Source organism: Argiope bruennichi, chromosome X2 (genome assembly GCF_947563725.1).
Source record: "Argiope bruennichi chromosome X2, qqArgBrue1.1, whole genome shotgun sequence".
Classification (NCBI taxonomy): Eukaryota; Metazoa; Arthropoda; class Arachnida; order Araneae; family Araneidae; genus Argiope; species Argiope bruennichi.
This window is the reverse complement of record NC_079163.1, coordinates 43,765,037-43,837,125: the sequence shown is the minus strand read 5'-3', so window position 1 is coordinate 43,837,125 and position 72,089 is coordinate 43,765,037. Positions and strand designations below refer to the sequence as shown.

Genomic DNA, 72,089 nt, shown 5'->3' with positions numbered 1-72,089 from the left:
TCAAACACAATCATAAACGTTAGAGGAACTGACAGAAATTTTATTTGTAAATTGAAATCTTGATCACATTTTCAACATATTGTTACTTTTTAAAGAGCGTCCAGGAAATTTCTTTCTTGTCTCTAAATCAAAAAGTATTAAGGAAATGAATACGATTTGAAAGATTTCATAAATATTTGACAAATAGCTTTTAATCAAATTTCTTTTTAGTTGTAATTCCTTACAGGCTCGGGTTTTTTTTGGGGGGGGGGGGAATTGCGAAAAAAATAAACAGGAAATCTTTTATGGCTAAAACGAAATCGTGACTTTTTTTTTTTCCCTTCCCTTTGTCCAATAAGAGGGTCACGAGGAGAAAAAGTTTTAGAGCCCTGGGAAACTCACTTTTAGTCTGAAAAAAAGTTTCTCATTACAGATATTGCGAATGTTTTATAGAATTATCTTTAACTAATTAGTGTATTTAGACTTTGATTTAACCTTCTGAAATTAAAATTTTTCCTTATCTTATGCAGTGTGTTCCAAAAGTAACAACCTATTTTTGCGGATCATTTGGGTATTTGTTAACTCATTTTCAACAATATAAACATATATAAACTTCAGTTTTTTTAAAGTGCCTATTTTATAACGGAAGCTAATGAATTTGGGGGGTCATTATTTAAGAAAACAGTTCAAAGAATCAAATAAGAGACTTTTCTGAACATCTTTCTTAATTCCATTACATTACGTTTTGGACAGATTGTATTTCAAATTTTATTTATTATTTCTATTTCTAAGAGATTTGCATTTTACAGGAAAATATTGAATGTAGTCGTTTTATTCACATATTAAATGATGCTCCAATAATTTTATGATTTAATGCTTTTTTGTATGAATATAATAATCCCTTTGATAAAGTTTTCTCAGAAGGCATACATTGATTTCATTTGAAATAAATGGTCATTTTCTTCTACTGCAGGAAATAATGGCAGACAATAAAGCCAGAAAAATCTGTTACGTTTTTACAATCCGAAGCAGCACACAAATAATAGGCTGCCCTAATCTACTTGCAGTCAAGTACAAAGTTCGTTGTAACAACAGGGATAAATTCGAAGCTGTACAGGAGTAAGTAATAATATTTTTTTTTTTACCTCCGTACACCAATGAGCGGAGAATATAGGGTTTTTTTTTTTAAAGAAAAACTTCTTTGAAACATTCTTTGAACACAAATAACAGTTAGAAAATCATTAGAGATAATAGGCTGACTTAAATAGTCAAATAATCGTCATGTAAACTCTAGGTGTATCTCTGACGAATAAAGAGTTGGCATACACAGTGGCAGATTTCCGACTAGGCAGCTGCTTAGGGTCACAGTGAGGTCAATTGAAAAAATTTACACACACATACATATATGTATGTGTGTGTGTGTAAAACATGATTTGTAAAAGCACTCATAGGAGTTCGTTAATTTCTTAAATAATACTTCAGTAGTTTTTTAATATTCTTTAATAATGTTCTTTATGCAATTCAGGAGTTAAAATTACAGAGAAGCCGGAGTTCCAGTGATTAGAAAATCAACTTAGGAGAGTAAATTACGCAGAAATTATTGTATAGTTGCTGTGTTAGTCAAGGCAGACGGCGTTATGACTCTGCTCAAGCCCACAACGATGTCTTCTAACCTAAAAAACCGAACCTTATTAGTTGTTGCCATGATTAATAGATGGTTTATTGGCTTTTAATGGGTTTAGGTCAATGCCAGTTTTGATAATAGTTTATTTCTGTTGAAAAGTATCAGGAATTATTAAAATCTAATTCGAAAAAAATGAAAGAATGAAATGACATTTACTGAATGGTAATGGCTCTCATAACCCTGAAAAAAATCCAGAAATTCTGGAGAAAAAAAATCTTTTTCTGGATTTCTTTGTGTGAAGAGGGTTTCTAAAATCTGGAATTAAAGATCGACAGTTAAATTTTAAACAGCGTTCAGTCTATAATTTCTAACTAATATTAAGCCATTTGAAGTTAACAGAACTCTGAGTTTGCTAAACGCTGAGTGTTTAGATTATACCTAATAAGTGTACCAAAGCATTTAACAGAAGGAAAAAGTTATAGATATTTACTGCCCAAACATGCTTGTTCTGATTACTATGTATTTTCCTACTGAAAGCTTTAAAGAATGGAACAATGGCACAAGAATTGCAGAATTCGGGGGAAAAAATAATGATTTCAGACGCAAAATTTTTATTTTTATTGATTTTTTTTATATTATTTATTTATTTATTCTGAGAGGTAATTCTTTAGGAAAAATTGATTCTCCAATATATCAAATGTGTTCAAAAGAAGTTAAGTACGGCACAATGTTTTGTAACATATTTGCATTTAATAACATTTTTCGACGTTAGTAGTTTGGTATTTCAAAGCAAAGGAAAAATTAGATTTTTTTGTCACTCCCAGACGAAAATTTTTTAGAAATTTTGGATTTAATTTCAGAATATGGAGATTAAAAAAAAAAAAAAAAAGAATTGCGTAGACAAGCATGTCTGTCCTGTTCAAGGTCAAACTAATTATTTATCAAAAACAACATTCGATGAATTCATAGCGCTTCAGTACAAAAAAGTGGTAAATAAAATAAAAAGTGGAACTAAAGCAAAGTAAATATTATTCCATAAAAATTGACTCCACTGCACTCTTTGCTCATTCAGATCAGTTAACTTTTGCACTTCGATGCATTATATTGAATGACGATCTTGTAAAAAGATTTATTAAATTCATGAGATTAAGTATCATACCACAATTAAAACTGAGAATTTTGTTTCAGAGACAATTTTTCAGTTTAATGCTTGAAGTGACGATATGAGACACCATTTTATGATAATACTAGCAATATATTGGGTCAATAAAACGGGCTTCAATCTTTGATTAGAAATAAGAACCCAATGGGAGAATACATCTGTTATTCAGTCTATACTTCGAATGTGGTTAGTACATATGCTTCTAGTTGTCACCAAGCAACTAAACTACTATGTTTGTTAAAGAACAGTTTCAATTTATTATTTCCCTTTAAGAAAAGGTTTTTATTTATATTTAAAAGGATCGTCATATCAAATATTTGTGTTGAATATTTCAAAAAATTTATAATAACTGTTTAGTGAGTTAAAAATATGCTGGAAAAATTTGGCAGCTTAAATGTGAAAATAAATTTACCAGTTTTTTTAAATGCGTTTGGGAGGGCTCATAATGTGCACTGCCTAGGCCCAGAAAATGCCCAAATCTCCCGCTAGCGATAGCGATAAACGGAAAAATCTAAATCACGTCTACTATCAGAACTTTTCTTTTTCTCCTATTCAAAATATAAATTCTAAAACAATTTAGAAGGTTATATTTTTTTTAAATTTATTGGCATTAATAAACATTTTGAAAAAACTACGTTTCCTTTTAAAACAGCAAGAATTTTTGTTGTTGTTGTTGCTCGGAGGGAGGATGGTTTGTCTATTTATTTTTTTCTTTTGGAAAGGTATATATTTAACACTTCGACCAATTCTTTTTTCTTTTCTTGTAATTATTATTATGTCAATGATGTTTCAAAGCGGATTTCCATACGGCACAATGTAATTTCGCCTCAATGTCTGAATGTCGAAGTGCTTTAAATGTGAAAATGTTGCTTGAAAAGAAATTAAGATAATCGCAGACTATCAGATTAGCAACTTTTTCTTTAAAAAATAGGTAATTTTTATTGAAAAGGGAAAGATTACTAGCGAAGCACCGCTATTAATATCTAAAATATTAATATTTAAAAATTTGCGAACATATCTATTTTATAGGACATATAGAGTGGAAAAAAAATTCGAAATGCTTTTTATGAACTATTTGTTTTATTGTGTTTTTAAGGGGCATAAATATTTTTTTTATTTTTATATTCCTCAAGCCAATTAGTTTCTATGTACCAATATATGTACATAGAAGAATGGTTCGAAGGAGAGCATCTAGCAAAGACCGAAAGTGGAAGATTTCTAGCCTTCACGGTCAAGATGATGAAGATGATCAACCCAAATTGTCTTTATTGCCGAGTCTTTGTTCGCAATTTAGGTAATCTAAAGTTTAAAAACGTTTTAAAAATGTAAATTTTATTTTAATCTTCCATCACTTTTATAATTTGCTGCACATCTTTAAAGAACTACTTTGCTTCCTTTACCATCTACCTCGATTTAGAATTTTCATTTTTACAGAATTACATGCAATCTCCTTGAATAATTGTATTAGGAAAATCCATAATAAGGGTAATTGATTGCAGATTTCTCTGAATTCTGCAATCATAATTTTACTGTGAAATTTATATAGAGAGTAGCCATTATATTTTTTTCGGAAATCGCCCATCAAAATCTATACTTTTTTTTTTTTCAATATTATAAGAAACGATTTTGGATTTAATCTCAAATTTAATTTCAAAATGAAAAATGAAACAGTGGTTACAAGAATTAGAATGCTTTTTATTTGAAATGTGTCATCTTTTATGCACTGTTTCTACATCTTGATTGAAGCATTTATATATAAAAAAAATATCTCAGTACAAGAGACAGTAAAACATTTTTGATATTGCAACCATGCATTATAAATATTATAAAGAGGCGATGCCATTGATTTAAATGTTTTTTTTTCTGTTTTCCATGGTTTTATCTTTTAATTTAGAAAAATGAAAATATTCTTTTTATACACTTCAGCAAAAAGTGATTGGTCATGAAATTCGAGGAAGATATAAGAAATACACGTTTATATCGCATGTAACAGCGTCTAATGAAAGTTTATGGCTATTCTTTAGAGAAATGAACTATCTTGAATCCTTATTTTTATATAGAAAATAATAATAATAAGCGATGGCCTGTCTTTGGGGCCAGAGAGTTTCAAATTCAGTGTTCGATTCTAGTCAAGAAACACGATATAACTGGCTACAATCACACTGGTGATGCTGCATATAAAGAGCATTGCCGGCTCATGTGTGAACGGCCCTTGCCATCTAAACACGGTTAAATACTGCGAGCTTTCCCTTAAAATAGACTTAGTGTTACTAATGTAGCTCGTACTAAACTGACTATTTCTGAAAGAAAGGAATTATCTTTTAATTTAACAAAGCAGTTCAATAGAGCAAAAATATTCAATGAGTGTGTAACTTAAGTTAATAAACGTTTTGGATACGAGAGGATATAATCTATGTTTTAAGGTGTCATCTTTATAATCAATTGAATTCAACTGCCTGCATACAAGAATGTTTATTTCAAAGCGTGCATTTTCTGTTAACTTTCATTTTAGATGATACTAGTTAAATAATTAAGTGTGGATTGAATTCCAATTGAAAAAATACAATAAATTTGTGTTAATGTAAAATTTTGCTGGAGTTTTAGTGTTTTTAATCCAATATTACAAACAAATATAATATAAAAATAAGATAATTATTTAATGAAATATAACAGTGCAAATAAAGCTTAAATGTATATACATATTTTTAAAAAATATGCATTCCAGTTAAAACTAGATTTACGTTTTATGCGTGAAAATTAAAAATTGTGTTATAGTCCGTGTATTTTCTGTAGGCGGTTCAAGTTCACATTTTCTGCCGCGTTACTTATACCAAACAACCAATAACGAGGTAGAAAATGTGACTTTGAACCGTCTACTTAAAATACACAGACTATAGCAATGGTTGCTAATTTTAGAACAGGTTTTTAAAAAAACCATATGTTAAATTAAAACCTTTAAGCATAAATTATTCTATTTAAATTTTCAAATCCTGCTTAAAATTAACATATTTTTGTGACTATTATTCCTTTTTATCTCAAATAACACGTTATGGATGTATTTAAGCATCTTCTCAAAATGAAATGAGCTATCAAAATCAACCTTAATTATTCAGCATCATTTCTATGGGATCAATATTTTAAACACCAACGGGAAGACATTTGTTCTCCGATGGCAGATTAAATATTCCATATGACAAAACGCATATCGTATTATCAGCGAAATCTGGCCTCGAATATCGAACCTCCCACTCTCGATGCCAAGCATCTTCCATCAGCCCATTACAGACACACAGCGAGCATAAATGCAAATAACAAATTATGCCGATATTTCTGTTTTACGTCTAATGTATTTCCAGTTATACAAATACCAGAAAAAATGATAATGCCTCATTTCTTTTTACATAGGAGTAGAAAGTAATATTTAAGTAGCGGATTTACATGTAGGCAGATGAAGCAGAGCTGAACTGAGAAGGGCGCAAGAAAATCGACTAAAAAGGCATTATTAACAAAGTAAACAATTTGTCAAATGAATACAAATACTTCGAATAAAAAAATACTTGGATAATATTAACTTTGTCTTGTAAAATTGGTAAGGTTTGGATTTATTTCATAACAATCACTTAGTTATTACAGTATTCATAAACAGTGAGTATCTGCTGAAACAATATTGTGTGAATGCTAATAAGCAAAAAACAAAAATATGTAATTTTCATAAAATTACTAAAATGAAAAAATAACTTTATACAAATCATCGACATATTAATAAGTTAAAAAAAATGTTGAATTGTGAGATTAAATTAACCAAATTAGTAAAGGAGTGGCCTCATTTGGTGATTCGTCTAAGGTCGCAAAATGCGTTATTTCTTGACTGTATAGCAGACAAGGGTAGTCATCATGTAATTGCTATTAAATAATTTTATGCTTTTTCACAGTATCATTACATAGTTCTTAATTCTTTTTTTTTCAGATGAAGACAGCGATTAGAAAAAAAGTTAACACCGAACATGTTTAAACCTTCAGCCTAACATGTTAAACCTTGCTTATGGTTTTGCTTAGAAACCTCTTCATTCTGTTTATTGAAAGAAAAATAAAAAAGTATATAGAAATGCATCGTATTATTTCTGTAAATACTTACATACTATTAGAAAGAGAAAAAAAAATCCTCTGAAATACAACATCTACTACTCTGCCACTTAATTCAAAACTCTTAGTGTCAATCGCACAAGTTTTTTCTCTTTTTTTCTTTTTTTCTTTTTTTTTCTTTTTCTTTTTTCTATTTAGAATTACGTCTAGTTAAATGCAATCAAATGGAAAAATGACAACGACGCTTTTTATATGGGGATATCCCTCTTCGATTATTTACAATATTTTTCAAACAACCGCAATTCTTGAAATAAGATCTCATTTCAAGAATTCATAACATAAATTTAAGAATTAAAATTTAAAATTAAGAGAACATAAATTGAAAAAAAATTGGGAATAACAATACCGTGTTTGCAATTATTGTCTTCATCGCTTCTTCCTGTATTTCGTTGCTTTTAGAAAATTAGTAATCATAAAATTTTTGCCTTAGAATAGAGTCCCTCACATTCTAGCTCGCAATCTCACGTCGTTTTGCTCCAACACTCATAATGAATTTTTTTCAGATCTTTTTTACATGTTTGAGCATAGTCAGCGCAGCTCATCAGTTCAAAAATGAACAATATAAAAGAAAAAACATCATCAAAAAAATAAAAATAATTCCATAGAACTTCCATTAAAAGAGCAACGTACCTTCTAATTGGACTAAAATTTTTAATTATTGTTATCTGCATCGTATTCTTGAAAAACTACAGCACAAAAAAAAGAAGAAAGAAAACAAAAGTCACCAGAGTTTCTTTCCTATATCGAACTGGTCAGTAGATTGAAAAGAGAACAAAAAGAGCAGATATTTCCATGCTACGAAAATACATGTAAACTATGCAATATTTGATAAGTGCTCTGTAACAAAGCAGACACCAAATATCATTCTTGCATCAAGCAAAATGCACTTTAGATCAGGCCTTGGTAAAAAATATGTGTTGATATGTTGTATAGAGCATGGAAGCTCTAAAACTTTTATGAATTTGTAACATTAAAAGAACCATAAAACAGTTTTAAAACATGTATAATTCAAATACTTTTAATAATGGAATTTGATGCAATTATATATATCTGCAGCTAGACAGACACAAATATGTCCCTCGCCACATGCAAAATAAACTTTAAATTTAACATTGGAATTAACTAAATACTACCACAAAAAATGGCTAAAATAACACATGTATAGACAAATATTCTTTATGGAATTTGAAACAATAAAATATAAAGCATTAATTATTACTTGTTCCACATTGTGCTGGCATCTATAAAGTAACTTTTATAAACATAAAGTCATCCAGTTGATTTGTGTTTCTCGGAACACGCCAAACCTGTTTCTGATATTTGTTCCTATTCTTTAATCCATTCATAAAATATTTGTTACAAAAATGCAAGAAATAAGTATTCAAAAGAGAGGTATAAAGTATTTAGAAATTCCGATATTAATAACTAAACAGAGTTCAATTAAATTTACAGTGTGCTGCAAAGGAACTTTCTAAAAGTTTACAAGCTGAAGGAAAAGCCAGAAATCTCCAGGCATTTCTTAAAAAATGAAACAATTCGGAATGTTGTTTCTTCATTGCTAGATAAATCAGTAATATTAAAATTTTTTTTTTTTTTCATAACAGAGTTGAAATATTTCATGAACAGCTAGTGCTCACCACTTTAAATTATTTATCTGGTATCTGTTTCTCGACACATAAAGTAATGTTTCATATTTCAAAATATCAATTTATAAGTGAAATAATATCTTTTTATTAGCAAAAGTAAGAATTGTAATGATTTCTAGACCGTTTATTGTCATCTGAGTATCTTTATAATTCTAACATATTTGCATATATAAATTTTATGGTAATATTTTTAATATAAAAATAAATAGGCCAAACATTTTCTTAAAATAAAAGCCTGATTAGAGTTTCTGCAGCTACAGCAAAGAAAAGTCTGTGAGAAAGAAATTGACCAATCTGAGTATCATTTAACATAGAGTCAGTCTGAACAATTTGCGAACATGCAACCAAACCTTTTAACATAAACATATAAATAAATGTAGAGGTAGGATAAAAAAATAAAAGAAAAGAAGAGGGGAAAAAATCGTAACTGTGGTAAATTTGCTTGTTAATCCAGAAGAAAACGATGGGGCAAAAGTATATTTCTGCCATAAAGATATAAAGTAAATTTCTGCCATTCCGTTCTCCGGGAACGAGGATAATAAATTATTAAAAAGCAGACCCGTAAGTGGCGATTGAAACAACTATCGTTTTTGAATTCTCTCTTTAACGAGTTCGTTTCTTTGTGACCGTCAGACGTAGTCATTACTACTTCGAGTTAACGTTTACAATCAGCGATTTGATTATTTCAACTGTTTTGAATCCTTGTAAGTAATTAATTTATTGTAACTAAATGCTATATTATGTACATTAATAATATATTTGACCGTTTACTTAATTTATTAAAGCTTGTATTAATTTGAACATTATATGCGCCATTTTGTTTTCAGACCAAGTTTTAAAATTTGTTATGTAACTAGATATACAATATTGTATTATTTTCGAAAGATTTCATTGTCTAATTTAATAATTGCACTTCTTTATGACAAAATTTCATCTTTACCCCTTCACAGTGTCGTTTCATTAAAAATTAGCTTTTCACTCCTGGACATATCGTTTTCACATATGGGCCAACTGCATTACTTGCTCAATAATTGAGAAAAAGAAGGCTATGCAATGGAAAAGAAATTGTATTTCTGTCTTTAAAGGTATATTATACGTCTTGTAATCAGGGCAAGACTTTCTAAGTGTTTATTACCTGTGTTTTTTTTTCCGATTGTTCATTGCTGCCGTTGTTTATGTTTTATTAGTACTTAAGCGATGGTAGAATGAAGCAGCGTACGATTGTACTCCAGGCAGGTTAATTGTAAGAAATAATAGTGTAATGATCTGGAATAATTTACACCCCATCAGTACCGATACTAAAATTTTGGTTGTTTATAGTCTAATGAAATTTATTTCCTTCATAAATCGGATGAGCAAGTAAAATGGTTACGTGTTCTCTGATAAATTTTCAAATCGGCGCTTTTTCGAAACAGGAATTTCAAAACACAACTTCCACCATTCCAGATCGTATGCATAATTAATTCTAAGAATTAAATTATCAATTGCAAAAACAGAATATTTTACTTAATATTCAATATAATATAATGCATTGTTAAGTTCTTTGTATTTTATTTCACATTTTGAAAATTATTTATGTAGTTGATACACAAATATATATTTTAATACATAATATAGAAAATTTTTATTCAAGCAAACTAGTATTTAGATAAAGTAGTACAAAAAATAAAATACCGATAATAATGACCAGTTTATTATTTGCCTTACTTTTATATTCTATATACTCATTAAATTTTATTTTTCATTGATTTTAATTAAAAGAGTAGAACAATTTTTCAGATATAGTTAAGAACATAGTGTGAAGTAAAAAAAACAAAAATAAATAAAGCAACATCATTTTAAGGATATTAAATACATCTGAAAAAGTCAGGGAATTTTTTTTAAATCTAGAAATGTGAAGAAAATTCAAATAGCAGAAAGAATGGCCACTTTGTTATTATGAAATTCATATGCTCTCTCAACATGGATGTTTATTTTGAATCAAATCCACAATGAAATGCATACAATAAAACCAATTGTCACAAAATTTTACAAAATTCATTCCTGCTGTCTTTTCATGCAACAAAAAATAATAAGAACCTTCCTCCACTTTTTTCTGTATGTTACAGGTTAAACATTCAGCTAGTATGCTCATTATCAGTTATTGGATTTCAGATAAGCTTTAGTTATGTAAAATCCCTCTCTTTTTTTCAAATATATTAAACAACACTAGAAGTCTAATGCCACTCTAAACCGACTTTTAGTTAACCTGTCATATATCAGAACTGCTTGTTCAGATTTACTTATGAAAGATGCAGTAGAAAACCACTTGCAGATTGACAGAATGCTGATGCAGTACAAAAAAACTTGCACATTGACAGAGTGCTTGAAATTATACTATAACTCCATAAAAAATAATAAATTGTTATAAAATTAGAAAAGGAAATAACTGCATCAAAATAAGAAACATTATACAATGATATCGAAATTGCATTAAATTTTAGTCCACCAACCACAGAAAAAAAATCACCAGCATACTGGCTGAATGCTTCATTTTAACATAGAGAAAAAAAATGGTTCTTTTATTTTTTTTTTTGTTGCATAAAAAGAAAAGTGTTTTAGAAGTAAAAATTTTAAAAAGGCAGAAGGAATGGATTTTTTAAAATTTTAGTGACAATTTGTTTCATTATATTCATTTCATTGTGGCATTGGTTCATCATAAACTTCATATGTTGAGAGTGCATAGAAGTTTCATAATAATAGGGTAGCCATTATTTCTGATATTTCATTTTCCCTGAATTTTCCTTGATATTGCCAGATTTAAAAAAAATTTACCTGCTTTTTCTGTGGAATTTAAAAAACTCAAAATGAGACTGCTTTATTTTTTTTCCCTTCATTTATTTCATAATATGTTCTTCACTGTATATGAAAAATTGTTTCACTCTTTTAAATAAAATGAATGTAAAATAAAATTTAATGATCTGAAAACTTCTTCTTCATTCTTCTAATTTTAAAAGATTTTTTTTCTTTTTATACAATTATTGCAGAAACCTATTTTGTAGGTTGGTAAGCAATATGGATAGGAAACAAATAATTTCAATGTTCAGAAATCTGTGAATGTGCAAGTGTTTTTGTACTGCATGTTTCATGAGTAAATCTGAACAAGCAGTTCTGATATTTGACAAGTTAGCTAAAAGTCTCTTTAGAGTGCCATTAGACTTCTAGTATTGTTTAATATATTCGAAAAAATGAAGGTATTTTAAATAACTGAAGTTTATTTGAAATTCAGTAACTGATAATGAGCATACTGGCTGAATGTTTCACCTGTAACATACAGAAAAAAGTAGAGGAAGGTTCTTATTATTTTTTGTTGCATGAAAAGACAGCAGGAATGAATTTTGTAAATTTTTGTGACAATTGGTTTTATTGTATGCATTTCATTGTGGCTTTGATTCAAAATAAACATCACATGTTGAGAGAGCATAATTTTAATTAAAGATTTTAGAGTGCATGATTTTAATTTAAAGAATTTTTTGCTGATACGGTTAAGAACATATTTTGAAGTAAATAAAAAGAAAAAAAATAAAGCAGCATCATTTTGAGAATATTAAATACATCTAAAAAGAATCAGGGATTTCTTTTTCAATCTGGAAATATTAAGGGAAATTCAAATATCAGAAATAATAGTCACCCTGTTATTATGAAACTTATATACACTCCTAACATATTATGTTAATAATGAACCAACGCCACATTGAAATGAATGCAATGAAACCAACTGCAACAAAAATTTACAAAATTCATTCCTGCTATCTTTTTATACTGGCGATTTTTTTTCTATGGGTGGTGGGTTAAAAATTAATGCAAATTTGATATCACATTGGCTGTACTTGATATCATTGTATAATGTTTCTTATTTTGATACAGTGATTTCCTTTTCTAATTTTAAAAGATTTTTTTCCTTTTAATAGAATTATTGAACACTTCTGATTTGTGTGTTGGTGAGCAGTATGGATAGGAAACAAATACTTTCATTCTTAAGTACTCTGTAAATGTGCATGTGTTTTTGTACTGCATGTTTCATGAGTAAATCTGAACAAACAGTTCTGATATCTGACAGGTTAGCTAAAAGTCCAGTTAGAGTGGCATGAGACTTCTAGTGTCGGTTTATGTATTTCAAAAAAAAATCACAGGGATTTTACATAACTGAAGCTTATCTAAAATTCAATAACTGATAACCAGCATACTGGCTGAATGCTTCACCTGTAACACATAGAAAAAAAGGATAGAATGGTTTTTGTTGTTTTTTGTTGCATAATAAGAAAAGTGTTTTAGAAATATAAATTTTAAAATGACAGAAGGAATGAATTTTTTAAATTTTTGTGACAACTGGTTTCATTCTATTCATTTCATTGTGGATTGATTCATCATAAACATCATACGTTGAAAGAGCATATAAGTTTCATAATAACGGGTGTCCATTTCAGATCATTAAATTTTATTTTACATTGATTTTAATAAAAAGAGTAGAACAATTTCTCAGATACAATTAAGAACATATTGTGGAATAAATATTGAAAAAAAAAATAATAAAGCAGCACCATTCTGAGTATATTAAATTTAACAGAAAAAATGAGGAATTTTTTTTAAATGTTTAAAAATCAATTAAAATTCATGGTAATTCAAATATTAGAAATAATAGCTACGCTGTTAATATGAAACTTGCATGTACTCTCAATATATGATGTTTATGATGAACCAATGCCATAATGAAATGAATACAATAAAACCAATGGTGACAGAAATTTGCAAAATTCATTCCTACTGTCTTTTTAAAATTTTTACTTCTAAAACACTTCTTTTTTTATGCAACAAAAAATAATAAGAACTATTCTCCTCTTTTACTGAATGTTAAAGGTGAAGCATTCAGCCAGAGAACTGGGGATTTTTTTTTCTGTGGGTGGTGGTCTAAAAGTTAATGCAATTTTGATGTCATACTGACTATCACTGATATCATTGTATTAATGTTTCTTATTTTGATGCAATGATTTCCTTTTCTAATTATACATTTGAAAAAAATCAAGGAAGATTTAAAGATCTGGAAATATCAAGGAGAATTCAGGGAAATTGAAAAAGCAGAAATAATGGCCTCCCTCTTATTATATATATGCACTGTCTTAACTGCTGAAACTTATATGCACTATTAACATAAATGATGGTATTGATTTCAAAATAATCCTACTACACTTATCAGATTACAGATAACGTGATTACAGAATTAGTATTAGAACATTGATTAAATGCCTATTAGGCATCTATGTGCAGGTATAAGCTTCATCTTTTCTCAATGACCGTCTCTGTATGAACATTTTTTGAACCAGCATGTAAGTTGACGTGCACATTAAAAAATGGAGAGTAGTCTCGTTACATTGCCAATTAAAAAGTTTGCTTTTAATATTAAACAATTAATATTAAATAGAGTTTTTGCTTCCTATTTAAAATACTAAAGCAAATTTTTTCAGCCTTATTAGCCCATTCTATAAAACACCATGTGTCTTGGGAGACAAGAAAATTTAAAATTTTAATACATATTTCCAAATTTTTAAAGCCAAATTAAAGGAAAATGACAGAAATCAATCCAAATTTTCTAACTCCATTTCTCTTTACTCTATCAATTGAATGAAATCGATACTGTTTAATTAGCTCCTCATTATTTCCCTCCATGTTTTTAGCTATTTATTTGAATTGGCTACCTTCTTATTATTGAAAGATAACGAGTAGAACACGTTGGCAAAATTTCCCGAATTTTAAGTAATGAAAATGTTCCCCAAGCTATTCATGTTTGGATAAAATGTCCTAAATTATTCGGGTGTTTTCTACTGCTATTATGGTGATGCCTTTCTAAAATATAAATAATTAAGAACGCGAAATATTATAAATATGATGATAGTTATCCATTCATGTGAGACATGCAAGGAATGTCAGTCAAGAAAAATTACTTTATGCTTTAGAAAATCCTTACAAACCTTACTGATGAAAAATAACTTTTTTTAATGCCGTTTATTATTTTTCAAACAGAATTTCACATCATTAAGTAAGAAACTGTTTTAAAAATTTGGAAGGAAAAGATATTTATTTATGTGACAAAAAGAAATCAAAAGATCAATTTAAAAAAAAATGAATTACTGATTAGGGGTCTGTTGCATTGGCATTCCGGTTTGAAACTGTGTGAGAGCTACTGAGAATAGTGTAAAGTCTCGATCCAAAAACAGGTAGCGATATGATCAAATTTTTTTATTTACAGCTTTATTACATAAAAACAACTCTTTCTAATCTAGGTTAAATGAATGATGCTATTTACAACAAGAAAATTACACAAGAATAGTTCCTCGAACTATTTCGAAGGAAACAACTTTACAAGAACAGCGAACAGGCTGTTGGCGTCTTAGGCTACTCCGGGGGTAGCTCTCGGAATCCACCGAATTTTCTTCGGGTGGAATTCTACGCAGAAGTCCGATTCACACGAAGCTTCTCCTCCTTGGTTCACACGAAGCTCCTCTCCTTGGTTCACACGAAGCTTCTCTCCCTGGTTCACACGAAGCTTCTCCTCCTTGGTTCACACGAAGCTCCTCTCCTTGGTTCACACGAAGCTTCTCTCCCTCTTCTTCCGAAAAATCTCACCTTTTATTTTCCTCTCAGACTCCCTGTTACCCAATCACCGTTCAGAACAACCTGAATCGTCTCTGGTCGCCCGTGGGAAAATGTCCATTGATGATTCACCCTCCACCATGGGAAAAATGCAGGACATCTGGAGTGTTTGACACTGTCGCCTTTCGAAGACACGATTTATTTGCCTGGGAAACGCACGTGTGGTTCCTTATCTGGATTAGCACTAAATGGCCAGATGACCGTACTTAAAAGGAGGGTCGTCCATTTGGCAATCTGGAGGCACTTAACACTGTGGGAGTTTCGTTGATGAAGAATGGCCCGGAATGTACATTATCGAGTGTGGGAAAAAGGAATGTCACAGTGGTCACCCGGGAAGAAGCTGATTCATTACAACTCTCCCCCCCTTTGAAAGGGGACTTTTGTCCAGTCTTGGACGAAAGTCACTACTGGGTCGTGGAACCAACTATCCCTTCTTAGAGGCAATTATACAATACAAATACATTTTAAAAAACAATTTACATTAAAACACTATTTACACATTAAAATACCGTTTACACATTAAAATTTATCACTAGATTTTCCTTTTTTTTTTTAAAGGTTACAGCGGCTCAAACCATCAGCATTCTGGTGCTTACTGCCCGGTTTATGTGTGACAGTATAGTTGTATGGTTGTAAAGCCAATGACCATCTCATCAAACTAGGGAAAGCATATTAAATACAGATTCATCATGTTTGCCAGTTTTTTGACTGAGCAAAGAACATGTGGGTTTGTTGAACAGCTTCTGCTCTTAGTTTTGCCTGCTGGGCTGAGGTTAATTTTCCTCCAGGAACCAGCACACTGGCTTGTGGTCTAATTCCAATTTTTTGTTGAGGCTGCGGTGCAGCTTGAGTAACAGTTGCAGGCCCAGGTCTCCGAATAGGTGGTGGGTAATGTAAATTAGACGCTGCTGCTGCAGCAGCAACAGTTGGAATTTGTTGATGAGGAGCATTTCTTACAAAATTTGGAAACAACATTTGTGGAGCTCGAATTGGATTAGATTGCAGGTGATTAAACTTTTGTTGTCCAAATTGAAAATAAGCCTGCTGTGACTGTGGAACTGAATACTGAGAAGTCTTTCCAGAAGTTGCTGTCATACGATTAGTAGGAAGAGTACTCCCTTGAGTTTGTCCATGTTTGCCAATCACACCAGTAGTGGACATTGGGGGAACAGCAACAACAGGAGTAGAATTTATTGCAGTAGACACTGCAGTACTAACATTAAACATGTTGCGACTTGTAGACACATCAATTGTAGGTGATCTGGTTGCCGAACGTAATGAAGCAGAATCGGGCACAATGTTATTCATCACATTATTAGGAGCCTTGTACTGTTGCCATCCTGTCCCGCTTTCTATACTCCTTGCTTTTCCATCCCCTTTCGCGTTTTCCCCCTTCTTTTGTGAACGAGTAGTGACAGCATTCACAGTGGCAATACTGATACGTTTGTTAAGTAACTCGGCCGTGGCGTTACTAAGAAGGTAAATTCCTTGATCGAGAGATGAATCAACAATAGCGGCCTTTGTGACGACCTCCCCGAATTCTGGGCTATTGAGCCTTACACGTGCCAGAGGCAAACACCTCAAATCTAAGTCCAATGGTTGTTTCACCCAAATTACCTCACCGGTAAAATCTGCCTTACTGACGTAATTTCGTGTTACGATATCTACGCTGGCGCCTGAATCCCGGAGAATTTTAATTTCCGATCCGTTAACGGATCCTTCACTTATATAGGGAGCAAATAATTCATTTTCGTGCGCGCTTCCTACGTGATTTATCTGCTCTGTCGGTTGATTCTTTTTTAATTGAGGGCAGTTTGGCCTTAAATGCGTCGTAGACAGACATTCATAACATTGTAATTGTTTCCGCTGATCAAAATTGTCTCCCCTCCAATTCCTTTGTGGGGCTAAATTCCTCCACGATTTATTTTCATTGGGTTTAGCGTTTGCCATTCTTTCCGTCGCTTTATACTTCTCTTCTTCCTTAGGCGAAAACGGTCTGTTTCTCTCAACCATTTTTCTTTCGGGGAATTTTACAAAGTTGGATTTCGTCCGCACCGATTCGTAGTGGTCTAGTTTCTCGGCTAGAACAAAAGGATCTACGAACTCCGACCATACGTCTAGAAAATGGTCTCTTATCTGGCTCGGGACGCGTTTTTTTATCTGGTCGGTGATTAACAATTTCTTTAGCCCGGTAAAATCCGTTACACCCGATCCCGAAAGCCAACCATCTAAGAAATGTTCCAGATCAAAAATTAATTCCTTCCACAATGCGTTCGGTTTTTTCTGATGGCTCACGAAACGCTGCCTATATGTCTCAGTTTTTATCTTAAATCGTTCCAGCAAAACTTGTTTAATATGCTCGTAATCCTGAGCTTTGTCTTCCGGTTCTTTCGCTATGATGTGAGCCAAATCTAACGGCAATAATGACAGTAGTTGAGAGACCCATTCAGCCTCGTCAATCTCGGCGGTTTTTAATTGCCTCTCTAGTAATGTCAGATAAATTGACATATCAGTTTGGTTACTATCAAACTTAGGCATTAAATGCTTAATATCTCTTCGCGGTCTAGAATTTTCATTTCGGCTTGAATGTGAGCTATTAATTTCCGAGGAATTAGATATTCTTAAACGCTCCAACTCAAATTCCCGTTCGCGCTGCCTTTCAGCTTGTAATTCTGCCTCTACGCCGCGCTCTTTCTCTGTTTTTCGTTCTTCCACTATAACTTCATATCTATCTTTTACGAAGTCTAAGTCAATATCTGGGAACTCTTTAATTTTCCTGATCAGATCTACTACTTTATTTGAAGGGTCAGTCTCGATCCCTAATTCTTCCGTCAGGGAAAATAAATCTATTTTCAACGCTCTGTTTAAGAAAGCCATTTCTTAATTTAATTCTACTTACAAACTGATTAGCTATCTTACTCTCAAAAAAAAAAATTTAAGCTACACAAAACTCAACTGATTTTAAACACAAGGAACTCCTTTATGTATCAACACTACACATAAAACACAGTTGATTTATACAATACACAAAATAAATTCTATTAAATATTTCACCAGTTTTGAATAATTTACTGAAATCAGCAGATTTCTATTCAACTAATTACTGCAAACTGTCACACAATTTTTCATCTAATACACATTCGATAAAAGTCAAAGTTATCATTCATCGAATGCATTTGGTTCAGCCACTGAAACCTGTGGTTACATTTAGCATTTACAAGTTAATTAGCATCTACAATTTAACATTACTTCTATAACTTATTAACAGAACTTGTACACCAAAATTTTAATCTTTATAATTAGTCCCAACTAATTAAAAATTTCTTTACTGCATTGCTTTAATAGCCAATTCTAAAATGCTACACTGAAATTTCAAATTTTACTTCAGTGACCGACAGTTACTTTTATAATAAATTTACTGCCTCTAGAGAAAGGAAAGTTAGGAAGCACTCACCGGTGTGCAGGAGACTCGGAACACTTCGTCGGTTGGTTGATACCAGGTTGGAGGTAGAGGGAATTCCAATCGAAGTTGAGTCCACTCGTCGAACTTGCGGCTGGAGAATTCCTTTCTAACTTGGGTCAGTACGCTCTTGCAGCTCAGCGATTCTTCCTCGCTTTGAGTTCCACTCGTCGATCTTGAAGTTGGCAATTACCACGCAACTTTTTTAAAAGTAACTTTAACCTAGATATTGTAAGTTTTCTCAGAGTAGAAATCTCTGAGTCTGAAACGCAAGTCCAGTTAGCTAATGATAGCTTACCGCGCAAAGTTCTATCAACACCGCTGCCACCAAATATTAAAGCTGTAAAGTCTCGATCCAAAAACAGGTAGCGATATGATCAAATTTTTTTATTTACAGCTTTATTACATAAAAACAACTCTTTCTAATCTAGGTTAAATGAATGATGCTATTTACAACAAGAAAATTACACAAGAATAGTTCCTCGAACTATTTCGAAGGAAACAACTTTACAAGAACAGCGAACAGGCTGTTGGCGTCTTAGGCTACTCCGGGGGTAGCTCTCGGAATCCACCGAATTTTCTTCGGGTGGAATTCTACGCAGAAGTCCGATTCACACGAAGCTTCTCCTCCTTGGTTCACACGAAGCTCCTCTCCTTGGTTCACACGAAGCTTCTCTCCCTGGTTCACACGAAGCTTCTCCTCCTTGGTTCACACGAAGCTCCTCTCCTTGGTTCACACGAAGCTTCTCTCCCTCTTCTTCCGAAAAATCTCACCTTTTATTTTCCTCTCAGACTCCCTGTTACCCAATCACCGTTCAGAACAACCTGAATCGTCTCTGGTCGCCCGTGGGAAAATGTCCATTGATGATTCACCCTCCACCATGGGAAAAATGCAGGACATCTGGAGTGTTTGACACTGTCGCCTTTCGAAGACACGATTTATTTGCCTGGGAAACGCACGTGTGGTTCCTTATCTGGATTAGCACTAAATGGCCAGATGACCGTACTTAAAAGGAGGGTCGTCCATTTGGCAATCTGGAGGCACTTAACACTGTGGGAGTTTCGTTGATGAAGAATGGCCCGGAATGTACATTATCGAGTGTGGGAAAAAGGAATGTCACAGTGGTCACCCGGGAAGAAGCTGATTCATTACAATAGCCTTCTTAATTTTTAAACCACAATCAGATATAGAATATTGTAGGAATACTCAATTTTCTTGAAAACCCATTCTCTTTTACCTTGGAAAAAATTCGAATATTCTCAATTTTAATATTGCACCAGTTATGTCATGTTTTCCCTGAAATATTTACCCTACCTAAGAGTTTCAAATCATGAAAAGAAATTATAACCTACTTTTATGTAACGTAAATATGCTTGCTAAATGTTAATATCAAAAATTAGCTTCAGTTTCCAAAAAAGTATTCTGGAGTAATGAGGCCTAGAAATTTCAGCAGAATGTTGAACTTGCTGTGAAAGTCGGTAAAATTAATTCTGTCTTTAAATTATTATTAATAACAATACAGTCCCGTTTTAAATTAATGATAATTATTATGCTTTTGTACATGTAGTAAGTTTGTTCAAAAATAAAGAAAATAATTTTTTCGAATATATATGCTATTGATGGAATTCAATGTAGAAATAACTTTTCTTATAAAAATATGAAGATCAAACACAATCATAAACGTTAGAGCAGCTGACAGAAATTTTATTTGTAAATTGAAATCTTAATCACATTTTTAACATATTGTTACTTTTTAAAGAACGATCAGTAAATTTCTTTCTTGTGTCTAAATCAAAAAGTTTTAAGGAAATGAATTCGATTTGAAAGATTTCATTAATATTTGTCAAATAGCTTTTTAATTAAATTTCTTTTTAGTTGTAATTCCTAAAAGGGTCGTTTTTTTGGAGGGGGGGGGCTGGGAAAAAAATAAACAGGAAAACTTTTATGGCTGAAACGGAATCGTGATTTTTTCCCCACTTTCCCTTTCTCCAATAGGAGGGTCGCGAGTAAAAAAATATTCGGAGCCCTGGGAAGCTCACTTTTAGCTGAAAAAAAGTTTCTCCTTACAGATATCGCGAATGTTTGATTGAATTATGTTTTTCTAATTACTGTATCTAGACCTTGGTTTAACCTTCTGAAATAAATAAAGTTTTCCTTATCTTATGCAGTGTGTTCCAAAAGTTACAACCTAATTTTGCGGAGCATTTGGGTATTTGTTAGCTCATTTTCAACAATATAAACATATATAGACTTCAATGTTTTTAAAGTACCTATTTTATAAAAGAAGTTAATGAATTTCGGGGGTCATTATTTAAGAAAACAATTTACTTAATCAGATAAGAAACTTTTCTGACAATCTTTCTTAATTCCATTACATTACTTTTTGGGCAGATTGTATTTCAAATTTTATTCATTATTTCTATTTCTATGAGATTTGCATTTTACAGAAAATTATTTAATGTAGTAGTTTTATTCACATATTAAAAGATGCTCCAATAATTTTATGATTTAATGTGTTTTTGTATGAATACAATAATCTTTCTGATAAAGTTTTGTCAGAAGTCATATATTGATTTTGTTTGAAATAATTGGTCATTTTCTCGTACTGCAGGAAATAATGTCAGATAATAAAGCGAGAAAACTCTGTTATGTTTTTTCAATCAGCAGCCGCATACTAAGAACAGGCGGCAGTAATCGATTTGTAGCCAAGTTCAAAGTTTGTTGTAACAAGAGGGAGAAATTCGAAGCTGTACAGGAGTAAGTAATAATATTTATTTTTAACTTCCGAACACTAATGAGCGGAGATTATATATATATTTTTTTTTTTTTTGAAGCGGAGAAAATAATTTTTTTTTGAAGTATTCTTTGAAAACAAATAAAAGTTAGAAAATCATTAGAGATAATAGGCTGACTTAAACAGTCAAATAATCGTCATGTAAACTCTAGATGTATCCCTGACGATGGCAGATTTCCGACTAGGCAGCTGCTAAGGGTCGCAGGCAGGTCAATTGAAAAAATTTATATTTATATATGTGTGTGTGTGTGTATAAAACAAGATTTGAAAAAGCAGGCGTAAGAGTTCATTAATGTCTTTAATAACACTTTAATAGTTTTTTAATATTCTGTAATAATGTTCTTTATGCAATTCAGAAGTTAAAATTACAGAGAAGCCGGAGTTCCAGTGATTAGAAAATTAACTTTAGAGAGTAAATTAAGCAGAAATTATTGTATAGTTGCTGTATCAGTCAAGGCAGACGGCGCCATAACTCTGCTCAAGCCCACAACGATGTCTTCTAACCTAAAAAACCTAACATCACTATTAGTTGCCATGATTAATAGATGGTTTATTGGCTTTTAATGGGTTTAGGTCAATGCCAGTTTTGATAATAGTTTATTTCTGTTGAAAAGTATCAGGAATTATTAAAATCTAATTCGAAAAAAATGAAAGAATGAAATGACATTTACTGAATGGTAATGGCTCTCATAACCCTGAAAAAAATCCAGAAATTCTGGAGAAAAAAAATCTTTTTCTGGATTTCTTTGTGTGAAGAGGGTTTCTAAAATCTGGAATTAAAGATCGACAGTTAAATTTTAAACAGCGTTCAGTCTATAATTTCTAACTAATATTAAGCCATTTGAAGTTAACAGAACTCTGAGTTTGCTAAACGCTGAGTGTTTAGATTATACCTAATAAGTGTACCAAAGCATTTAACAGAAGGAAAAAGTTATAGATATTTACTGCCCAAACATGCTTGTTCTGATTACTATGTATTTTCCTACTGAAAGCTTTAAAGAATGGAACAATGGCACAAGAATTGCAGAATTCGGGGGAAAAAATAATGATTTCAGACGCAAATTTTTTATTTTTATTGATTTTTTTTATATTATTTATTTATTTATTCTGAGAGGTAATTCTTTAGGAAAAATTGATTCTCCAATATATCAAATGTGTTCAAAAGAAGTTAAGTACGGCACAATGTTTTGGAACATATTTGCATTTAATAATATTTTTCGGCTTTAATAGTTTGGTATTTGGAAGCAAAGGAAAAATTAGAATTTTTGTCACTCCCAGACGAAAATTTTGTAGGAATTTTGGATTTAATTTCAGAATATGGAGATTTTTTCAAAAAAGGAATTGCGTAAAAAAGCATGTCTATCCTGTTCAAAATCCAACTAATTATTTATCAAAAACAACATTCGATGAATTTATAGCACTTCAGTACAAAAAAGTGGTGAATAAAATAAAATGTGGAACCAAAGCAAATTAAATATTATTCCATAAAAATTGACTCCACTCCACTAATGGCTTATTCTTATCAGTTAACTTTTGCACTTCGATACATTATATTTAACGACGATCTTGTAAAAAGATTTATTAAATTCCTGAGATTAAGTATCATACAACAATTAAAACTGAGAATTTTGTTTCAGAGACAATTTTTCAGTTTAATGTTTCCATTGACGATATGAGACACCATTTTATGACAACACTAGCAATTTATTGGGTCAATAAAACGGGCTTCAATCTATGATTAGAAATAACAACCCAATGGTAGAATACATCTGTTATTCAATCTATACTTCGAATGTGGTTAGTACATACGCTGCCAGTTGTCACCAAGCAACTAAACTACTATGTTTGTTAAAGAACAGTTTGAATTTATTATTTCCCTCTAAGTAAAGGTTTTTATTTATATTTAAAGATATCATCATATCAAATATTTGTGGTAAGTTTTTCAAAAAATTTATAATAACTGTTTAGTGATTTAAAAATATGTTGCAGCTGAAATTTGAAAATAAATTTACTAGTTTTTTGAAATGCGTTGGGTGGGCTCATAATGTGAACTTCCATGCTCTACGATACCCAGAAAATGACCAAATCTCCCACTACCGATAGCGATAAACGGAAAACTCTAAATTACATCTACTATCACAACTTTTCTTTTACTTCTTTTTCTCCTATTCAAAATATGAATTCTAAAACAATTTAGAAGATAATATTTTTGAAAATGTATTTCCATTAATAAACATTTTCAAGAAAACTACTTTTCCTTTTGAAACATCAAGCATTTTTGTTGTTGTTGTTGCTCGGAAGGGGGACGGTTTGTCTATTTATTTTTTCTTTTGGAAAGGTATTTTTTTTAACACTCGACCATTTCTTTTCTTGTAATTATTATTATGTCAATGATGTGTCAAAGCGGATACCCATACGATACAACATTGTTTCGCCTCAACGTCTGAATGGTGAAGTTCTTTAAATATGAAAATGTTGCTTGAAAAGAAATTAAGATAATCGCAGACTATCAGATTAGCAACTTTTTCTTTAAAAAATAGGTAATTTTTATTGAAAAGGGAAAGATTACTAGCGAAACGCTGCCATTAATATCTAAAATATTAATATTTAAAAATTTGCGAACATATCTATTTTATAGGACATATAGATTGGATAAAAAATCTAAATGCTTTTTATGGACTAGTTGTTTTATTTTTTTTAAGTGACCTAAATAATTTTGGTTTTTTATTTTTATGTTCCTCAAGGGAACTAGTTTCTATGTACCAATGTATGTACTTACAAGAATGGTTCGAAGGAGAGCATCTTGCAGAGACCGAAAGTGGAAGATTACTAGCCTTCACGGTCAAGATGAAGAAGATGATCAACCCAACCAGTGTTTATTGCCGAGTATTTGTTCGCAATTTAGGTAATCTAAAGTTTCAAAAAGTTTTTAAAATGTAAATTTTATTTTAATCTTCCATCAATTTTATAATTTGCTGCACATCTTTAAAGAACTACTTTGCTTCCTTTATCATCTACCTCGATTTAGAATTTTCATTTTTACAGAATTACATGCAATCTCCTTGAATAATTGTATTAGGAAAATCCATAATAAGGGTAATTGATTGCAGATTTCTCTGAATTCTGCAATCATAATTTTACTGTGAAATTTATATAGAGAGTAGCCATTATATTTTTTTCGGAAATCGTCCATCAAAATCTATACTTTTTTTTTTCAATATTATAAGAAACGATTTTGGATTTAATCTCAAATTTAATTTCAAAATGAAAAATGAAACAGTGGTTACAAGAATTAGAATGCTTTTTATTTGAAATGTGTCATCTTTTATGCACTGTTTCTAAATCTTAATTGAAGCATTTATATATAAAAAAAATATCTCAGTGCATGAGACAGTAAAACATTTTTGATATTGCAACCATGCATTATAAATCTTGTACAGAGGCGATGCAATTGATTTAAATGTTTTTTTTTTCAGTTTTCCATGGTTTTATCTTTTAATTTACCAATATGAAAATATTCTTTTTATACACTTCATCGAAAAATGAATGGTCATGAAATTCGAGGAAGATATAAAAAATACACGTATACATCGCATGTAACGGGCGTCTAATGAAAGTTTATGGCTATTCTTTAGAGAAATGAACTATCTTGAATCCTTATTTTTATATAGAAAATAATAATAATAAGCGATGGCCTGTCTTTGGGGCCAGAGAGTTTCAAATTCAGTGCTCGATTCTAGTCAAGAAACACGATATAACTGGCTACAATCACACTGGTGATGCTGCATATAAAGAGGATTCCGGCTCATGTGTGAACGGCCCTTGTAATCTAAACACGGTTAAAAACTGCGAGCTTTCCCTTAAAATAGACTTAGTGTTACTAATGTAGCTCGCAAATATACTTAATGTAGCTCGTACTAAACTTACTATTTCTGAAAGAAAGGGATTATTTTTTAATTTAACAAAGCAGTTCAATAGAGCAAAAATATTCAATGTGTGTGTAATTTAAGTTCCTAAACGTTAGAGGATATAATCTATGTTTTAAGGTGTCATCTTCATAATCATTATAATTCAACTGCCTGCATACAAGAATGTTTTTTTCAATGCGTGCATTTTCTGTTAATTTTCATTTAAGATGATAATATTAAATAATTAGGTGTGGATTGTATTCCAATTGAAAAAATAGAATAAATTTGAGTTACTGTAAAATTTTGCTTGAGTTTTAGTGTTTTTTATCCAATATTGCAAACAAATATAATATAAAAATAAGATAATTATTTAATGAAATATAACAGTGCAAATAAAGCTTAAATGCAAATACATATTTTTAAAAAATATACATGGCAGTTAAAACTAGATTTAAGTTTTAGACGTGAAAATTAAAAATTCTATTATAGTCCGTGTATTTTCTGTAGGGGATTCAAGGTCACATTATCTACAAATAGGAGTAGATCACTAATATGAGTAGAAAGTATTATTTAAGTAGAGGATTTACAAGTAGGCAGATGAAGCAGACCGCTGAGCTCAGGAGGGCGCAAGTAAATCGACTGAAAAGGCATTAATAACAAAGGAAACAATTTGTCAATTAAAAACAAATACTTCGAATAAAAAAATACTTGGATAAGATTAACTTTGTCTTGTAAAATTCGTAAGGTTTCGATTTATTTCATAACAATCACTTAATAATTACAGTATTCATAAACAGTGAGTATATGCTGAAACAATATTGTGTGAATGCTAATAAGCAAAAAACAAAAAAATTTAATTTTCATTAAATTACTAAAATGAAAAATTACGTTATACAAATCATCGACGTATTAATAAGTTAAAAAATGTTTAATTGTGAGATTAAATAAACCAATTTAGTAAACGAGAGGCCTCATTTGGTGATTCGCCTAAGGCCGCTAAATGCGTAATTCCTTGACAGTATAGCAGACAAGGGTAGTGATCATGTAATTGCTATTAAATAATTTTATGCTTTTTCACAGTATCATTACATAGAACTTAATTCTTTTTTTCTTTTCAGATGAAGACAGCGATTAGAAAAAGAGTTAACACCGAACCTGTTTAAACCTACAGCTTAACATGTTAAAACTTGCTTATAGTTTTGCTTAGAAACCTCTCCATTCTGTTTATTGAAAGAAAATCAATAAAAAGTTTATAAAAATGCATCGTACTATTTTTGTAAATGCTTACATAATATTAGAAAGAGAAAAAAATCCTCTGAAATACAACGCCTACTACTCTGTTACCTAATACAAAACTCCTAGTGTCAGTCGCACAAGTTTTTTTTCTGCTTTTTTTTTTAGTATTACGTCTGGTTAAATGCAATCAAATCTGAAAATGACAACGAAGTTTTTTATCTGGGGATATCCCTCTTCGATTATCTATACTACTGTATAAATGTGAAATTTTGGATGCATAGATTGATGGATGTTTGTTAGTCAATCACGCCAGAACGGCTGAGCGGAATTGGATGAAATTTAGCACAGAGATAGATTATAGTCTGGAATAAGACATTGGCTACTATTGTTTCCGGTTAATTGAGTTATTAATTTTTTATTAATTAAAAACTAACTTTCCAGCCAAAAGTCTTTATTTCCCCACTGCCAAATGAGTAGGGCTTGAGTTGTTTTTCTTTCCCACGCTGAAGAGGCAAGACTTAAGATATTTTCGATCGATTATTTCAAATGATTCTGTTCATTTTATTAGTGTTTGATGCATTTAAAATTAAAAATTGGTAATTAATCGATCTTTCGGATTTACTCTGAAATATTTTTAAATTAAAATAAAACAGAATAAAGGAAATAAAAATTTCTAATTTGCATTGCATTACCCTAACTGGTGTAGAAAATTCACGCATTTGCGTTACGCCAAAATAGAAAATTCACGCATGCGCAGTGTGTTCTGATTGTTGAGAATTGTAATTAAAAGTTTAAAAATTATGTGTATTATACTGCTGTAGCTATCTCAAACTCGATCAATAAATAAAATAGACTTGACTTGATTTTAGAGAAATACGGACTTAATTTTCTATTTTGTTTTATTATATATTTTTAATAAATTTATAGCTTTAAGTACAACATTTTTTGGGTTAGTTTAAATCTTTTTTTATTTGTTATTATTTGATACTTTTTCGAAATGCCCAGAAAATGCAAATCTAATCTTTCGAAGAGGAGTAATAATGCTGGGGCTATGAAAGTAGCTAGAATACTGTTTGCAATTTTAGTGAGCACTTGCGGACTGTCAAACCTCCTCCGATCGTGGGATACATACAAGGACGCTTTTAAGAAGATATCGTGTTTAGGATGGTGGAAGGCTTCGTATCAGAGAGTTTGCAGTAATATTATAAAAGCTACCATTATTACAGGAGCTGCTAAAGGAGGCAGCGTTTTAATTAACCGCATACCTGTTATTCCAAACAACTTGCCCAATTTGCTTCAAGAGGCTGCAATTTCCTTTAAAATTGGCTTTTACATTGACGATCTAATCCCAGGGCCTTCCCAGGGCTTAATGTTGTATACATTATGGTATTAGAATAAAAATAAATATTGAGATTATCCCTTACACCTTTCTCAATCAGTTACAAGTTTCTTGATTATATCATATCAGAATTTTCTTTCAACAGCACTATAATGATACGGTTTGATAACATTTTACATTTTGATGAGACCGTCGGTTCTCATACATACACATCAAAATTTCCACGGGAACGAAGTCACGGGTAATGGCTAGTTTACAATATTTTTCAAACAACCGCAATTATTCAGATGAGAAGCTCTCATTTCAAGAATTCAAACATAAATTTAAACAATATTAGAAATAACAATACGGTGTTTGCAATTATTGTCTTCTTCGCTTCTTCCTGTAATTCGTTGCTTTTAGAAATCTTCAGTAATCATGAAAGTTTTGCCTTAGAATGGAGTCTCTCACATTCTAGCTCGCAATCTCACGTCGTTTTGCTCAAACACTCATAATGAAGATTTTTTAGATTTTTTTTACATGCTTGAGTACAGACAGCGCGGTTCATAAGTTCAAAAATGAACAGTGTTAAAGAAAAAGCATCATCAAAAAAATAGAATGAATTCAATAGAACTTCCATTTAAAGAGCAACGTACCTTCTAAGTGGACTAAAATTTTTAATTATTGTTATCTTCATCGTATTTTTGAAAAATTACCGATATTTCTTTCGTAAAAATAACCATAAAAAATGGAATTAAATTACCATTAAAAAAGCAACTTTACCTCGTAAATGGATCAAAATTTCGAATTGTAATTATCAGCAACGTATTTTTGAAAAATTATTGATATTTCTTCTTGAGATAGAGTAACTTGTAACGAAGTAATGTACTGCAGATGTGTTTCTGTTATCGAAATATGAAAACATAACTAAAAATGTAACGTATAAGAGAAATTGTGGGAAAGAAAGTGAAGCGAAAGTTAAGTGTGGGGGGGGGGAATCATAAATTGATGAAACGGCGATCCAGCGATGCTCAAAATACATCCCAGTTCGCACTTTGCTCAAGGAGAACATATTGCTTTTAACCTTCCAGTAAATCACTCTGTTTTGAAGTGAGCGAATTTTTTATGCTTTTATTTTGAAACTCCGATTTTGGGGCTCTTAAATTTGATGATTCATTTTCTCTTGTCTTTTTTATTATTATTTTAATTGATATATTTTCCTCTTTTCAATTGATGATCTTTTTTTTCAGAATGCAATAATAATGAAATAAGTTTTAAAATGTAAGAACAAAATTAGACAAATTGTATGAAATTTAATTTTTCACCAAAATGGAAACCATTCTGGACAAAATAAGTAATGCAAGACTAGTTTTAATAATTTCTTTTTTAAAAAATTACATATGAATTCTCAGAAAAATTCGTTTGCTCATTCGTTTGTCGTCATATTTAAGTACGCCATCTTATGTATAGTCGTGGGAAAAAAAGGGGAGGAGGGACAACTTTGAACTTAAGCATTTATTATACAAAACTGACTTTGATAGAAATAGCTCAAACGGACATGCTTATTTACATCAAAAAATTGATTTACATAATTTCTAATTTATATCTCGGGATTTTTCCATTACAGAAATCGAGACATTTTAATATTTCGATCCAATATGCCTTTTTCAAATTTCGTTCAAAAATTTGTGTACAAAAAATCGTATATTAGATCTCACTCCAGAATTCCCAAATTTTAATGGTACTTTAAGTTAATGAATTTGTCTGGTTTTATTTTAAGGAGGAAATTTTATTGTCAGGTGAAAGCGAATATTAATCAATAAGAAATTCATTAACCTAAAAAGCACTTTTTTATTGAAAATAAAGATAATACCGTTTGATTTTAAATAGATTTCAACAATATTTTAATCAGATAGAGTCATGAGATAGAGTAACTTGTAACGAAGTAATGTACGCCAGATGTGTTTCTGTTATCAAAATATGAAAACATAACCAAAAACGTAACGTATAAGAGAAATTGTGGGATTAAAGTGAAAGGAAAATTAAGTGGGGGGATCATAAATTGATTGAGCGCCGATCCAGAGATGCCCAAAATACATCTCAGTCTGCACTTTGCTCAAGGAGAACGTACAATAATATAGAAATAAGTTTTAAAATGTAAGAACAAAATTAGACAAATTGTATGAAATTCAATTTTTCACCAAAATGAAAACTATTATGGACAAAATAAGTAATGGAAGACTAGTTTTAATAATTTCTTTTTAAAAAAATTGCATATCAATTCTCAGAAAAATTCGTTTGTCGTCATATTTAAGTACATCATATTATGTAAAGAGGTGAAAAAAGGGGGGGGGGAGGGACAACTTTGTAACTTAATCATTTATTATTACAAAACTGACTTTGATAGAAATAGCTCAAACGTTCAGGCTTATTTACATAATTTATAATTTATATCTCGCGATTTTTCCATTATGGAAATCGAGATATTTTTAATAATTCGATCCAATATGCCTTTTTGAAATTTCGTTTAAAAATTTGTGTACAAAAAATTCGTATATCAGATCTTATTCCAGAATTCGCAAATTTTAATGGTATTTTAAGTTAATGAATTTATCAAGTTAATTTTAAGGAGGAAATTTTATTGTCAGGCCTTTCCAGGGCTTAATGTTGTATACATTATGGTATTAGAATAAAAATAAATATTGAGATTATCCCTTAGACCTTTCTCAATCAGTTACAAGTTTCTTGACTATATCATATCAGAATTTTCTTTCAACAGCACTATAATGATACGGTTTGATAACATTTTACATTTTGATGAGACCGTCGGTTCTCATACATACACATCAAAATTTCCACGGGAACGAAGTCGCGGGTAATGGCTAGTTTACAATATTTTTCAAACAACCGCAATTATTCAGATGAGAAGCTCTCATTTCAAGAATTCAAACATAAATTCAAACAATATTAGAAATAACAATAGGGTGTTTGCAATTATTGTCTTCTTCGCTTCTTCCTGTAATTCGTTGCTTTTAGAAATCTTCAGTAATCATGAAAGTTTTGCCTTAGTCCCTTACATTCTAGCTCGCAGTCTCACGTCGTTTTGCTCAAACACTCATAATGAAGATTTTTTAAATTTTTTTTACATGCTTGAGTACAGACAGCTCGGTTCATAAGTTCAAAAATGAACAGTGTTAAAGAAAAAGCATCATCAAAAAAATAGAATGAATTCAATAGAACTTCCATTTAAAGAGCAACGTACCTTCTAAGTGGACTAAAATTTTTAATTATTGTTATCTGCATCGTATTTTTGAAAAATTACCGATATTTCTGTCCTAAAAATAACCATAAAAAATGGAATTAAATTACCATTAAAAAAGCAACTTTACCTCGTAAATGGATCAAAATTTCGAATTGTAATTATCAGCAACATATTTTTGAAAAATTATTGATATTTCTTCTTGAGATAGAGTAACTTGTAACGAAGTAATGTACTCCAGATGTGGTTCTGTTATCGAAATATGAAAACATAACCAAAAACGTAACGTATAAGAGAAATTATGGGATTAAAGTGAAAGGAAAATTAAGTGGGGGGATCATAAATTGATTGAGCGCCGATCCAGAGATGCCCAAAATACATCTCAGTCTGCACTTTGCTCAAGGAGAACGTATCGCTTTAAACCTTCCAGTAAATCACTCTGTTTTGAAGTGAGCGAATTTTTTATGCTTTTATTTTGTGGCTCTTAAATTTGATAATTCATTTTCTCTTGTCTTCTTTATTATTATTTTAATTCATATATTTTCCTCTTTACCGTTGATGATCTTTTTTTCAGAATGCAATAATAATGAAATAAGTTTTAAAATGTAAGAACAAAATTAGACAAATATTAGAAATTTTACGTGAAGAAGAAATTACCTGTTATTCGCCGACGAGTACTCGTGCTGAAGGAATCAATGCGGAAGTGTTTTATTCTAGAAAAAACAAAAGTTCTGGTGTAAGGCTCTATTACATCTGCGGACGCCCAAATCATATCGCCAAGGACTGTTTTTACAGGAATAAAATTGCTAGTCGAAGTGCTCCAAGTAATGAAAATAATCAAAGGAGAAATATAGTACACTTCCGATTATCCCCGGAATTGGGTGGCGCGGCCGCCGCAGATAAAAAAAGTCAAAACAAATGTCAGTGAAGAAAAGCTAAAGTATTCTGTGAAAAATATTTCGTTAATAGATTATATTACAGGAAAGGAAGGGTATAATGAAGATCGTAGAAAGATAGAAGGGGTAAAAATAATATTACAGTATATTATTGGCTGAGGCATTAAGTTCCTTTTGCCATTATCACTAAACCTTTTTGCTCTCAAATTTGCAACAGAAACTTTTACGATCTGGTGCTTTTTATTCCTTATTTTTATTTTATACATGAATGAAATCGAGTTGCACGTTTGCGTCGTAATCATTTTTTTTTTTTTTTTTTTTTCCTAATTTTTGCAAGATGACTCCTCAAGGGGGAATGAAAGAACGTGACTGGTCAGTGACCGACGAATGGCCGAACGTCATGGCTGCGAGGTCATTGAAAACTGCAAGGTTAGTGGTTTTAGAAACAGATCTTTCCTGCGCTAGTTTGATTTTGATTTTTGATTCGTTATTTCATAAATTTTATTTAATAAAAGAAAATTCATATAAAATCCGGAAACAAATTGCTACACTTTTTTTTAAAATGATCGTGCATATAAATAAACGTTTTGATAACGACCTCTGCTTGTAAATTTCAGGTAAAAGAAAATACGAGCGCTGTGAGCAAGCATATTACAATGGTCATGACTGTATAACCAATATATATATATATATATATAAAGCCTCAAATTTTAAGTTAACTTTTTCTTACAATATATTGCGCTTTTTTGCCGAAAATTCATACAGCTATTCTAAGATATATAAGACTCTCTCTATATATATATAGTGAGGTGTGTTCGATTAGTTGTAGAGATATCCTCGAGTCATGTTTAAGTTTCAAGCGACAATACAAAAACCTTTTTATAAGCCATATTGTGTCTTTTAATAAATCATGAAATATTTACGAGAATTTTTTTGGAATTCAAGTAATGAGTTCCCGTTTTTAGAGCGCTGGAATTTTTATAAACATTTTGGAATATTTTTTATTTTTTTATTTTTATACAAATTATTTTAAAAAGAAATGATTAGTTAAATTCCTAAAAGTGATGAATTTATGTTTGTTTTTTATCATTTTTTTTTTGTTTAACTAAAATTTTTTTAACTTTGGTGAAACTCAGTAAAAATTGAATTTATTGAGAAAACTATTAAAGTGGACGAGTTACGTTCACTCGCCACAATTTTAAATTTGAGAATTAAAATGAAAAGTTGAAGCAAAACTTCATTTAAAAACTTAAAGAAGATGGATAACATTAATAAATATCTGTTTTTGTTTCTTTTTTTATACTTTACCTAAAGTGTTGAATTAGTTTAAAATAAGAATATTCTAGTATTCCACAAGTATTCTAATACATCTTAAGTACTCCAGTATTCGAAATCACGTGCTGTATCAAGTGGTTTTAACAAAACAAGTAAAAACATACAAACAAAAAACAGAGGTAATTGAACAAGTAGATATGAAAACATTCAATAATTTTTCATAGAGAAACAGTTTTTCATAAACATATTTAATATTTCTTCTTTGTTCAGTTCAGTTCTTGCCACTGAGATAATTTGTTACAGTTGAATTCGCATGATAATTTTTAGTCGAATCAGATGTGCATATTTGATGGATCTCAATTTAAATGAACTTCATTGCCATGCTAAGGCAAACTTTTAGACGTTCTGAAGCAGTCCCACTAAAAAAAAAAAAAAAAACCGCATTAGCTTTGTTAAATCATTCTCCTTTCAGCTGCAGCATATACAAAACATAGATAAATTTTTCTGTAATCTATTTTTATTACAGCTATTATCGGGCAGTTTGGTGACAAATTTCGGCTTTCGGAAGCCGAAGTACCTCTTCTAAAGGGATTACCTGAAGACTGGACTGGAACACGTTAAATACGTTGTGAAGCATAGGGCTACCTGTTGATGTGGTATGAAAGTATGGAAGGGGGGGGGGGAGTTCCAAGATTGGCCATTTCTATTAGTAGCCTCGGGTTAGTAAATTTTGGGTTCCTAAGCATTTTTTAAAGATAAAACTAAAAGGATTTGAAATAATCATAAAGCAAATTTGATAAAAGATCTATTAATTTAAATAACTAAACTCATGTTGGATGATTCTTATAGGATAAGTAGCATAACTTTTTCAGGACCTTTGTTGCATGTGTAACTTAATAATTAGAAAATTTTAACAATTTATTGCATTTAAAATTGTCAAACACGAGACCCAGTGGAAAATAACTTGCCTTCATACATCCCTCCATTTTTTAAATTTTATTTTCCTTAGAAATTGTCCTACATTCACGATGTGGGAGGGGATCACAAAGGATTATTCACGATGTGGAGGAATTTTATGCGTAGAATTTCCTAGGTATGTAAAGGAAATAGTAGAATCTTACCAATTGTCAGCAAAATGAATCGTCAAAATCAACAAAACTGACCATATTGGAACGTCGTCGGGGTCTTAGTAACAATGCTTTTGTTACATATTTACAATAAAATTATTTTACGGTCCTTTAACGTACTGGAATTCGCCCTCTATTTTGCCAGAAAAGTTTCCTGGGCATCTTTAAACAAGCCAATGTGATATAATTTTTCGTTTTTAAAAATGTGAAAAAAGTGAGTGTTTCTTTCTTGTGGGCCTGGTGTCCATCGCACCCAAATTCACACAGATGGCCGGTCCTGGATGGCTCAGGAACATCTTCTTTATTTGACTATGGTTGAAAATTGTGCGTCCATCCCAAAATAATACTCGTGTTGCTTCAAAAGAGGAAATGAATCTGATTAAACTTATGTGAACAAACGGGCAAAAATAAAACAAAATAAAATATGATTAGCTAGTTTTTTCACAGTTGTTTGCGCAAAAATTTTGTAAATGGTCTATAGAAGGCCTTACAGAGTGTCTCTCCCTCCTCCAAAGAAAAGTGACACTTTTACGTACGGAGCCTCAAAAAAAATTCAATAAAAAAAAAAAAAAAAACTTTTTACTGCCAACCTCTACAAAAACTGAAGTGTTTTCCTTCAATTTAAAACCTTCTTTAAAGAAATTTTATAATAGGATATATATCTTTAGGTACAATATTTGAGACAAAAGCGCTTGTTCCACTTTTTGTGGAATCCTGTGCAATAACTGTTGTAGCTTCCGGGATAATGTGACTGAAAAGAATATGTGAGTTCGTAGCTAATTTTTTTGAGATAATAATATAATTTTTGAAATAATATTAAGAAAAAACACAAAAATATTTTTAATAAATTGGAATTTTTATATTTCTAGAGTTTAGGTTTCAGGATTTGATCTTTTCTGCTGCATATGTGTTCAAGATTAGTATTACATGTAAACCGTAAAAAAAAAAAAAAAAAAAAAAAAAAAGAGAGAGAGAGAGAGATAAATGTAAATATTTCATTTATTTATATAGAAATATATTTCAGAGTAATAAAAAGTATTGAGAAACTTCGTATATTTTCCAAAACTTTCATTAATCATTCAAAACATTTTATTAAGACACGTTAAAAAGAATAATTTTAATATTTATTGTTCAATAACTGGAGTCGGATATCTCCTACTCCATTTCAAAGTAATTCCTTCTGACATTCAAACGATTATTATTTAAAGAAGCTTCTATCTTTAGTATTTGTGAGTTAAATATATTTGTTAAGTTCTAACATGATATTTTAAAATATTGCTCTATTTCCAGAAGCGAATGTAATTTGAATTATTCTACAGCAAATAATATGTTTTCATTGCCTCAGCAATTAAATAAAATTACAAAAAAATGAAATAACATATCAAATAAATGCTAAGTACTGTGAAATGAAAAAAAAAATTTATTCTTTTAGGAATTTTTTAAAAATCTCTTTTCAATTACAAATTTTCTTATATTTGGAAATTTATTAGTTTCATTTGAAGTAATAGTATGCACTAACTATCAAAATAAAATAGATTTGACACAGTTTGCATTGTTCTCTCTGTTCACATAAAATATTTTATTGAAAAAATGTACTGACTTTAAACACAAATCTTCTAAATTCTTATAAACTATTTTTGCCTCCTCTGTGAACTTTATTTATGGAGCATATGGAAAAACCTCAAAATGACAAACTTAATCAAGAGAAGATCTCTTTTTACAAATAAATTAAAAGATTCATTAAATTTTGAAGACTTTTGTACACATTTATGTTTTTAAAAATTATCTTTTTGATATCTCTCAGGGAAAATGATTCACAGTATAAAATGTTCTTGGTATACTTACTTTTTAACATCTCCTAATAATACATAATACTGATTATTTGTACAAATCTTAGAATGAGAATTTTTATGTATTAGGGATACATTCTTCCTAATGCTTTTCTCTCTTTGTTTAGTTGATAGATTTATAATTGATATAGAAATTTTTTTTCTTATATTTGAAATTTTAAAAAAATAAATTATTTTTCTAGACATTCTAACATAAAATGTTGTTATAATTTTTAAGATTAGACACTATGTTAAATCACTTCCTCACTTCGCCTATATTCCTTTGGCATGACAAGACACTTTCAATTTTAAGAATAAAAAAAACTATGTTTTATACCACTAACTACTTCAATTTTCAGCCGAAGATTAAGATGGAAATTCCTTTGAGGTTATGTGCTTCCCAAGGCCTCTTATCTCTCCCTTTGAAATAATTTTTAAACTTCTATTTTTTATGATAAAAAAATTCATAAATTAGTATTTTTTTTTGTTTGTTTGTTTCTTCTATGCACTGTTAAAGACACTTTATTTTGAATACAATTTATTCAAAAATTTTGAAGAGTATTTGCAGAAAATAATAATAATAATAATAATAAGGTGCATGGGAAGAACGTATAGGAATTGACTTCAAGGTATAGGAATAAGTTTTAGTATGCACATGTCAAGCACAACTTCAAATTCCATCAAATAAGAGTTCAAGTTTGATTTTAGGAAACATTTGATTGATATATGTGAATATACGTAACACCAATAAAAAAATTCAGGTTATTCATCTTCTGAAAATGCTTCAATACACAACAGAGCAACTTCGAAATACTTTGTTCAACTTCTTTATTTTTTAATATATATATATATATATATATATATATATATATATATATATATATATATATATATATATATATATATATATATTTATATATAAAATTTAATGTATAAATAATGTTTAAATATATATGTATGTATATAAATTGAAAAATAATTAACATATAAGTTTCATAATATAAGTGCTACTTAATACCATAATAGCATTAAAATATTATTATACTAATTCCAATTACTTTAACACCATACAAATCCAGTTAGAATGTTGTAGTACCTTTTTAAAACATGTGCAACAAAAGAAAAAAAAGAAGAAGAAGAAGAAGAAGAAAATAAATTACAACTAACAAGTATATTTTTGAAGCTTGATAGAAATATAGTAAGTATAAATTAAAAAAAATATAAATTAACTTTGAAGAGATACATTGTTTTCAACACAATATTTCAAACTATAAAAAACAAAGCACAATATGCTTTGTTTTTGGATGTTTTTTAGGTAAATCATAGAAAATTCGATATGCATGTTCTTTTAGGGCAGGTGGTAATGCTGGCTTAACTGGTATTCCACCATCTTGACTTTTCTTTCACAATAAATTTATTTTCTTCTTGCTATTTCTGTAGGTTGAACAAGTAATTGATTGTTCCTCCTTCTGCTGCACTTCAAAACTCTATTTGAGTAGTTAAGATTTCTAAAAGGGGGGAAAATAAAAAAGGAAACCTAAGTAAATATCTTCCACTTTCAACATACAATTGAAAAGGTTAGTGTAAGAAAGTCCTACAAGACATTTTAATGAATAAAAGAAATTTAGCTTTAGAATATATATAAATACAAGAATGTCACTTACAAAATGATTATGCGAGTACAGAAGATCACATAATACAGAAGATTCTACAACTTCTGGCAGTGGTTCTTGGTGTTTTGGTAGTGAAAGTACCTGTAATCAAAACAATTTGAATGTTTCACCAGGCATATATTATATGGATTGCAAAAGCAAATTTAAGCGTTTAAAAGTATGATAATTCCTAAAAATATTAGAGATAAAAAATTATTATTGAAAATATAAGGAATAATTATTGAAATCGAAAAATAAATAATTAAATGGAGGAGATATTAAACATTAAGACATATGAAGAAAAATGCAACCTGATTTAAAAAAAAATTATATTCATAAGTATATATGTGCCAAATAAATCCAACATTTGCACTAAACACAAATTTCTTATCTGAATCTTTTTACAACTAATGATAAAGAGACATAATAAATTCAATTTTATTTCTTTAAACTACAGTATTTTAATCATAAAACTGAATTCATCAGTTAATTCTTGATAAAATTTGAAACTAAAATCAAAATGTATATAGAATGAATAACCAATCTTGTATGCCACAATATATACTAGTTACCTGTTATTTATTAATTTAGTTTGAAGTTATGAAAACATAAATATTTTTCATGTATACATTATATATATTACATGACAAATTTAAAATGATTTATGTTTAAATTCATAAGCACAAAATAAAAATAGTCTATATTTGCAATCTGTTTCTCAATAAATACCATCTACATTTTATTTATTTGTTTATGTATTATTATTCATTATTATTATTAATAAAATTTAAATAATTGATACTTACCTTCGAATAGTAATTTTAAGAACTGCACTGCATCCAGAATTTTCACTCACTTTCAAATAATTTGATACCAGTAAAAACAGATTTTATATCATTATCAATAATGAGAGTACTAAGTAATGAGTTCTAGTAAATTTATAGTAGTTCTAGTAAATTTATAGTATAGTAAATTTATATTATAGTAAATTTATAGTATAATTTATTTATAGTAAAATTTATATTATTTATAAAGCTATGAAGTAATGTTTTAAAATTTTGTAAATAATAATAAACAAACCTAAAGTCTTTCTTTTTTGTTTTAATAATATTTAAAATTTATTCAAAGATCAGAAATATATTTAAATTATAAAAATGAATATTTTATTTCAGTTCTTAACTTTTCATTGTGTGCAACTGGCCTAACAGGTAAGCTTTTAAATTTAAGACAATTTATTGCCAGATCTGAAATTTTTGATATATTTTCTTAACATAAATTGTTCTCTTATTCAGGAAATGTGTGTCATAAAGGTCAAAAACTACAGCACAAAAAAGAAAGAAAAAAAAATCATCAGAGTTTCTTTCCTATATCGAACTGGTCAGTAGATTGAAAAGAGAATTAAAAGAGCAGATATTTCCATTCTAGGAAAATACATGTAAACTATGCAATATTTGATAAGTGCTCTGTAACAAAGCAGGCACTAAATATCATTCTTGCGTCAAGCAAAATGAGATTTAGATCAGGCCTTGGTAAAAAATATGTGTTATGAAAGCTCTAAAACTTTTATGGATTTGTAACTTTAGAAGAACCATAAAAAAGTTTAAAACATGTATAATACAATTACTTTTAATAATGGAATTTGATGCAATTAAATATATCTGTAGCTAGACAGACCCAAATATGTCCCTGGCCACATGCAAAATAAACTTAAAATTTAACATTGGAATTATCTAAATACTACCACAAAAAATGGCTAAAATAACACATGTATAGACAAATATTCTTTATGGAATTTGAAAGAATAAAATATAAAGCATTAATTATTACTTGTTGCACATTGTGCTGGCATCTATAAAGTAACTTTTATAAACATAAAGGTGTCCAGTTGATTTGTGTTTCTCGGAACACGCCAAACCTGTTTCTGATATTTGTTCCTATTCTTTAATCCATTCCTAAAATATGTGTTAAAAAAAGGAAAGAAATAAGTATTCAAAAGAGATGTATAAAGTATTCAGAAATTCCGATATTAATAACTAAACAGAGTTCAATTAAATTTACAGTGTGCTGCAAAGGAACTTCCTAAAAGTTTCAAGCTGAAGGAAAAGCCAGAAATCTCCAGGCATTTCTTAAAAAATGAAACAATTCGGAATGTTGTTTCTTAATTGCTAGATAAATCAGAAATATTACGATTTTTTTTTCCATAACAGAGTTGAAATATTTGATGAACAGCTAGTGCTCACCACTTTAAATTATTTATTTGGTATCTGTTTCTAGATACATAAACTAATGTTTCATATTTTAGAATATCAATTTATAAGTGAAATAGATTGTTTTTATTCCCAAAAGTAAGAATTTTATTTAAATTTAAACTTTTTTTCTATAAAATTACTTATTTTGTTTTCAGATACACATACAAAATTTTAAATATTATCTTTAAATTGATTGATTTATTTTGAATCTCTTTACTTTCGATATGTCCCCTCTTGTTCTATTTTATTTTGCAAGCATATTCCGTATGAAATTGAAATGATTTCTAAACCGCTTCATTTCATCTAAATATCTTTAAAAATATAGCACATTTGCAGATAGACATCTTATGGTAATAATTTTATCATGAAATTAAAAAACGTATATCCCCTTATGTTATTTTGTTTTACATATTTTATTTTATTTATATTCAATAAGAATTGCAATGATTTCTAGGCCTTTTATTGTCATTTGAGTATCTTTATAACTCTAGCATATATGCATATATACATTTTACGGTAATATTTTTAATATAAAAATAAATAGGCCAAACATTTTCTTGAAATAAAAGCCTGGTTAGAGTTTCAGCAGCTACAGCAAAGAAAAGTCTGTGAGAAAGAAACTGTCCAATCAGAGTATCCTTTACCATAGAGACTCCGCGAACGAGGATAATAAATTAAGAAAAAGCTGATCCTTAAGTGACGATTGAAACAACTATCGTTTTTGAATTCTCTCTTTAACGAGTTCGTTTCTTTGTGACCGTCAGACGTAGTCATTACTACTTCGAGTTAACGTTTACAATCAGCGATTTGATTATTTCAGCTGTTTTGAATCCTTGTAAGTAATTAATTTATTGTAACTAAATGCTATATTATGTACATTAATAATATATTTGGCCTATTACTTAATTTATCAAAGCTTGTATTAATTTGAACATTATATGCACCATTTTTTTTCAGACCTGGGTTTAAAAATTGTTATGTAACTAGGTATACAATATTGTATTATTTACGAAAGATTTCATTGCACTTGTTTATGACAATATTTCATAATTTCCCCCTTCACAGTGTCGTTTCATTAAAAATTAGCTTTTCAATCCTGGACATATCGTTTTCACATATGGAAAAACTGTATTATTTGTTCAATGATTTATAAAAACAAGGCTATGCAATGGAAAAGAAATTGTATTTCTGTCTTTAAAAGTATATTATACGTCTTGTAATCAGGGCAAGATTTTCTATGTGTTTATTACCTGTGTTTTTTTTTCCGATTGTTCATTGCTGCCGTTGTTTATGTTTTATTAGTACTTAAGCGATGGTAGAATGAAGCAGCGTACGATTGTACTCCAGGCAGGTTAATTTTAAGAAATAATAGTGTACTGATCTGGAATAATTTACACCCCATCAGTACCGAGACTAAAATTTTGGTTATTTATAGTCTAATGAAATTTATTTCCTTCATAAATTGGATGTGCAAGTAAAATGGTTACGTGTTCTCTGATAAATTTTGAAATCGGCGTTTTTTCGAAACAGGAATTTCAAAACACAACTTCCACCATTCCAGATCGTATGCATAATTAATTCTAAGATTTAAATTAATTTTTGCAAAAACAGAATATTTTACTTAATATTCAATATAATATAATAATACATTGCTAAGTTCTTTGTATTTTATTTAACATTTTGAAAATTATTTATGTAGTTGATACACAAATATATATTTTAATTCATAATATAGAAAATTTTTATTCAAGCAAACTAGTTTTTAGATAAAGTAGTACAAAAAATAAAATACCGGTAATAATGACCAGTTTATTATTTGCCTTACTTTTATATTCTATATACTCAATAAATTTTATTTTACTTTGATTTTAATTAAAAGAGCAGAACAATTTTTCAGATATAGTTAAGAACATAGTGTGAAGTAAAAAAAAATAAATAAACAAAGCAACATCATTTTAAGGATATTAAATACATCTGAAAAAGTCAGGGAATTTGTGTTAAATCTAGAAAGGTGAAGCAAATTCAAATAGCAGAAATACTGGCCACATTGTTATTATGAAACGTATATGCTCTCTCAAGATGTGATGTTTATTTTGAATCAATGCCACAATGAAATGAATACAATAAAACCAATTGTCACAAAAATTTAGAAAATTCATTCCTGCTGTCTTTTTATGCAACAAAAAATAATAAGAACCTTCCTCTACTTTTTTCTGTATGTTACAGATGATACATACAGGTAGTATGCTCATTATCAGTTAATGGATTTCAGATTAGCTTTAGTAATGTAAAATCCCTTTCTTTTTTTCAAATATATTAAACAACACTAGAAGACTAATGCCACTCTAAACCGACTTTTAGTTAACCTGTCATATATCAGAAATGCTTATTCAGATTTACTTATGAAAGATGCAGTACAAAACAACTTGCACATTGACAGAGTGCTGATGCAGTACAAAAACACTTGCACATTGACAGAATGCTTGAAATTATTTGTTTCCTATCCACAGTGCTCAGTAACACACAAATCAAAAGTATACAATAACTCCATAAAAAATAAAAAATTGCTTTAAAATTAGAAACGTAAATAACTGCATCAAAATAAGAAACATTATATAATGATATAAAATTTGCATTAACTTTTAGCCCACCAACCACAGAAAAAAAAATCACCATCATTCTGGCTGAATGCTTCACTTTAACATAGGAAAAAAAATGGTTCTTATTTTTTTTTTGTTGCATAAAAAGAAAAGTGTTTTAGAAGTATAAATTTTAAAAAGACACTAGGAACGAATTATATAAATTTTTGTGAAAATTGATTTCATTGTATTCATTTCATTGTGGCATTGATTAATCATAAACAGTTAACATCATATGATGAGAGTGTATTGAAGTTGCATAATAATAGGGTCGCTATTATTTCTGATATATGAATTTCCCTGAATTTTCCTTGATATTGCCAGATTTAAAAAAAAATTATGTTTTTTTTCTGTGGAATTTAAAAAACTCAAAATGATACTGCTTTATTTTTTTCCCTTCATTTATTTTACAATATGTTCTTAACTGTATATGAGAAATTGGTTTACTATTTTAAATAAAATGAATGTAAAATAAAATTTAATGATCTGAAAACTTCTTCTTCATTCTTCTAATTTTAAAAGATGTTTTTTTTCTTTTTATAGAATTATTGTAGAATTCTATTTTGTGGGTTGGTAAGCAATATGGATAGGAAACAAATAATTTCAATATTCAGCATTCTGTGAATGTGAAAGTGTTTTTGTACTGCATCTTTCATGAGTAAATCTGAGCAAGCAGTTCTGATATATGACATGTTAGCTAAAAGTCGGTTTAGAGTATAATTATACTTCTAGTATTGTTTAATATATTCGAAAAAAAGGGATGTATTTTAAATAACTGAAGTTTAATTCAAATTCAATAACTGAAAATAATGTTTTCCATTTTGTTTTCAGATAAAATTTTATTTTACATTGATTTTAATTTAAAGAATTGTTTGCTGGTACACTTAAGAACATATTTTGAAAAAAATAAAGAAAAAATAAATAAAGCAGCATCATTTTGAGGATATTAAAAATATCCAAAAAGAATCAGGGATTTTTTTTTTTTCAATCTGGAAATATTAATGGAAAATCAAATATCAGAAATAATAGTCACCCTGTTATTATGAAACTGATATTCACTCCTAACATATTATGTTTATAATGAACCAATGCCACAATGAAATGAATGCAATGGAACCAACTGCAACAAAAATTTACAAAATTCATTCCTGCTATCTTTTTATGCTGATGATTTTTTTTTCCTATGGTTGATGGGTTAAAAATTAATGCAAATTTGATATCATATTGGCTGTGCTTGATATCATTGTATAATGTTTCTTATTTTAATACAGTGATTTCCTTTTCTAATTTTAAAAGATTTTTTTCCTTTTAATAGAATTATTGAACACTTCTGATTTGTGTGTTGGTGAGCAGTATGGATAGGAAACAAATGTTTTCATTCTTAAGTACTCTGTAAATGTGCATGTGTTTTTGTACTACATGTTTCATGAGTAAATCTGAACAAACAGTTCTGATATCTGACAGGTTAGCTAAAAGTCCGTTTAGAGTGGCATGAGACTTCTAGTGTCGGTTTATATATTTGAAAAAAATCACAGGGATTTTACATAACTGAAGCTTACCTAAAATTCAATAACAGATAACCAGCATACTGGCTGAATGCTTCAAATGTAACACACAGAAAAAAAGGGGAGAATGGTTTTTATTATTTTTTGTTGCATAATAAGAAAAGTGTTTTAGAAATATAAATTTTAAAATGACAGCAGGAATGAATTTTTTAAATTTTTGTGACAAGTGGTTTCATTGTATTCATTTCATTGTGGATTGATTCATCATAAACATCATATGTTGAAAGAGCATATAAATTTCATAATAACGGGTGGCCATTTGGGATCATTAAATTTTATTTTATATTGATTTTAATAAAAAGAGTAGAACAATTTCTCAGATACAATTAAGAACATATTGTGAAATAAATATTGAAAAAAAATAATAAAGCAGCACCATTTTGAGTATATTAAATTTAACCGATAAAATGAGGAAATTTTTTTTAAAAAATCTGTTAAAAACAATTAAAATTTATGGAAATTCAAATATCAGTGTGAATATGAAACTTACATGTACTCTCAATATATGATGTTTATGATGAACCAATGCCATAATTAAATGAATACAATGAAACCAATTGTGACAGAAATTTGCTAAATTCATTCCTACTGTCTTTTTAAAATTTGTACTTCTAAAACACTTCTCTTTTTATGCAACAAAAAATAATAAGAACTATTCTCCTCTTTTTACTGAATGTTACAAGTGAAGCATTCAGCCAGAGTACTGGTTATTTTTTTTTCTGTAGGTGGTGGTCTAAAAGTTAATGCAATTTTGATGTCATACTGACTGTCCTTGATATCATTGTAATAATGTTTCTTATTTTGATGCAGTGATTTCTTTTTCTAATTATACATTTGAAAAAAAATCAAGGAAAATTTAAAAAATATGGAAATATCAAGGAGAATTCAGGGAAATTGAAATAGCAGAAATAATGGACTCCCTGTTATTATATATATGCACTGTCTTAACTGCTGAAACTTATATGCACTGTTAACATAAATGATGGTATTGAATTCAAAATAATCCTACTACACTTATCAGATTTCAGATAACGTGATTACAGAATTAGTATTAGAACATTGATTAAATGCCTATTAGGCATCTATGTGCAGGTATAAGCTTCGTCTTTTCTCAATGACCGTCTCTGTATGAAAATTTTTTGAACCAGTATGAAGTTGACGTGAACATTAAAAAATAAAGTGTAGTCTAGTAGCATTGCCAATTAAAAAGTTTGCTTTTAATATTAAACAATTAATATTAATAAAAGTTTTTGCTTCCTATTTTAAATACTGAAGCAAATTTTTTAGCCTTATTAGCCCATTCTATAAAAGACCATGTGTCCTGGGAGTCTACAAAATTTAAAATTTTAATAGATATTTTCAAGTTTTTAAAGCCAAATTAAAGGAAAATGACAGAAATCAATCCAAATTGTCTAACTCCTTTTCCCTTTACTCTATCAATTGAATGAAATCGATATTGTTTAATTAGCTTCTCATTATTTCCCCCATGTTTTTAGCTATTTGTTTGAATTGGCTACCTTCTTATTATTGAAAGAAAACGAGTAGAACATGTTGGCAAGATTTTCCGAATTTTAAGTAATGAAAATGTTCCCCAAGCTATTCTTGTTTGGATAAAATGTCCTAAATTATTCTGGTGTTTTTTACTGCTATTATGGTGATGCTTTTCTAAAATATAAATAATTAAGAACGCGAAGTATTATAAATATGATGATAGTTATCAATTCATGTGACACATGCAAGGAATGTCAGTCAAGAAAAATGACTTTATGCTTTAGAAAATCCTTACAAACCTTACTGTTGAAAAATAACATTTTTTAATGCGCTTTATTATTTTTCAAACAGAATTTTACATCATTAAGTAAGAAACTGTTTTAAAAATTTGGAAGGAAAAGATATTTATATATGTGACAAAAAGAAATCAAAAGATCAATTTAAAAAAGTGAATTACTGATTAGGGGTCTGTTGCATTGCATTCCGGTTTGAAACTGTGTGAGAGCTACTGAGAATAGCCTTCTTAATTTTTAAACCACAATAAGATACTGATAATATTGTAGGAATACTCAATTCTCTAGAAAACCCATTCTCTTTTAACTTGGAAAAAATTCGAATATTCTCAACTTTAATATTGCACCAGCTCTGTCATGATTTCTCTGAAATATTTACTCTACCTAAGAGTTTCAAATCATGAAAAGAAATTATAACCTACTTTTCTGTAACGTAAATACTTTTGCTAAATATTAATTTCAAAAATTAACTTCAGTTTCTGGAGTAATGAGGACTAGAATCCTCAGCAAAATGTCGAACTTGCTGTGAAAGTCGGTAAAATTAATTCTTTTAAATTATTATTAATAACAATACAGTCCCGTTTTAAATTAATAATAATTATTATGCTTTTGTACGTTTATTAAGTTTGTTCAAAAATAAAGAAAATAATTTTTTCTAATATATATGCTATTAATGGAATTCAATGTCGAAATAACTTTTCTTAAAAAAATATGAAGATCAAACACAATCATAAACGTTAGAGGCGTTGACAGAAATTTAATTTGTAAATTGAAATCTTGATCACATTTTTAACATATTGTTACTTTTTAAAGAACGATCAGTACATTTCTTTCTTGTGTCTAAATCAAAAAGTATTAAGGAAATCAATTCGATTCGAAAGATTTCATTAATATTTTTCAAATTTCTTTTTAGTTGTAATTCCTTAAACTGTCGTTTTTTTTGGAGGGGGGGGGGAGGGACTTGGGAAAAAAATGTACAGGAAAACTTTTATGGCTGAAACGGAATCGTGATTCCCCCCCCCCCTTTCCCTTTTTCCAATAGGAGGGTCGCGAGTAGAAAAAGATTCAGAACCCTGGGAAGCTCACTTTTAGCTGAAAAAAAGTTTCTCCTTACAAATATCGCGAATGTTTCATTGAATTGTGTTTTTCTAATTACTGTATCTAGACCTTGTTTTAACCTTCTGAAATAAATAAAGTTTTCCTTATCTTATGCAGTGTGTTCCAAAAGTTAAAACCTATTTTTGCGTATTTGTGTATTTGTTAACTCATTTTCAACAATATAAACATATATAAACTTCAGTTTTTTTAAAGTGCCTATTTTATAAAAGAAGCTAAAGAATTTGGGGGGGGTCATTATTTAAGAAAACAGTTCACAGAATCAAATAAGAGACTTTTCTGAACATCTTTCTTAATTCCATTACATTACGTTTTGGGCAGATTGTATTTCAAATTTTATTCATTATTTCTATTTCTAAGTGATTTGAATTTTACAGAAAATTATTTAATGTAGTAATTTTATTCACATATTAAATGACGCTCCAATAATTTTATGATTTAATGTGTTTTTGTATGAATACAATATTCTTTCTGATAAAGTTTTCTCAGAAGGCATATATTGATTTTGTTTGAAATAAATGGTCATTTTCTTCTACTGCAGGAAATAATGGCAGATAATAAAGTCAGAAAACTCTGTTATGTTTTTTCAATCAGACAGCGCATACTAATAAGAGGCCGCAGTCATCGATTTGTAGCGAAGTTCAAAGTTCGTTGTAACAAGAGGGAGAAATTCGAAGCTGTAAAGGAGTAAGTAATAATATTTGTTTTTACCTCCGAACACTAATAAGCGGAAAATATAGTTTTTTTTTTTTTTTTTTTTTTTTTTTTTTAATGAAAAACTTTTTTGAAGTATTCTTTGAAAACAAATAACAGTTAGAAAATCGTTAGAAATAATAGGCTTATTTAAACAGTTCAATAATCGTCATGGAAACTCTAGATGTATCTCTGACGAATAAAGAGTTGGGATACACTGTGGCAGATTTCCGGCAGAACCTAAAAAACCTAACATTATTAGCTGTTGCCATGATTAATAGATGGTTTATTGGCTTTTAATGGGTTTAGGTCAATGCCAGTTTTGATAATAGTTTATTTCTGTTGAAAAGTGTCAGGTATTATTAAGTGATAATTCGAAAAAATGGAAGAAAAAAATGAAATTTACTCAATGGTAAGAGCGCTCATAATCCTGAAAAAAATCCGGAATTCCCGAACAAAAAATTCTTTTTCAGGATTTCTTTGTGTGAAGAGGGTTTCTAAAATCTGGAATTAAAGTTCGACAGTTAAATTTCAAACAGCATTCAATCGATAATTTCTAACAAATATCAAGCCATTTGAAGTTAACAGAACTCTGAATTTGCTTAACGCTGAGTCTTTAGATTATACCTAAAAAGTGTACCAAAGCATTTAAGAGAAATAAAAAGTTATTTTTATTTACTGCCAAAACATGCTTGTTCTGATTAGTATGTATTTTCATACTGAAAGTTTTAAAGAATGGAACAATGGCACAAGAATTGCAGAGCTCGTAAAAAAATATAATGAGCACAGAGGCAAAATTTTTATTTTTATTTATTTTTTTATATTATTATTATTATTATTCTGATAGGTAACTGTTTGGGAAAAATTGATTCTCCAAAATATCAAATGTGTTCAAAAGAAGTTAAGTACATCACAATGTTTTGGAACATATTTGCATTTAATAATATTTTTCGGCTTTAGTAATTTAGTATTTCGAAGCAAAGGAAAAATTAGAATTTTTGTCACTCCCAGACGAAAATTTTGTAGGAATTTTGGATTTAATTTCAGAATATGGAGATTAAAAAAAAAAGAAAAGAATTGCGTAGACAAGCATGTCTGTCCTGTTCAAGGTCAAACTAATTATTTATCAAAAACAACATTCGATGAATTCAAAGCGCTTCAGTACAAAAAGGTGGTGAATAAAATAAAATGTGGAACCAAAGCAAAGTAAATATTATTCCATAAAAATTGACTCTACTCCACTGATGGCTCATTCTCATCAGTTAACTTTTGCACTTCGATACATTATATTTAACGACGATCTTGTAAAAAGATTTATTAAATTCATGAGATTAAGTATCATACCATAATTAAAATTGAGAATTTTGTTTCAGAGACAATTTTTCAGTTTAATGTTTGTAATGACGATATGAGACACCATTTTATGATAATACTAGTAATTTATTGGGTCAATAAAGCGGGCTTCAATCTTTGATTAGAAATAAGAAACCAATGGTTCGAATATACTTCGAATGTGGTTAGTACACACGCTGCCAGTTGTCACCAAGCAACTAAACTACTAAGTTTGTTAAAGAACAGTTTGAATATATTATTTCCCTCTAAGTAAAGGTTTTTATTTATATTTAAAGAGATCATCATATCAAATATTGGTGGTGAGTTTTTAGAAAAAATTATAATTACTGTTTAGTGAGTTAAAAATATGTTGGAAAAAATGTTGCAGCTTGAATATGAAAATTAATTTACCAGTTTTTTGAAATGCGGTTGGGAGTGCTCATAATGTGCACTGCCTATGCCCTGAAAATGCCCAAATCTCCCACTAGCGATAGCGATAAACGGAAAAATCTAAATTACATCTACTATCACAACTTTTCTTTTCCTTTTTTTCTCCTATTCAAAATATGAATTCTAAAACAATTTAGAACATATTATTTTTGAAAATTTATTGGTTTCCTTTTGTTGTTATTTTTGCTCGGACGGTTTGTCTATTTATTTTTTCTTTTGTAAAGGTATTCTTTTTTACACTCGACCACTTCTTTTCTTGTAATTATTATTATGTCAATGATGTGTCAAAGCGGATACCCATACGATACAACATTGTTTCGCCTCAACGTCTGAATGTCGATGTTCTTTAAATAAAAGTTGCTTGAAAAGAAATTAAGATAATCGCAGACTTTCAGATTATCAACTTTTTCTTAAAAAAAATGAGGTAATACTTATTTAAAAGGCGAAGATTACTAGCGAAACGCTGCCATTAATATCTAAAATATTCATCTTTAAAAATTTGCGACCATATCTATTTTATAGGACATATAGATTGGAAAAAAAAAAATCTAAATGCTTTTCATGAACTATTTGCTTTATTGTGTTTTTAAGAGTCCTAAATAATTTTTATCTTTATTTTTATGTTCCTCAAGGCAATTAGTTTCTATGTTCCGAAGTATGGACATAGAAGAATGGCTCGAAGGTGAGCATCTAGCAACGACCGAAAGTGGAAGATTTCTAGCCTTCACGGTCAAGTTGATGGAGATGATCAACCCAACTAGTGTTTATTGTCGAGTCTTTGTTCGCAATTTAGGTAATCTAAAGTTTCAAAAAGTTTTTAAAATGTAAATTTTATTTTAATCTTCTATCACTTTTATAATTTCCAGCACATCTTTAAAGAACTACTTTTGCTTACTTTATCACCAACCTCGATTTAGAATTTTCATTTTTACAGAATTACATGCAATCTGCTTGAATAATTGTATTAGGAAAATCCATAATTTGGGTAATTGATTGCAGATTTCTCTGAATTCTGCAATCATAAATTTACTGTGAAATTTATATAGAGAGTAGTCATTATATTTTTTTCGGAAATCGTCCATCAAAATCTAAATTTTTTTTTTCTCAATATTTTAAGAAACGATTTTGGATTTAATCTCAAATTTAATTTCAAAATGAAAAATGAAACAGTATTGACAAGAATTAGAATTCTTTTTATTTGAAATGTGTCATCATTTTTGCACCATTTCTAAATCTTGATTAAAGCATTTTTATATTAAAAAAATATTTCCATGCATGAGACAGTAAAACATTTTTGATATTGAAATCACGCATTATAAATCTTATCAAGAGGCGATGCAATTGATTTAAGTGTTATTTTGCATTTTTCTATGGTTTTATTTTTTAATTTTCCAATATGAAAATATTCTTTTTATACACTTCAGAAAAAAGTGATTGGTCATGAAATTCGAGGAAGATATAGAAATACACGTTTATATCGCATGCAACAGCGTCTAGTGACAGTTTATGGCTATTCGTTAGAGAAATGAATTCTTGTTTTTAAAAATAGAAAATAATAATAATAAGCGATGGCCTGTCTTCGGGGCCAGAGAGTTTCAAATTCAGTGCTCGATTCTAGTCAAGAAATACTATGTAACTGGCTAGAAGCAATACAATACTGGCTACAATAGAAGAAGATAGAAGAAGCAATAGAAGATAGAAGCAATACTGGCTACAATAATGTTTTTTTCAATGCATGCATTTTCTGTTAATTTTCATTTAAGATGATACTAGTTAAATAATTAAGTGTGGATTGTATTCCAGTTGAAAAAATAGAATAAATTTGAGTTAATGTAAAATTTTGATTCAGTTTTAGTGTTTTTTATCCAATATTGCAAACAAATATAATATAAAAATAAGATAATTATTTAATGAAATATAACACTGCAAATAAAGCTTAAATCCATATAAATATTTATAAAAAATGTACATGGCAGTTAAAATTAGATTTAAGTTTTAGACGTGAAAATTAAAAATTGTGTTATAGTCCGTGTATTTTCTGTAGGGGGTTCAAGGTCACATTTTCTACAAATAGGAGTAGATCACAAATAGGGGTAGATCACAAATAGGAGTAGAAAGTATTATTTAAGTAGCGGATTTACAAGTAGGCAGATGAAGCAAACTGCTGTGCTCATCAGGGCGCAAGTAAATCGACTATAAAGGCATTATTAACAAAGGAAACAATTTGTCAAATAAAAACAAATACTTCGAATAAAAAAATACCTGGGTAATATTAACTTTGTCTTTTAAAATTGGTAAGATTTCGATTTATTTCATCACAATCACTAAATTATTAAAGTATTCATAAACGATGAGTATCTGCTGAAACAATATTGTGTGAATGCTAATAAGCAAAAAACAAAAATATTTAATTTTCATTAAATTACTAAAATGAAAAATTAACTATATACAAATCATCGACGTATTAATAAGTTAAAAAATGTTTAATTGTGAGATTAAATAAACCAATTTAGTAAACGAGAGGCATCATTTGGTGATTCGCCTAATGCCGCTAAATGCGTAATTCCTTGACAGTATAGCAGACAAGGGTAGTGATCATGTAATTGCTATTAAATAATTTTATGGTTTTTCACAGTATCATTACATAGAACTTAATTCTTTTTTTCTTTTCAGATGAAGACAGCGATTAGAAAAAGAGTTAACACCGAACCTGTTTAAACCTACAGCTTAACATGTTAAAACTTGCTTATGGTTTTGCTTAGAAACCTCTCCATTCTGTTTATTGAAAGAAAATCAATAAAAAGTTTATAAAAATGCATCGTATTATTTTTGTAAATGCTTACATAATATTAGAAAGAGAAAAAAATCCTCTGAAATACAACGCCTACTACTCTGTTACCTAATACAAAACTCCTAGTGTCAGTCGCACAAGTATTTTTTTTCTTTTCTTTTTATTATTGCATCTGGTTTAATGCAATCAAATGCAAAAATGACAACGGCGTTTTTTATCTGGGATTATCCCTCTTCGATTATCTCTACTACTATATAAATGTGAAAGTTTGGATGGATAGATGGATGGATGTTTGTTAGTCAATCACGCCAGAACGGCTGAACAGAATTGGATGAAATTTAGGACAGGGATAGAATATGGTCTGGAATAAGACATAGGCTACTATTTGTTCCGGTTAATTGAGTGTTTAATTTTTTATTAATTAAAAACTAACTTTCCCGCCTAAAGTATTTATTTCCACACTGCCAAATGAGTAGGGCTTCATTGTTTTTCTTTCCCACGCTGAAGAGGCAAGGCTTAAGATATTTTCGATCGATTATTTCAAATGATTCTGTTCATTTTCTTAGTGTTTGATGCATTTAAAATTAAAAATTGTTAATTAATCGATTCCTCGGATTCATTCTGAAGTACTTTTAAATTAAAATAAAACAGAATAAAGTAAATAAAAAATTTCTACCTAACTAATTACCCTAACTGGCCTAGAAAATTCAGGCATTTGCGTTACTCCAACTGGCGTTGAAAATTCACGCATGCGCCGTGTGTTCTGATTGTTGACAATTTTAATTAAAAATTTAAAATTTATGTCTATTATATTGTTGTAGCTATCTCAAACTCGATCAATAAATAAAATAGACTTAACTTGATTTTAGAGAAATACGGACTTAATTTTCTATTTTCTTTTATTATATACTTTTAATAAAATTATTTATAGCTTTAAGTACATCGTTTTTTGGGTTAGTTTAAATCTTTTTTTATTTGTTATTATTTGATACATTTTCGAAATGCCCAGAAAATGCAAATCTAAACTTTCGAAAAGGAGTAATAAAGGTCGGGCTATGAAAGTAGCTAGAAGACCTGTTTGCAATTTTAGTGAGCACAGCGGACTGTCAAACCTTCTCCAATTGTGGGATACATACAAGGACGCTTTTTAAGAAGATATAGTGTTTAGAATGGAGGAAGGCTTCGTATCAGAGAGTTTGGCAGTAATATTATAAAAGCTACCATTATTACAGGAGCTGCTAAAGGAGGCAGCGTTTTAATTAACCGCATACCTGTTATTCCAAACAACTTGCCATTTTGTTTCAAGAGGCTGCAATTTCCTTTAAAATTGGCTTTTACATTGACGATCTAATCCCAGGGAATTTTCAGGGCTTAATGCTGTATACATTATGGTATTAGAATAAAAATTAATATTGAGATTTTCCCGTAGACCTTTCTTAATCAGTTACAAGTTTCTTGATTATATCATATCAGAATTTTCTTTCACCAACTCTATAATGATACGGTTTGATAACATTTTACATTTTCATGAGGCCGTCAATTCTAATACATACACATCAAAATTTCCATGCGAACGAAGTTTAATTAACCGCATACCTGTCTTTCCTAAAAAATAATCATAAAAAATGGAATCAAATTACCATTAAAAAAGCAACTTTACCTCGTAAATGGATCAAAATTTCGAATTGTAATTATCAGCAACGTATTTTTGAAAAATTATCGATATTTCTTCTTGAGATAGAGTAACTTGTAACGAAGTAATGCACGCCAGATGTGTTTCTGTTATCAAAATATGAAAACATAACTAAAAACGTAACGTATAAGAGAAATTATGGGAAAGAAAGTGAAACGAAAGTTAATTGGGGGGGGGGGATCATAAGTTGATCGAGCGCCGATCCAGAGATGCCCAAAATACATCTCAGTCTGCACTTTGCTCAAGGAGAACGTACAATAATATAGAAATAAGTTTTAAAATGTAAGAACAAAATTAGACAAATTGTATGAAATTCAATTTTTCACCAAAATGGAAACTATTATGGACAAAATAAGTAATGGAAGACTAGTTTTAATAATTTCTTTTTAAAAAAATTGCATATCAATTCTCAGAAAAATTCGTTTGCTCATTCGTTTGTCGTCATATTTAAGTACATCATATTATGTAAAGACGTGAAAAAAAGGGGGGGGGAGGGACAACTTTGTAACTTAATCATTTATTATTACAAAACTGACTTTGATAGAAATAGCTCAAACGTTCAGGCTTATTTACATAAAAAAAACTGATTTACATAATTTATAATTTATATCTCGCGATTTTTCCATTATGGAAATCGAGATATTTTTAATAATTCGATCCAATATGCCTTTTTGAAATTTCGTTTAAAAATTTGTGTACAAAAAATTCGTATATCAGATCTTATTCCAGAATTCGCAAATTTTAATGGTATTTTAAGTTAATGAATTTATCAAGTTAATTTTAAGGAGGAAATTTTATTGTCAGGTGAAAGCGAATTTTAATCATTAAGAAATTCATTAACCGAAAAAGCACTTTTTTATTGAAAATAAAGATAATACCGTTTGATTTTAAATAGATTTCAACAATATTTTAATCAGATCAATAAAATAAATAATATAATTTCAGATTGCAAAAATAAATGTTAATTTCCAGAATAAAAGTTCATATGCTTTAAAGAACTGTATACAGAGGATTTATTAATTCTTCATTAATATTATCATTTTTTCCCCATTTATTTTACTGCAACTATTTTTGATTTTATTTTCTGGTACCAATCGAAAACTCAAAAATGGAAGGAGTCAGTAAACGAATTTTTGTAATCGTCAAATAATTAAAACCAATACTTTACGGAAACTTTTCTTTTTAAATTTGCCTAAAGCCGATATTTATTTTTTTTTAGAGTTGTGTCTGTCCTTCTGCGGAAATAAAGACTCAAAAATGGAAAGATTTTGAACGATGAAATTTCGTATGATGTCTTTAGAAGTCAAATTTACAAATTTTAATATTGCAATAAGTTTCGGTCAAATTCTTAATAAGGGAAATCATTATGCCTGCCTATCCCATCCCATGCGTATAAACGCGATTGCTCAAAAAATGCTAGGTGGATGAAATCTGGTAAAAGATTTTGCCAAAGGATTTAAAGAACTACGTCAAATTCTGAGCCATCTCTGTCAAATAGTTGATTATCTGTCGATTATTGATTGTTCAAACGTGCTTGCTCTGAAATACAACATTTTAGATTAATGAAATTTTGTATTTAGCGTTGATGCTAAAACTGTAGACCTGTGTAAAGATTTCGATTATTGAACCAGTTAATGAAGAAAATTTTTTAGGTTTTCCTTATTTCTGCAAAGTAATTGAAACATTATATGCTTTTTCGAATATTTCAAAACATTAATCATCTATACTAGAAATACTATATATATATATACTGTAGACTCCCGATTATCCGCTCCTGCCACACAAAGTTTTTTTTTCCTTTTTTGACTGATTTCTTCAAAAAGGTGCAGTTTTACAGTTATACATTTGTAATTACATAATACATTACAGTATTAAAACAGTGCATATGTATTCATTTTTCTGTGTATCCTTGACGCCTCTCGTAAGTACAAAGCACTTTTCTGTTTTCATTAACAAAATGCATTTTAGGTTAGTTTTGAGTGATTACTAAAATAGTAAGCGTTAGTGAAATATTTCCTGTTGTTTATTTTACGTTTTACTGTACATAAAACGATTTTTCAAAGTTGGAATGACTGTTTTACTCTTTTGCTATACCCATTTTTAGCTTTTTTCGGATTATCCGCGATTTTTGTTATCCGCGGCGGCCGCGCCACCCAATTCCGGGGATAATCGGGAGTGTACTGTATATATATATATATATATATATATATATATATATATATATATATTTGTATTATACGTAAGCCCAATCATAGTCAGAGTATATTAAAAAAAATCAATAAAAAGATCATTGTTTTTTTAATATTACAGAAAACATTAATCTATTATAATAGGGATATTGTATATATGAACATATACATAAGGGCAATTACAATCGGAGTATTTAAAAAATAATCGCTAAAATCATCATTGCTATTTTTATTATTTTAGAAAATATTACTCAACTATAATAGAGATACTATATATATGTATAGATGCATAAGGACAGTCACAATCAGGGTATATTAAAAAAAAGTCAATAAAAGGATGAAGTGACTACTAATTTGCATATAATCTGCGTGACACTGGAGTTTTCCAAATGATCCTGGAAGTCCATTATCAACACCGAAATCATAGAAAGAAGCGTGAGAATGTATATAATTGCCGGATTGTATAAGTGATTGTGACCACGAATATGACATCGTTTTCTGTCTTTAAATATAGTGTTAAGGCTATAACATTGGTATTTCTAAAATTTTATTTTAGTTATTTTAGTATAATAATGTTATGACATGAGAAGAAGTGATTTATTGTCTTATTTGAATGAGAATGAAATGGTGATGCCATTGCTTATCACATTTAATCAAACTAAAATGAATGGTTCAACGGCAGGATTTTCAGTGGTATAAAACAATACCGATACAATAAGAATAGATGCCTTAATGAATCTGAGGGTGACAAAAATGAACATGTTTCAAAGAATAGAAGGGTAAATTATTATGAAACGGTTAAAACCGTAGGACGGCAACACATCTGGTATCTGTATTTCAAATTTCTACGATGAAATTAACAATGAATGTGGTACAGTTCTAAGCATGGATTGTTATTTCTGCAACAGAAAAAGTGATGGTGAATTTTATGCACTTCTTTCTTTGATTAAGTATATTTTAAATTATAAAATTATAAATTTTTTTTATTAAATTTTTTTTAAAGTTTTGTTTAGATTTGGCATTGAATTCAAATATTTCGGTTTGTAAAATTCTCACAAAATGGCATTAGAATTTTAATGACTGTAAACCTCGTAATGTCATTTGCAAAACATATATGAAACATTCTTTAATAATTACGTTTTTTGTTATCTAACATTTAACATTAATCATTAAAAATCCCGGCAGGTTACTAAATAAAACACCGTAAACGTGTTATTTTATTACAAATGAAATTAATATTATTTTAAGTAATAAAGGATATTACATAAGGAAAAAAGCATGCTTATTCTACAGTTTATAGGATTACAAAAAAAATTCCTTCAAACGTACATTTCAAACTGTGTGCCTGAAACATTCAGAAATATAATTTCCGAAGTTTTGTACATTTTAACTGTATTTTTATTAATAGCTAGAAAATGCAACCGACTTGATGAGATGTTTTACTGTTAACAGTATCTGAGATATGATTATTATAGATTAATTAACGAAAGCTTTAGTAGAAAATCTCGTGTACATTGTTAGAGTGTTTGAGAAATTTTAAAAAGTCTTATTTGCGGTACATTTTATATATAAATATTAAAAGTTGTGTCTCTTTGCAATGATGTTCATGAACACTTAAATCAAAAATAATCAATAAAATTGATTTGAAATAAATTGTGATACACAAACGGAAAAAAAAGAAAGAAAAATATTTTGTCACGCATTTTACCGTACTTAACAGAATCATCATCAATAATTTCGGACTCTATTCGGGATCAAATTTAAGTTTATATAATAAAAATTGCAAACCTCAGCTTATTGATCTTTATGACAATTCAGGATAAAAAATGTAAATAAAACGTGAAGTTTACGACTCTGTAACTAATTATTATTCATTATTTTTTCTGCTTCAGCCAATACTAATCATTCGGTATAAACAAGATCGGGTATAAGCAAGATCGTAGAAAGATAGAAGGGGCAAAAATAATATTACATTATATTATTGGCTGAGGCATTAAGTTCCTTTTGCCATTATCACTAAACCTTTTTGCTCTCAATTTTGTAACAGAATCTTTTACGATCTGGTGCTTTTTATTCCTTATTTTTATTTTATACATGAATGAAATCGAGTTGCACGTTTGCATCGTGCTCATACGTGTTTTTTTTTTTTTTAAAATTTCCGCAAGATGACTCTTCAAGGAGGAAATACGTTGTGAATCATAGGGCTACCTTTTGATGTGGTATAAAAGTATGGAAGGGGGGGGGGGAGTTCCATGATTGGCCATTTCTATTAGTAGTCTCGGGTTAATAAACTTTGGGTTCCTAAGCATTTTTTAAAGATAAAACTAAATGGATTTGAAATAATCATAAAGCAAATTTGATAAAAGATCTATTAAATTAAATAACTAAATTCATGTTGGATGATATTAATAGGATAAGACGCATAACTTTTTCAGGACCTTTGTTGCATGTGTAACTTAATAATTAGAAAATTTTAACAATTTATTGCATTTAAAATTGTCAAACACGAGACCCAGTGGAAAATAACTTGCCTTCATACATCCCTCCATTTTTTTTATTGTATTTTCCTTAGAAATTGTCCTACATTCAAGATGTGGGAGGGGATCACTTAGGATTATTCACGATGTGGAGGAATTTTATACGTAGAATTTCCTAGGTATGTAAAGGAAATAGTAGAATCTTACCAATTGTCAGCAAAATGAATCGTCAAAATCAACAAAACTGACCATATTGGAACGTCGTCGGGGTCTTAGTAACAATGCTTTTGTTGCATACTTACAATAAAATTATTTTACGGTCCTTTAACGTACTGGAATTCGCCCTCTATTTTGCCAGAAAAGTTTCCTGGGCATCTTTAAACAAGCCAATGTGATATATTTTTTGTTTTTAAAAATGTGAAAAAAGAAGTGAAAAAAGTGAGTGTTTATTTCTTGTGGGGCTGGTGTCCATCGCACCCAAATCCAACCCTTACAGAGTGTCTCTCCCTCCTCCAAAGAAAAGTGACACTTTTACGTACGGAGCCTCAAAAAAATTCAATTAAAAAAAAAAAAACTTTTTACTACCAACCTCTACAGAAACTGAAGTGTTTTCTTTCAATTTCCAACCTTCTTTAAAGAAATTTTATAATAGGATGTATATCTTTAGGTACAATATTTGAGACAAAATCGCTTGTTCCACTTTTTGTGGAATCCTGTGCAATTACTGTTGGTAGCTTCCGGGATAAAAGGACTGAAAATTTACAATTTTTTTTTTAATTTTTTTTTTTTTTTTAATTTTCGAAATGTTTAATTTTTTTCTCCGAACAGAATGATATCTGAAGTTAAACAAAATTTAAAACTTACACCTGGTATCCCTGGTTTTATGGTCTCATTTAAAGAATTTTAGAGATTTTCATCTTTTAATACTTTTAGATTTACACCTTTTAAAAATTTATCAGATTTATAGATTAGAGATTTAATTAGAAGATCTAAATTAAAGTTTTTACCAGCATTTTTTAAATATTTTGCTAAGGATGAAGTAAATGTTTAGAAAAACTATATCTATATTGATATAAATGCTGTAAAAGGATATTTTTTATAATAATATTTTTAATGCTTCAGTAGGGTTGCAAAGGAATACGCCCCCACTGCAAAATATTTGCATTCTCACGGCAATCAATTCCGCTTATTTAAAGAAGAGAGTTGTCTTTGAAAATTATAGCTGTATAGAAATTAATCGCAGTTGCACGACTATTATAAATTTAACATAAAAACCATAATATGTGATGAAAATCAAATAGTAGAAAAATGAAACAATAAATTTATATCATGAAAATAATTTATCTCATATTATATAATGATTTCAAAAAAATAAATAAATAACAGATATATCTGCATACTGCAACCAAGCGAGTTCGCAAATTGTACAGACTCACTGTACCGCAAAGAATACCGATGTTCTCTGATTTGTTTAAGCCTTAGCATCTTCTTGACAATGTTTTGCTCTCATAATAGTTTAGTTATAGCTTATTTAGCCCAAACCTTGTTGCTTTCGTTAGTTTCATGGAAGATAAGAATGAATTTCAACGCGATATAATTTTTATTAAAATAATTGTATTCTGTAAATATTTGTGTTTAATGAAACAATAATTCAAACCTAAAAGAAAAATGATTCAATCGTGAAAAACGTTTATGTTTCTAATTTATAAAACTAGTAATAGAAGCTAGTTAAGAAGGAAAACAAAAATATTTTTAATAAATTGTTATTTTTATATTTCTAGAGATTAAGTTTAAGGATTTGATCTTTTCTGCTGCATATGTGTTCAAGATTAGTATTACATGTAAACCGTTAAAAAAAAAGGAGATGAATGTAAATATTTCATTCATTTATATAGAAATTTATTTCAGTGTAATAAAAAGTATTGAGAAATTTCTTATATTTTCCAAAACTTTTATTAACCTTCCGCTGGGCGCGTCGTTGTAAAAAGTACAACAGTTGGTTTCTTTAAAACATAATTCTGGCAATAGAGGGCGTTAATCATCATGCGTATCGTTTATTGAATCTTCCTTCACATTTCCTGAAAGTTATTTGCATTTCTGATTGCGCAATCAGCTGCACCTGTCATTTTTAGCTGTAAACATCTGCGGTGTTGTACTTTATGCAACGCGCGCCTGCTTGTGAAATTCTTTTTCGACAGAATCTTTCTAAGTTAAATAAATCTTTGTTAGTATTACGAATGGGATTTGAGGTAAAATAATGTCTAAACGAAAACAATATTTTAAAGATCACAAATAAATGGTGGATTACCTAATGAAAGTTTTGAATGAAGATTCTGATAGTGAAGATATTGAAGATGATCAGCAATTTTCTGCATATGACGTAGATTTGAGTGACGAAAATTTAGAACAGGAAAATCACAGCAGTGACTCTGAAATAACTGCATCAGATTACGAAATTACTGAAAATAATAGTGATGAAAATTGTTATAAGGGATAGGATAAAATCAGAAAATGGAAAAAAGAAGAAATCGTAAAAACATCCAAAACCAAGAACAAAAATATTATAAAGAAACTGCCAAGAACAACTGCATATGCAAAAGGAACTGCTTCCGAAATTGACGCTTTTCTGAAATTGATTGATCTGAGTATGATTGATGAAGTAATTTATTGCACAAATAAATATATACAAGGAGTACAAGCTAAATATTATCAGAAACCTGACTGTAAACAAACGTGTAGAAGTGAATTTATGGCTTTGATGGGATTGCTTTATTTTATAGGCACAATGAAAAGCCAACATAAAAATGTTGAGCAGCTCTGGGCTTCTGATGGAGCTGGAATTCAAATACTGAGAGCAGCTATGAGTTATAAGCGGTTTTTGTTTTTACTTCGCTGTATTCGGTTCGATGATATAGATACTGGAGCTGAAAGGAGAAAATCAGACAAATTAGCTGCCATCCGATCCATTTGGGATTCATTTGTTCAAAATTGCTTGAAATCTTATAATACAAGCGAATTTGTAACAATTCATGAGATGTTACATCCTTTCAGAGGACGTTGCTCTTGTATTCAATACATTCCGAATAAGCCTGCTAAGTATGGCATCAAAATATTCGCATTATGTGATTCTAAAACATTTTATTGTAGCAATATGGAAATTTATATCGGAAAACAGCCGCCTGGACCTTTCGCAGTTGAGAATAAACCATTAGACATTGTCAAGCGTCTAGTAATGCCCATTGAAAACTCTAATAAAAATCTTACAACTGACAACTGGTACACTAGTTTTCCACTAGTTGTTTATTTATTAGAGAAGAAAATTACTTTCATCGGAACTGTAAAGAAAAATAAAAAAGAAATTCACGCAGAATTTTTGCCCAGAAAACATAGAATTGTGGGTACTTCTATCTTTGGTTTTCAGAAAAATAAAACACTCGTTTCATATGTACCGAAGAAAAACAAAGCAGTAGTATTAGTATCTAGCCTTCACGATAAAGCTGAAATTGATGGAGACAGTGGAAAACCTGAAGCAATTCTTGATTACAATATGACAAAAGGAGGTGTTGACACCTGCGATAAAATGTGTTCGGCTTATTCTGTGTCTCAAATAACAAGACGGTATATTGTATTATTTTATGTAATGATGAACATTGCTGGTATAAATTCTACTGAACAATGTTGATGATGAGCCTAGAATTATTTTCTTGAGAGCACTCTCAAAATCCCTGATGAAAGAACATCTCATATCTAGAGCTCCAATATCCTCTTTACCTCGTGATGTGTCGGCTTTCCTTAATATTTATCGTTCAAATGAAAATTTGGAGGAAGAAACTTCAAATTCAAATTATTCCTCCACAAAAGAGAGGCTCGTGCTACATGTGTGCACGAATGAAAAATTCCTCCTCTACAATGAGGTGTAACAAATGCGTAAGGTTCATATGTAAACAGCATTCAAAAAAGCAAATCCTATGCCAGCCATGTGAAGCAAATAATGCAGGTGAAATGTCCGACTGATTCTGTAAGTCCAAAAGTACTTTATAATTCTTTAATTATTCATTATTCATTAATATTTTTTGTAATTGTAGCAGTATTTACTTTTTCATACGTTTAAACTTCTGTTTTAATATACTATAACAAAATAAATGTAAATGTATGGTACAATATTTTCTTAAATTGTTATCAGAGATAAATTATATGTTACTTATTTGCAAAATTGTTTGTAAAATTAAAATAAAGCAGCTAAAATTAAATGTTTTTCACATGTTGTACAATTTACAACGCGCGCCCGGTCGTGAAAGGAAAATTCGCGCTCCCGGCGAAAGGTTAATCATTCAAACCATTTTATTTATACACGTTAAAAAGAATAATTTTAATATTTATTCTTCAATAACTGGAGTCAGTTATCTCCAACTCCATTTCAAATCAATTTCTTATGACATTCAAATAATTAAAATTTTAAAAAACTTGTATCTTATTATTAAAGTATTTGTGAGTTAAATATATTAGTTAAGTTCTAACATGATATTTTAAAATATTGCTCTATTTCCACAAGCGGATATAATTTGAATTTTGTCTAGAGCAAATAATATGTTTTCATTCCGTGAACAATTAAATAAAGTTGTAAAAAAATAAAATAACATATCAAATCACTGCTAAGTACTTTGAAATGAAAAATAAAATTATTACTTTTTAGAAATTTTTTAAAAAGCTCTTTTCAATTAGAAATTTTTCTTATATTTGGAAATTTATTAGTTTCATTTGGAGTAATAGTATGCACTAACTATCAAAATAAAATAGATTTTGCACAGTTACTATTGTTCGCTCTGTTCACATCAATTATTTTATTGAAAAAATGTACTGACTTTAAACACAAATCTTCTAAATTCTTATAAACTGTTTTTGCCTCCTCTGTGAACTTCATTTATGGAGCATATGGAAAAACGTCAAAATGAAAAACTTAATCAGGAGCAGATCTCTTTTTACAAATAAATTAAAAGATTCATTAAAGCTTGAAGACTTTTGTACACGTTTAAGTTATTAAGAAATATCTTTTTGATATCTTTCAGGGAAATTATTCATAATATAAAATGTTCTTGGTATACTTACTTTTTAACATCTCCTAATAATACACAATACTGATTATTTGTATAAATCTTAGAATGAAAAATTTTATGGATTAGGGATACATTCTTTCTAATGCTTTTCTCTCTTTGTTTAGTTGATGAATATAGAAATTAACTTTGAAGAGATACATTGTTTTCTACACAATATTCCAAACTATAAGAAACAAAGCACAATATGCTTTCTTTTTGGATGTTTTTTAGGTAAATCATAGAAAATTCGATATGCATGTTCTTTTAGGGCAGGTGGTAATGCTGGCTTAACTGGTATTCCACAATCTTGACTTTTCTTTCACAATAAATTTATTTTCTTCTTGCTATTTCTGTAGGTTGAACAAGTAATTGATTGTCTCTCCTTCTGCTGCACTTCAAAGCTCTATTTGTGTAGTTAAGATTTCTAAAAGGGGGGGGGGGAATAAAAAAAGAAACCTAAGTAAATATCTTCCACTTTCAACATACAATTGAAAAGGTTAGTGTAAGAAAGTCCTGCAAGACATTTTAATGAATAAAAGAAATTTAGCTTTAGAATATATATAAATACAAGAAAGTCACTTACAAAATGATTATGCGAGTACGGCCGCTCACATAATACAGAAGATTCTACAACTTCTGGCAGTGGTTCTTGGTGTTTTGGTAGTGAAAAGTACCTGTAATCAAAACAATTTGAATATTTCACCAGGGATATATCGTATGAATTGCAAAAGCAAATTTAAGCTTTTAAAAGTATCATAATTCATAGTAATATTAGAGATAAAAAATTATTATTGAAAATATAAGGAATAATTATTGAAATTGAAAAATCAAAATTAAATGAAGGAGATGTTAAACATTAAGACATATGAAGAAGAATGCAACCTGATTTTTAAAAATTTAGATTCATAAGTATATATGTGCCAAATAAATCCAATATTTGCACTAAATACAAATTTCTTATCTCCATCTTTTTACAACTCATGATAAAAAGGCATAATAAATTCGATTTTATTTCTTTAGAGTACAGTATTTTAATCATAAAACTGAATTCATTAGTTAATTCTTGAAGTTTTATATTAGAAGCTAAGATCACAATGTGTATAGAATGAATAACCAGTCTTGTATGCCACAATATATACTAGTTACCAGTCATTTATTAATTTAATTTGAAGTTATGAAAACATAAATATTTTTCATGTATACATTATATACATTACATGACAAATTTAAAATGTTTTATGTTTAAATTCATAAGCACAAAATAAAAATAATCTATATTTGCAGGCTATTAAAATAATTAAGAATCTTTTTTTAGTTTGGAGATTCATTTTACACTTAGGACATGAAATATTAGATAAAACTGTATTATGAAACTATTGAAGTTTGCTGTAAAGGAACTACATAAAAGTTTCTAACTTAAAGAAAAGTCAGAAATTTAAGGGCTATCCTTACCTCTGGGGAATTTTAAAATGCCAAGCTATGGGGATGTTGTTCCTGAAATGTCTTGAAGACATGTCAGAATTGTCATGTGATATTTTTATAACAGAGTTAGAAATCCAGTGCTCACCACTGTACATCAAATATTTGAAATCTGTTTAATCTCAATAAATATCATCTACATTTTATTTATTTGTTTATGTATTATTATTCATTATTATTATTAATAAAATTTAATATAATTAAAACTTACCTTTGAATAGTAATTTTAAGAACTGCACTGCATCCAGAATTTTTCACTTTCTTTCAAATATTTTGATACCAGTAAAAACAGATTTTATATCATTATCAATAATGAGAGTACTAAGTGTTCAGTTCTAGTACATGAAAATTTATATTATTTATAAAGCTATGAAGTTATGTTTTAAAATTTTGTAAATAATAATAAACAAACCTAAAGACTTTCTTTTTTGTTTTAATAATATTTAAAATTTATTCAAAGATCAGAAATATATTTAAATTATAAAAATGAATATTTTATTTCAGTTCTTAACTTTTCATTGTGTGCAACTGGCCTAACAGGTAAGCTTTTAAATTTAAGACAATTTATTGCCAGATCTGAAATTTTTCATATATATTTTTATAACATAAATTGTGCTCTTATTCAGGAAATGTGTGTCATAAAGGTCAAAAACTGCAGCACAAAAAAAGCAGAAAAATTAAAGCCAGAGTTTCTTTCCTATATCAAACTGGTCAGTAGATTGAAAAGAGAATTAAAAGAACAGATATTTCCATGCTAGGAAAATACATGTAAACTACGCAATATTTGATAAGTGCTCTGTAACAATGCAGACACCAAATATCATTCTTGCCTCAAGCAAAATGAACTTTAGATCAGGCCTTAGTTAAAAATATGTGTTGATATGTGGTAAAGAGTATGGAAGCTCTAAAACTTTTATGGATTTGTAACATTAAAAGAACCACAAAACAATTTAAAAACATGACTAAAGCAAATACTTTTAATAATGGAATTTGATGCAATGAAATATATCTGTAAGTAGACAGACACAAATATGTCTCTTGCCACATGCAAAATAAACTTTAAATTTAACATTGGAATTATCTAAATGATACCACAAAAAAATGCCTAAAATAACACATGTATAGACAAATATTCTTTATGGAATGTGAAACAATAAAATAAAAAACATTAATTATTTCTTGTTGCAAATTCTGCTGGCATCTATAAAGTCACCTTTATCAACATTAAGGCACCCAGTTGATTTGTGTGTTCTCGGAACAAGCCAAACCTATTTCTGATATTTATTCATATTTAATCCATTCCTAAAGTTTGTGTTACAAAAATGAAAGAAATAAATATTCAAAAGAGATGTATAAACTATTTAGAAATTTCGATATTAATAACTAAACAGAATTCAATTAAAATTACAATGTGCTGAAAAGGAACTTGCTAAAATTTTACGTGCTCAAAGAAAAGCCAGAAATTTCTAGGCATTTCTTAACAAATGAAACCATTGGGAATGCTGTTGTTTCCTCATTACTAGATAAATCAGAAATATTATGATTTTTTTTTTCTTAACAGAGTTGAAATATTTGATGAACAGCTTGTTCTCACCACTTTAAATTATTTATCTGCTATCTGTTTCTCGATACGTAATAAAGTATATTTCTGCCATTCCGTTCTCCGAGAACGAAGATAATAAGTTATGAAAAAGCAGATCCGTAAGTGACGAATGAAACAACGGTCGTTTTTGAATTCTCTCTATAACGAGTTCATTTCTTTGTGATCGTCAGACGTAGTCAGTACTACTTCGAGTTAACGTTTACAATCAGCGATTTGATTATTTCAACTGTGTTTAATCCTTGTAAGTAATTTATTTATTGTAAGTAAATGCTATATTATGTACATTAATAATATATTTGGCAGCTTACTTAATTTATCAAAGCTTGTATTAATTTGAACTTTATATGCGCCATTTTGTTTTCAGACCAAGGTAAAAATTGTTATGTAACTAGATATACAATATTGTATTATTTTCGAAAGGTTTCATTGTCTACTTTAATAATTGCACTTGTTTATGAAAAAATTTCATCTTTTCCCCCATCACAGTGTCGTTTTATTAAAAATTAGCTTTTCACTCCTGGACATATCGTTTTCACATATGTACCAACTGTATTACTTGCTCAATAATTAGAAAAACAAGGCTATGCAATGGAAAAGAAATTGTATTTCTGTCTTTAAAAGTATATTATACGTCTTGTGATCAGGGCAAGACTTTGTATGTGTTTATTCCCTGTGTTTTTATATTCCGATTGTTCATTGCTGCCATTGTTTATGTTTTATTAGTACTTAAGCGATGGTAGAATGAAGGAGCGTACGATTGTAGTCTAGGCAGGTTAATTTTAAGAAATAATAGTGTACTGATCTGGAATAATTTGCACCCCATCAGTACCGAGACTCAGTTATTTATTTAGTTGATACACAAATATATTTTTTAATTCATAATATAGAAAATTCTTATTCAAGCAAAATAATATTTAGATATAATAGTACAAAAAATAAAATACCTCTAATTATGAACAGTTTATTATTTGTCTTACATTTATATTCTATATACTCATTAAATTTTATTTTACATTGATTTTAATTAAAAGAGTAGAACAATTTTTCAGATGCAGTTAAGAACATATTGTGTAATAAATAAACAAAAAAAAAGCAACAACATTTTGAGGATATTAAATTAAATACATCTGAAAAAAGTAAAGGAATATTTTTTTAAAATATAGAAATGTGAAGAAAATTCAAATAGCAGAAATAATGGCCACCCTGTTATTATAAACTTTCTATGCACTCTCAACATGTGATGTTTATGATGAACCAATGCCACAATGAAATGAATATAATGAAACAAATTGTCACAAAAATTTACAAAATCCACTCCTTCTGCCTTTTTAAAATTTTTACTTTTAAAACACTTTTCTTTTTATGCCACAAAAAATAATACGAAACATTGTCCACTTTTTTCTGTATCTTACAAATGAAGCATTCAGTCAGTAGGCTGGTGATATTTTTTCTATGGTTGAGAGCTAAAAGTTTATGCAATTTTGATATCATACAGGCTGTGTTTGATATCATTCTATAATGTTTTTTTTTTATTTTGATGCAGTAATTTCCTTTTCTAATTTTAAAAGAATTTTTTTTTTTACTTTTAATAGAATTATTCTACAATTCTGATTTGTGTGTTGGTAAACAATCTGGATAGGAAACAAATAATTTCATTCTTCATTACTCTGTAAATGTGCATGTCTTTTTGTACTGCATGTTTCCTGAGTAAATCTGAACAAACAGTTCTGATATCTGACAGGTTAGCTAAAAGTCGGTTTAGAGTGGCATGAGAAAATGACAGAAATCAAACCAAATTTTCTGACTCCATTTCCCTTTACTCTATCAATTGAATGAAATCGATATTTTTTAATTAGTTCTACATTATTCTCCCCCATGATTTTAGCTATTTGTTTGAATTGGCTACCTACTTATTATTGAAAGAAAACGAGTAGAACAGGTTGCCAGTTTTTCGGCATTACTTAGTTTTTCTTTGTATATAAGTACTTAAATCAGAAAAAAAAAAAAAAAAAACTAATGGACTTCTCTGGCGTTTTCCTGTTGTGATTATGTTATATTATGTTGCAACGGAATGGCAAGATGTCACCAATTTTACGAAAATGTGCCCCAAACTGTTTAAAACGCTGTAAAAAATTGTTTTAAAATTTTGGAAGGAAACGATATTTATTTATGTGACAAAAAGAAATCAAAAGATCAATTTAAAAAAGTGAATTACTGATTAGGGGTTTGTTGCTTTGGCATTCCGGTTTGAAACTGTGTGAGAACTACTGACAATAGCCTTCTTAATTTTTAAACCACAATCAAATACTGAGAATATTGTAGGAATACTCAGTTCTGTTGAAAACCGATTCTCTATAACTTGAAAAAGTTCGAATATTCTTAATTTTAATATTGCACCAGCTCTGTCATGTTTTCTCTGAAATACTTACCCTAAATAAGAGTTTAAAATCATGAAAAGAAATTATAACCTACATTTCTGTAACGTAAATTTGCTTGCTAAATGTTAATTTCAAAAATTAGCTTCGGTTTCCAAAAAAGTTATCTGGAGTAATGAGGCTTAGAATTTTCGGCATAATGTCGAACTTGCTGTGAAAGTCGGTAAAATTAATTCTGTCTTTAAATTATTATTAATAACAATAAAGTCTCGTTTTATATTAATAATAATTATTATGCTTTTATTCGTGTATTAAGTTTGTTCAAATATAAAGAAAATTATTTTTTCGAATATATATGCCTATTAATGCAATTAAATGTAGAAATAACTTTTCTTATAAAAATATAAAGATCAAACACTATCATAAACGTTAGAGGAACTGACAGAAATTTTATTTGTAAATTGAAATCTTGATCACATTTTCAACATATTGTTACTTTTTAAAGAGCGTCCAGGAAATTTCTTTCTTGTCTCTAAATCAAAAAGTATTAAGGAAATGAATACGATTTGAAAGATTTCATTAATATTTGACAAATAGCTTTTAATCAAATTTCTTTTTAGTTGTAATTCCTTACCGGCTCGGGATTTTTTGGGGGGGAATTGCGAAAAAAATAAACAGGAAATCTTTTATGGCTAAAACGAAATCGTGAATTTTTTTTTCCCCCTTCCCTTCGTCCAATAAGAGGGTCGCGAGGAGAAAAAGTTTTAGAGCCCTGGGAAACTCACTTTTAGTCTGAAAAAAAGTTTCTCATTACAGATATTGAGAATGTTTTATTGAATTATCTTTAACTAATTAGTGTATTTAGACTTTGATTTAACCTTCTGAAATTAAAAAAGTTTTCCTTATCTTATGCAGTGTGTTCCAAAAGTAACAACCTATTTTTGCGGATCATTTGGGCATTTGTTAACTCATTTTCAACAATATAAACATATATAAACTTCAGTTTTTTTAAAGTGCCTATTTTATAACGGAAGCTAATGAATTTGGGGGGTCATTATTTAAGAAAACAGTTCACAGAATCAAATAAGAGACTTTTCTGAACATCTTTCTTAATTCCATTACATTACGTTTTGGGCAGATTGTATTTCAAATTTTATTTATTATTTCTATTTCTAAGAGATTTGCATATTACAGAAAAATATTGAATGTAGTCGTTTTTTTCACATATTAAATGATGCTCCAATAATTTTATGATTTAATGCTTTTTTGTATGAATATAATAATCCCTATGATAAAGTTTTCTCAGAAGGCATACATTGATTTCATTTGAAATAAATGGTCATTTTCTTCTACTGCAGGAAATAATGGCAGACAATAAAGCCAGAAAAATCTGTTACGTTTTTACAATCCGAAGCAGCACACCAATAATAGGCTGCTCTAATCTACTTGCAGTCAAGTACAAAGTTCGTTGTAACAACAGGGATAAATTCGAAGCTGTACAGGAGTAAGTAATAATATTTTTTTTTTTTTTTTTTTTTTTACCTCCGTACACCAATGAGCGGAGAATATAGGGTTTTTTTTTTTTTAAAGAAAAACTTCTTTGAAACATTCTTTGAACACAAATAACAGTTAGAAAATCATTAGAGATAATAGGCTGACTTAAATAGTCAAATAATCGTCATGTAAACTCTAGGTGTATCTCTGACGAATAAAGAGTTGGCATACACAGTGGCAGATTTCCGACTAGGCAGCTGCTTAGGGTCAAAGTCAGGTCAATTGAAAAAATTTACACACGCATACATATATGTATGTGTGTGTGTGTAAAACATGATTTGTAAAAGCACGCATAGGATTTCGTTAATTTCTTAAATAATACTTCAGTAGTTTTTTACTATTCTTTAATAATGTTCTTTATGCAATTCAGGAGTTAAAATTACAGAGAAGCCAGAGTTCCAGTGATTAGAAAATCAACTTAGGAGAGTAAATTACGCAGAAATTATTGTATAGTTGCTGTATTAGTCAAGGCAGACGGCGTTATGACTCTGCTCAAGCCCACAACGATGTCTTCTAACCTAAAAAACCGAACCTTATTAGTTGGTGCCATGGTTAATAGATGGTTTATTGGCTTTTAATGGGTTTAGGTCAATGCCAGTTTTGATAATAGTTTATTTCTGTTGAAAAGTATAAGGAATTATTAAAATCTAATTCGAAAAAAATGAAAGAATGAAATGAAATTTACTCAATGGTAATGGCTCTCATTACCCTGAAAAAAATCCAGAAATTCTGGAGAAAAAAAATCTTTTTCTGGATTTCTTTGTGTGAAGAGGGTTTCTAAAATCTGGAATTAAAGATCGACAGTTAAATTTTAAACAGCGTTCAGTCTATAATTTCTAACTAATATTAAGCCATTTGAAGTTAACAGAACTCTGAGTTTGCTAAACGCTGAGTGTTTAGATTATACCTAATAAGTGTACCAAAGCATTTAACAGAAGGAAAAAGATATAGATATTTACTGCCCAAACATGCTTGTTCTGATTACTATGTATTTTCCTACTGAAAGCTTTA

The 72,089-nt window shown here is 29.3% G+C and overlaps 1 protein-coding gene across 1 annotated transcript; it reads left to right on the top strand.

Moving 5' to 3' along the window:
- The first annotated feature begins 32,450 nt into the window (after positions 1–32,450).
- Positions 32,451–64,378, top strand: LOC129959723 (uncharacterized). Its single transcript, XM_056072612.1, has 4 exons — positions 32,451–32,542; positions 50,457–50,617; positions 61,755–62,250; positions 64,336–64,378. Exons 1-4 carry the CDS (start codon positions 32,451–32,453, stop codon positions 64,376–64,378), a joined length of 792 nt encoding a protein of 263 aa, XP_055928587.1.
- Positions 64,379–72,089: the final 7,711 nt, after the last annotated feature.

What these genes read in the sequence shown, in the direction of transcription:
- LOC129959723 (XM_056072612.1), top strand. Translation starts at nt 32,451, where the DNA reads ATGACTCCTCAAGGGGGAATGAAAGAACGTGACTGGTCAGTGACCGAC. An exon ending in AGGTCATTGAAAACTGCAAG is followed by an intron (nt 32,543 to 50,456) that starts GTTAGTGGTTTT and finishes ATGTTCCTCAAG; the next exon opens with GCAATTAGTTTCTATGTTCC. An exon ending in AGTCTTTGTTCGCAATTTAG is followed by an intron (nt 50,618 to 61,754) that starts GTAATCTAAAGT and finishes TTTATTTTATAG; the next exon opens with GCACAATGAAAAGCCAACAT.